Here is a 65,019-nt window from a genome sequence, read left to right on the forward strand (position 1 = left end):
TGATTAGTGACGAAGGTCGTCTTTTCCTGATCTTTCTTCCATAAGGGAATTTGATGGAAACCAGAATAGGCGTCCATGAAACTCATCAAGGCATGGCCGGCTGTTGAGTCGACCAGGTTATCAATTTTAGGCAGAGGGTAACTGTCTTTGGGGCACGCCTTGTTTAAGTCTGTGTAGTCTACACACATTCGCCAGGTGCCATTCGGCTTTTTAACAAGCACCACATTTGCAACCCAGTCTGGGAAGTAACATTGCCGAATGAACCCTGCATCAAGTAATTTTTTAACTTCGGCGGCTGCCGCCTGACTTCTTTCTTCGCCATGGTTCCGCTTCTTTGCCGTACCGGCTTCTTTTTCGGATCCACGGCGAGTTTATGTACCGCCAGATCAGGACTAATGCCTGGCATTTCATGGACTTCAAATGCAAAGATGTCCTTGTATTCTTTCAATAGGTTGTGAAAGTCGTCACCAAGGTTTCTCAGAGCAGTCGTCCCAACTTTGACTGTTCGGTCAGGACGTGAGTCGTCTAAGATCAGGTCCGCATGCTCACCAGCCGGCTGAGGGCGGAACTCATCCGGCCGCTCCTCTGCCAATGATTGCTATTTTCTTGCTTTTCTTGCGGACTCTGTCAGGGACGCCTTTCTCTTTTTGCCGCCTGCTTCTTGAACAGGCGCACTCTCCTTGACATTGTCAAGGTCTGTTTTTTCACCACTTGACCCAGTGGCCATAACAGTGGGCTTGACATCCGAGAGATAGCACTCTCGGGCCATCCTCTGATCTCCCCTTAGGGAGCCGACTGTTCCATTATCCCTCTCAAACTTGAGCAACATAAGAGACGGGATTATAACAGCCTTGGAATTATTCAGGGTTGGTCGACCCATAATCATGTTGTAGGCCGAGAGTTCCTCTACTACTAGGAACCGGACTACCATGTGTCGTCCTTCCCCTTTTTCGCCCAGGCGAATGGGTAAATCTACTCGTCCCAGTGGGTGGACGACTCCTCCTCCAAACCCTATTAAAGGGTGGGAGGCCGGATGTATGCAGTCAGTCTGATATTTCAGTTTCGACAGACATTTGCTGCTGATGAGATCTGAGGAGCTCCCGGTATCTATGAGGATTCGGCCAACTCTCTGGTTGGCCACTTTACATTCAATAACGAGAGGGTCGTCATGCGGCCCCTTTACCCCTCCTAGATCCTCTTCAGTGATGAAAATCTCAGGAAATGTATATTTGGACGGCCGTTCTTGGTGAACGGAATTTACATCTAACCGCCTTATATTATCTTTGTTGCCCCTAATAGTGGGGCCGCCTCCTGAGAAGCCGCCTGCAATGGTGTAGACGACTGCATCATCTGTATCAGAGCTGTCGGCCTGCTGATTCTTTTTGGCCGACTGCTTTTTTGAGGAAGTGTTCCCCGTAGATTTCTTGACATAAGTGTCAAGATCACCTTGCTCAGCCAGGCGGTCTAGGTACCGCATGAGACTGATGCAGTCATTGGTGTGATGACCAACGTCATCATGATAAGCACAGATTTTATCTTGGTTCCGGTTGTTTGCAGAACCCTTCATGGGGACCGGCTTCTCAATTGAGATCCGTCCCTTGATTTCTTTTAGGATAAACTGGTTATCCTTGTTAAACGCATACTTTGGGGAGTATGGTTTGAATTCTTTTTTCTTTTTCTGGGCCGGCTGTTTAGAGGAATCAGCCGCCCAGACCTCTTTTCTTTTCTCATCTTTGTTTGACGACTGTTTCTGTCGTCCTTCTCTTTTGTCGAACCTTTTCCCGTCCGACTGTTTTATCGTACACAGATCAGTCGCCTGTATATAGGCTTCTGCTTCAATCAAGGCCTCTTGAAGAGTCGCCACCCTTTTTCGAACCAAATCAAATTTGAAGGTAGACCCGTCTTTGAGACCTCTAAAAAAGTCGGTATAAGCTACCTCATCCGGTAACCCTTGAATCTGTATTCTCATCAGGTTGAACCGCCTGATGTAAGAACGAAGCCCCTCCTTCTCGCCCTGCTGAATTGTTCCCAAATCAAGGGTCGTTTTCTTCGCAGGGATGTTCATGGCGAAGTTGGAGGCAAATAAGTAAGCAAGCGTCCTGAAGCTATTTACACAACCAGTCGGCAGGTTGCCGAACCATTGCTGTGCGATTCCTTTGAGAGTCGCTGGGAAACACTTGCACCAAGTAGTATCATCCAACCCTTGAAGGTACATTAGGTTGGTGAATGCCATCAGATGGTCTTCTGGGTTAGTAGTGCCGTCATAGGCGCCTACTAGTACATTTTTCACTTTGGCCGGCTGAGCGGCTTCAGTAATTTCCTTGGAGAAGGCCGACGGCTGTTCACCAAGTCTAAGCAACTGTAGCTGCCAGTCCATAGGTTGGACGTTTTTTTATGTAGGTCCACCAAATGGAGGTGGCTGCATAAAATACTGTTGTTGCGGCACAAATGGTAAGTTTGGTACCGCCTGGGCACTATGAAAGCCGGACTGACGGGAGGTGCCGCCTGACTGACTCTCATGGTACGACTGAGTATGCCTCATCGAGGCATTTCGCAAACTGTCTTGAAAGTTTGAAGTAGAAGCCGACTCTGACAATCGGTCACTCTTCTTCTGCTCTAGCAGTAGCCGAGCATCTGTGAATGTTTGCTTTGACCCGTCCGCCTGAATATGACGAACCGGTTTCCTATTTCCTGTAGGATAACGGAATTTTGTGAAATCAAGGGCAGGTGGCTCCCGCTTCCTAGATTTAGGATGAGGAGTCGCCTCTCGCCCTTGAACTGGCTTCCTCTTCAGTGAAGTGGAGGGTTTCTTGGCCGACTGCTCCTTGACTGAAGCAGGTGGCTTCTTGTTGATCAACTCTTGAATCTCTCCCTTGAAGTCCCTCATGAAGGTCATGAGTTCGTTCCTTGTGATGGGAGCAGACCCATCAGTCGGCTGTTGCCGAGCAGGTGGTGCGCCTGCTGGCTCGCTTCCTGTTTGAAGATGCTCCCGTTCCCTCCTTTCGGTATGACGGGTACGTCGGGCCCTTAGGGTCCCGTCTGAAGCTGTATGAGTTTCAACTTCAAATTCACTTTCGGTGTCATGGTCCGACTGAACTTGAGGGTCGTCTACGGGACGCCTCTCTTCAGGAGTCGGTACAGACTTGGATGCCATCTCTGAAGTACTCTCCCCATAGACGGCGCCAAATGTTTCGGGGTTTTCTGATGTCCTGCGGGAGAGTTACAATTCCGAGACTGGAACCGGACGCCTGTACCTGCAAAATAACGGAGACTCCTGGGAGCTCCGCCTCCAACGGTCAAGTTAGTACTTGATTAAGGAGTAATAAGTGCGGAAATTAAAGGGGGAAGATCTGGTTCCTCTAGGGGAGGAGTGATCAATGTGTTTAGACTTCTCTAGGTGAGAGTCATTAATTGCTGAATCCCCTTTAATGAGGATTAATTAAGTATTTATAGTCTTGAGAAGCGTGCCACTCTCTAGGTTTAGGGTAAACCTAGGGCTGACCGGGCCTCTAAACAGGATTGGGCCTTGTTGGCCGGTTTTCCCATTTGGCATGGGTGGACACGTGGCGTGTCTCAATTGGTCCGTAGAGGACGTATCTGTGATTGACACGTGGCAGGCTCCTATTGGCCTACGTGAAGGACACGTGGCGGAACCTGGTTGGTCCACTTGTCAGACGGTGATTGGTGGATAAAAATCCCCTAATCAATATCCAATTGCCCGACAACTGGATTCGTACTTGACCCACCTTCGATGAGCTGCATCAGCCACAACCCGTCCAGGAACAAAGCCAGATAACCCAGACTGTGTCAAAGGAGAAGACCCTATCAAGTCAACACATACATCGCGACCACGATCCCAAGAATAAAGTAACACATCTGCAGGTCTGAGGGCCCCGTCGTTCCCTCTAGACAATCCAATGTCAACCTCCTTTCTAGCTGGAATCCTAGATCAATAACAAACATCAATAAGGGTATCCCGCACAACATTATGTCGATGTTTAATACCCACTATATACTAGCACACGACACTGCGTGATCACCGAAAAAATCCCCAGTAAAAACCCTTGAACAAGCAGAGCACGGCCTCGAGACAGAGAACAATGGAACACCCAAGCGGTAGCACAACACACACCGGTAAGTCTTTGCGTTCATCGTCTGACCCAACCCTGAAATAGGAACCGCCCGAAGCCAAGCAGAGGTGTGATCTCCCTGCTGCGATTTCCACAATATTGATTGACGAGGAGATAAAGAGAAGGTGGATTCTGCAGAATCGGTAACCTTTGTGAAATATATATCTGCCAATTTCTTCATGAGTTTAGGGGCATCGACCTCACTAGGATTACTCAAAATGTCAGACTCCACCGTTCGATTGAACAGGCTCAACGCATCCTCAAAAGCTCGACCAAGACCAACAACGCGAGCATGTCGTAGAAGCTTTGTCTGCAACCCAGCAGACTGCAACCGTGAAGCAAGAAAAGCATAATGACGAACATCACCTGCGGAATAAACACCAAGCCCGCCATACGCAAAAGGTAAGGTGGCAAGCCGCCACTGCCAATCGCCAAACCCAGGCCCTGAAGCAGCAATTATAGCTCGCACTGAGGATCATCAAGCTTAGCAACCTTATCCATAAGCGCAATGGTCTTGGTCACCCTCTGCATCACAAGCTCACCTCCAAAACCAGAATCGGAACTAGCGGGATTATTATTATTGTTATTGTTATTGTTATTGTTATTGTTATTGTTATTGTTATTGTTATTATTATTATTATTATATATAAAATTTTCATTAAAATTTAATTATAAAAAATTAGGTCAAGTTAGTGCATCGGCATGTGTGTAAAGTTTAAATGTGTTAGTTATTCTGGGACAGGTGGAGTAGGTTTTAGCCCACACATTATAATATGATATATAAATTGGTATAAATATATTTTTAATTTTACATAACAGTTTGATAATATTATAACAAAATCATAGTAACGCAAACCAAACTCTTGAGAGATACAATGATTGGTTGAAAAATAAAATGTACGAAGTAGTAAATGTAATGAAAAATAGTGACAAAGTATTAGCACATATACCTAATCTCTGTCTTTTCTCTTCCGCCCCTTTTTTTAAAGTCTTTTCTCATCTCCCCTCTTCTCCCTTTTCTCTCTTAACTCTCCTCTCTCCTCTTTTAGGGTTTTAGTAATCTGGACTGTTTAGACTTAAAATAGTCTAATTTTTCCGGAAATTCGACTATTTTGACCTTTTTTCTTTAATTTAATTCTTTTTTTTTTTTGCTTTGTTTTGCGTTTTGCATTGTTTTGCTTTGCTTTGTTTTTTTCATATGGGAGAGTCTTTCTCAATTAGGAGTTTCCCCAAATTTCTGAAAATTTGATCTGAATTTTATTTTTATGGTTCTAATAATAATTGGAAAGGTGATTTGGATTCATATGGGTTTAGGGTTTGTTATCAAGTCTACGATCAGAGCATCATAAACATACAAAATCATTGCTCCCGTCAAGCTTGAAGCAGTGTAGTTATGATTTTCATTATTAAAGCTATGCTACTTTCTTTAAATCGGTGGTTTACAAATCTACATTATTATTGTAGATGTTGTATGACTATTCACTAATTATATTATTCTTCTTTTCATTATTTATAAATAAAAAATAAAAAATAAAAAACTATGTTAATTATGAATTTCAAAATTTTGTGTTTTTTTTTAAGAGAAACTATTGGGTGAGACTTACCTCACCAATGGCTTCACGAGACAAACACAAAATAATAAGGAAAGTCCAGACTTTTAAAAACTTAAATCAATTATAATAATATCATCTAAGTAGTTACTAATATGATTCACACCATTAACCATGTCATCAAACCAATTAATCAAATCATCCAATCAATTAATTGTATCATGCATCCATCCTAAACACTTCTTTCTGTTTGGATGGTCATAGTCTCATCAAAAAAAAAAAAAAAAAAAAAAAAGGAACTTTTAGAAGCTAGGGAATAAATGCAAAATTTGTTAAAAATAAGCCAACCTTTGTACGATTAGCTCAAAATAAGTCAACATTTGATTAACTAAAAATAAGTCGATCTTTATAAGACATCTTCCCAAAATGAGTCATGACCTGTTAATTTTGGGGGTAACAATTGCTTAGGTTAAGTATGCCATGTGTTCTAATGTTATTGGTTCATACATTTTAAAATTTAAAGGAAAAAATTGCAAAAAATAATACAATTTTTGACCCGTTCTTTTTTAATAATACAACCTTTGAATTATACATTAATATTACAACCTTTGGAGGGTGTTGAATTAAAACAGACAAAAACCGGTTGGTAACCTATTAGTATAGGTTATATTAACACGTGTCATTAAATGGTTTTATCAATTTTATTTGATTTTTTAAATTTTAGTTAATGTTTTTAATTTTTACAAAAATATAAAATAATAAAAAATAAAAATTATTATTATTATTATTATTAATATATATATATATATAAAAAAAAAAAAAACCACCACCACCTTCCCCGGCCACCACTTCCTCTCCCCCTCCCTTGCGCTTAACTCCCCTCCACTGCGGCCCTGCATCCAACTCACCCACCGCCGGCCAACCCGCACCTATCCTTACCCGTCGCGCCACCCACCGTCGAATCATCTAACCCCCGAAAACCTCCTTGCCCGATACCTAACCCCTAAAAAACACCTTAACCTGCTTGAAACACAGCCCGAAAAACCGCCCTTCTCCCGAAACTCAGCCTCGAAAACTGCCCCACCCCTTCCCGGCCACTACTTGCCCACCGCACCCTTCGCAAGCTCCGATTCCCCTACCAGAACCCAGATGCCTACCCCGAATTCCACCATTATCAAACCCCTCAAAATAGATCAAGGTTGGGGATAGCAGCATGGTCGGTGGTCGGTGGTGGGGGAGATAGCTTAGGATTGTGGGTGGTCGATGCTCATGGTTGATAAGAAGGTAGGGCCAAGGTGGGGGAAGTGGGGCGGTGGGCTGACTACTGCTAGCGGGGGAGGGGGATTATTTTTTAAAAATAAATAAATTTTAATCAATTTTTTTTAGAAAAAAAAATTAATAATTTAAACCAATTATGCTACGACACGTGTCACATGTAACTTGCTACACAGGTTTTTGCCTGTTTAAATTCAACCCCCTAAAGGTTGTAATATTAACATATAATCCAAAGATTGTATTATTAAAAAAAAAAGACCCAAAGGTTGTATTATTTTTTACAATTTTTCCAAATTTTAATCAAGATTAATTGCTTGATTAATTTTTCATACTATTTTTTTTTAATCCCATTCCCCCACCGTAGAACAACCCCCTACTCTTACCCCTCGCCGATAACCCCTCACCCCATTGACCCCTGACTCTCTCTCCTCTCCCACTGCCGCCTCTACTCCTCGCCCATCTCTCTCTTTTTTTTTTTTTTTTTTTTTTTAAAGTTTTTCAGGTTGGGTTGATTCAGAGTGTGGGGTAAGATTTCAGTGGTTAAAGGGTAGGTTTCGGTGGTTAGGGGTGGGTTTTAGTGGTTAGGCGGTGGGTTTCGAATGGATATTATGGTGATATTTTGGAGGTTTGGGTGGGGATTCGAGGTGGTATGGTCCAATTGGGTTTCGAGCAATGAATGGCGGTGTTAAGAGAGGAGGCTAAGAAAAGGGACGGTCGATCGGAAGGGAGAGAAAGAAAGGGATTGTGTGCTGTAGGGGTGGGGGCTAGTCTGTAATTGAGTAATTGGGGGGTTGGGTTTTTTCTTTTATTTATTTTTTTGACACATGGTTGGGTTTTTTCTTCTAAAAAAAATTATAAATTATTTTGAATCTAATAAAAAAGAGAAAATGTCTTGTTTGGCAGTTCATAGGTCATTTGACCAATTAAAAGTTAACTTATTTTTAGTTACTCAAAAGATTGGCTTATTTTGAACTAACCGCGCAACGGTTGACTTATTCTTGACATAATTTTCAATGTTAAAAGTCTCTTAAGTGTTTAGATTGTATGAAAAGCAAAGACTAGAGATTATTTCATGCTTTTAAACAAGAAAAACAATCAATGTATGGACAATTATTTGAGATTTATTTCCTTGTTATAAGTGGTAAGAAATCATAATAATAATTACAAAAAAAAAACTCTCATGTAATTTGGTACATCTCCTGTCTTTGTAACATATCAAATCTTCTACTGTGGGCTTTTGGCTTAATAGAATACCTTTATGGCTAAATGAATCTTTTCTTTGTATTTATAGTCACATTTTTTCCTCTCCTTCACCACTTCCCGTTCACCTTGTTCTCTCTCCCTTCTCCTTGCACGCTTTCGATATTCAACATCACTATAGATAATGCTCTACCATCACTAGACCAATAGTGCTTTTTCTCATCTTATTTGTAAGTCTCTAATCTCTTATGTTGAATTTTTTCCTTTTCTTATGGTCAAATCAGGAGTAAAGTTTATTTATGCTATGTATAAGATCCTTATTAAAAAAAAATAATGTTACATTATTATTCTCTTTGGAAATTTTGCCAAAAACCTCTTTATAAAACACTTTTTTAGTTTTTTTGTAAGAAACCACCTTATAATATTTTTTATTTTTATTGTAACAACACACTTTATTTTTTTATTTTTTTTTTGCGAGAACACACCTTTACTTTTACTTTTTTTTTTCACGAGAATACACTTTATGCAGGAATTCGAGCATTGACCTTGTTTTTCGGCATTGACCTCGTCACGTGTGGGTGACGTGTTCTCCTAAAACAATCTCCCTTTATTTTTCAATCCCCCTTTATATTATAAAATAAAAAAATTAATGTGAAAAGTTTTTTTTTTTTTTTTTGGTTTTTTTAATACTTTAAATTCTTATTAAGATAAAAACTTCGACGTGAAAACATAATAATTTCTTTTAATTTAAATTATAATCACTATTCGTGTAGTTTATTTTTGCTGGCACATAAAAATAACTCTCAAATCTCAGTTGTTAGTTTTGCTTATGTGGCGATTGGTTTTTTTAATTCTAAAATAAAATACGAATCTCTTTTTTCATTGGTTGAAATAAAGTCTTTGGTTATGTGACACTCCAAATGCTCTCAAAAAAAATGTCTCCTTCCTTTACATATATTAGATTAGATTTTGGAAAAATTACATTAAATAATACGACATTTACCCCGTCCGCTAAAAACAAGTTGAACTTTTGTTTATTTCAAAATAATACGAATTTTGGGGGGTGTTCGCTTTAAATAGGTTATTACCTGTTGGTAACCTAATTAATAGGTCATGTAGGACACGTGTCAATGTTTTATTAGTTGACAATTTAATTTGTTTTTTTTAATTTTTTTTATAATAATTAAAAGATATTTAATAATATTAATCACTTTAGTATTATATTTTTTTATTGGTTTTGTAAATTTAATTTGATTTTTTTAAAAAATTATTTAATATTTTAATTTTTAAAATATAAAATAATAATAATAATAATAATAATTAATTAATTAAAAAAACCCACCCAACCACTTCCCCCACCAGTAGGTAACCAGCAGCCCCCTTCCCCCACTCCGGCGGCCGGCGATCAGTATCCACCAGCGCCGACCGACCCCTTCTCGGCATCCCCGATAGCAACATTTGCACATTCTGCTATATATCGCCCCTCCCCTAAACACCAGACACACCGCAGCCAAACCGAAGCCCAGTAGCAGCCACGGCCAATCGCGTAGCCAGACGAAGTTCCCAGCCACGTCAACCACCTTGCGCGTTTCAGCCACCTAGCTCCTTCCCTCTTCCCGGATCTCCACCTGCTCCCTCCTTAAAATCCTATCGTTCTGAAACGTTGACCGTTTGAGGCTCGTGGAGGGGAAGGGTGGAGGTTCTCGGCGACGGTAGGGCTAGGGCGAGGGTTTTTTGTGACAGTAGGGTGTTGGTGTGGGGGGTTTTTAGCGATAGTGGAGGTATTTCAGGGGTTTCGGCGACGGTGAGGGTGTTGGTTGGGGTTTTTGGCGACAGTGGGAGTTAGGGCGAGGGTTTCCAGCGACGGTAAGGGTGTTGGGGTTTCGTCATTGGTGGGGGTGAGGGTAGGGGCCGCTCCGGTTGTGGTGGTGGTTGTTGACGGGTGGGGGGCTATTGGGGGCTTTTGTTTTTTTTTTTTTTGTTTAAATTAAAATCAATTTAATTAATTAGAAAATTGTTAAAAAAAATTGTTAAAAAAATTTATTTTAATCATATTAATTGTTAACCATAATTAAAGTTCTAATTAAGAGTTAAATAAAGTGTTAAACGAAGTTATTACAAATTACAAAAAAAAAAATCAAAAGGTTAACCGGTCGTTAAGGTTGCAGGTAAAAAATCCTGTTTAAAGCAGACACCCCCCAAAGGTGGTATTATTCTGGAAAAATCAAAAGGTCAACTTATTTTTAGCGGATGGAGCAAAGGTCGTATTATTGTATACAATTTTTCCTTAGATTTTTTGTTTTCGATTTTTTTTTTTTTTCAATTTTTCATATCCTTAACTATCCCAATGACAATAAAATCAACTAAACCTTATAAAACTTTAAGTCAGTCAAATTTTGGAAAACGGAGAGAGTATTATTATCAAGGTATACAAGATTTCCTTTCAACCAATAAGGAGCTTGGTGTACAAGATTTTTTCGTACACCAAGTGTATTCCTAACATCTTTTTTTTTTTTTTTTTTTTTTTTTTTTTTTTTTTTTTTTCAATTTTTCATATCCTTAACTATCCCAATGACAATAAAATTAACTAAACCTTATAAAACTTTAAGTCAGTCAAATTTTGGAAAACGGAGAGAGTATTATTATCAAGGTATACAAGATTTCCTTTCAACCAATAAGGAGCTTGGTGTACGTACACCAAGTGTATTCCTAGCATCTCCCGGAGTGTTACGTACTTACGTGTGCCCTTTTTGACATTCTCCTTTAATGACTGCGTTTTGATTATTTATTACGGAGTAGATTGAATTTTTTTTTTTTTTACACATTTCCCTCATACATACTCCCTCCGTCCCTTAACTATGTGCCTATTTCTAACATTTATTACTCACATAATAAAGAGAAATAGGCACGTAGTTAAGGGACGTAGGGTGTACTTTTTTTTGCAACTATCCCCGTTACCATTTTCCAATGCAACTATTCCTATTTACAAAATATTTACCAACTAATACATATATACTATTTTCAAAGTTAATTTAATGCATTAATACTTGATACTACCTCCGTTTTTTTAGCTTACACGTTTTTTTTCACGCTTGCCAACAAACAATTCTAACGATTAATATTTAATTACTCCGTATCAATATTGTAAAATTATGAAAAGCGGATGTTAATAAATTTTACATTAAAACGATTCAAACAAGATCCCACTTGACTATGGTTTATCATAGCTATGACTCACAAAATTTAGTCAAAGTGCATTTTATGAACAGTACAAAATTCAAAGAGTGTCAACTTAAAAAAGGAGGAAGTAAATGTGAAATCTAATCATTATTTTTTACTCATTCCTTTTTTTTTTTTTGAAAGATTCTACTCATTCTTTATAAACCGTGAAAAACCACCTAATATAACTATTTCGGGAATAGAAGAAGTTGTAGAAGATTATTTTTTCATAATAGTAATAATTTTACATAGAAGAAATGTTTCAAAAAAAAAAAAAAAAAAATTGAAGAAACAAGATTTTTCATGATATTTGAGAATAGTATTAAGTTTACACAGTAGAAGAAGATATTTTTTCTTAATTTTCTCCCTTTTTCAATAAAAAAAAACATGGGAAAATGATTTGAAAATGGTTAAAAAGTCACCATTAACCAAAAACTTAAGATAAGAATGAGTAATGACGACAACAGTAACAAATGGCGCGACATTTGATGATTCAGAAAAAGACGTTATACGGAGTAAATTACATTTTCTTGGGAAACGACAAACTCCAAATAAAGATAATTATTTTAATTTATTTTTATACTGAAAATTATAAAATGCACCACTGTCTATGTCACAGTCATCACTCATCAGTCCCCCTCTTTTGCTTTACTATTCTGCTCCTCCTCCTTGTTATTACTGTCACATTCACCCATTTTCTCTTTTATACTGAAAATTTATAATATTATTTATTATGATTAATTAATTTATTTAAAGTAGTTAGTGTAGTATAGTTTGATGATCAGTTGGTAATTGGGGCACTATCATTTATGAGGGTCACTACTCTAAGTCTCTCTAACTAGTCTTTCCTCTTTTCCTAGCTAAACAAACTCCAATAGAATTCAGAGAGAGAAATTTAAATTAAAAAAAATAACCCCCCAAAAAAAAAAAAAAAAAAAAAAAATTGTAGGGAGAGAAAGTTGGAGAGAGAAAGAGATGGGATTGGGGGTTTCAAGGGGGGAAACATGCCCAACTTGAACCCAGCACCTCTATTCTTTGCTTCCTTCTTCAGATCCCAAAGGTCCTTCCTTTCTTTTCTTTTTTTAACTTTTTTTTAGCAAGATTAAATTTTTATTTCTTTTTTTACTTTTATTGACTGAAATTGTTTAAATTTCACCCATTTTGTCATCTGGGTATCTGTTATAATTTCTTGGGTATGAAATTTTTATGGTGTTTGTATTTTTACTGCATGTGGGTTTATTTGGGATCATTTCTGTTATAATTTCTGTTATTGAAGAAGAAGGAAGAAAAGGGAAAGTTTTCTTTTATGGTAAAACAAAAAATTAAAAAAAAATCTTGTTGTTTTGTGACTGTTATGTGTTTCTCTACTATTGGTGGGTTTTCTTTTCTAGAAATTTCCTTATTAGGTGTTGATTATTTGGATTGTTGCTTTTTGGGGGTTAGTTTTTTTTCATATTTTTTTACCCCTTTTATTTATAATAATTAATAATACAATTTAATTTTTTCCCAATTATGGTATAAGTTTGTTGTAATTTTTTTTTTAATCTATTTTTGGGGTTTGATCATTATTTTCTTCCAAAGTCATAGGGGGTTGAGTTTATGTCAATAGGTTGGTTGAGATTCTTTGTCAATTGTCATCCTTTTTTTTTTGAGAGTCTTTTTATGGTATAATATGATTGGGCTTATTTCTGTACGGACTGTTCTTTTTTTTGGTACCTTGGATTTCATTAGCTCTACCTTCTTTACTATCTTCTTACCAGTTTTGGTAGGGAAGAAAATTCATATCTTTGAGTTATTTTATGTTTTTTTTGGTTTATATTGTTATATATAATCATGCTCTTGTTATTGGATCATTTGCATGCAAATTTCTTAAACATTGTAGTATGCTTAGCTTTCATTTGGCTGATAATTGTTGTACTTAATTAACTTGCAGCTAGTTGAGTGTTGGGAGACCGAACCTTGCTCGTGTTCGTGTTCGTGTTCGTGCTCGTGTTTTTGTTTTCTTTTCAGGTAAATATTGTTGAATGGTCATGTCCTTCTATTGTTGTACTTCTTGTAGTTCCGTAATGGTAATGGATTTGTGTGTAATTTTAGCTCGGTGTGCATGTTTGTTTTATGCGCACTTGTTGTAAGCTCCTTTCACATTCATTTTTCTGGATTGGTTAATACTTCGTAATTAAGAAAAAAAGTATATGTTTGGATGCGAAATTGCAGATTTATATGATACATGTGTAGAGTTGTACACAAAGTCGTTACTCTTACTACCTCAGTTTATGACCCTGAACCACATGAGCCAGTTCTGCTCTTCTGACAGCTGTTGCGTTTGAAGTTGATGTGTTTACACAATTACTATTTTTAGGGTATAAAATTTTTGGTTGTACAAGTTATCTGAATTATCGAGATGTGTGTCGATATCTAGGAGTATGATTTTAATTCTTGAATCTGTTTTGGTTCAATTCGACTGAAGGGCAGCCTTGTTGATTTGGTCAATCTTGTGTGCATGCAGTTCGTTAATGAACTTGCTTGTGGTGTGAAATCGACATCTAACTGTTTCTGTTTTTATTTGTTCTGCTGTGTATGTTGTTACCTTCATTTACTTGAAAACAATTTCGTTAAATTTGGATTTTAGACAGAAAACAACTTTCATACTTGTACGATTTTCATTCTTAATTGCTTAATGTAAAACTAAGAAGCTCCATTACCCACCTACAATAGGTGGGTAGCAATTTCAAAAAAAATAACTAAGAAGCTCGATTAGATCATCACCATGGGTTAGTAACTATATTGGGGTGTCAAAAACCTTTATCTCCAATGGTGAGACCCAATGTACGTATACTTTTTGGAGACTTGTTTTGTGGCTCCAATGTGTCTTATTTGAAAAGATAATTTTCATTTAATTTCAGAATGAAATCATTTGAAAGATGTTCTCAATTTTGCTAGTTGCTCTTGCTTTGAATACTTATCCCATGATATGTTATATTTGGCAATCCTCTCTCCTCATAAGCCCCCTATCGAAGATGCTCTTATGCTGACATGGATAAGCCATTTGTATCCTTGTACGTAGCTAGGAGTGAAGCAACTGGATGAGTTTTAGGGAAGTGAGGTGTATTCAATTAGTGAAACACCATATTACTCTTCTATATTGGAGATGAAGCGGTGTGGAGACAGTTGACAAAATACCTAGGAATGGATTTTTTTTGTTTTCTTTGGATTTCCTTCAAATGTGTTTGTATGTATATGTGGGTGTTTTTTTTTAACTATTTGTTGTCCTTAAATATTTAAGGTTTTCTTTATCGGATTTTGCACCATAGACATACTTTTATGTTTTATCAAGTTCTTAAATATATTAAACTCAAGTATAGCACTATAATTTTATTTCATAGCTTATAAATTGTCAATTACAAATCCAAATGTCATTCTAATATACGACACATATTTATGATTATATTTTGTATATTATTCTTACATTGCACATATGTTGTACGCATATCATACACATGCTAGCATATGGTAATGATATTTGCAAGCTTGCTTGATTACATATAAAAAGATTTCTAAAATTGTGTGAATATTTTGCACCCTACTAGTGTAATTTACCACTATTAAGATTACTACTTGCCAGAACTATTATTATAAACTATGGCTATCACAATTGTTAATTTTATAGATTTATGTTAATTAATAGTGTTGTTCCCTACTCAACTATTCTTACTATAATCATTACTTTCAACTTCTTAACGGAAAATATTCTGGAAAGTATATGCTTGTCATTTAAAAGCTACATACAACCTGCATTGAGAGTAAAATTCACATCTACGATTCTAATACAATATGCAGCATGTGTTTTTTTTTTCGCGGTTCTTTAACACGTTTCGGGTTTACATTTATTGACTTAATCGGATAATTGTCGTTCAGTTCAATTTTCAAGATATTTTTGTATGAAAAAATTTATAATAAGAAGGGTTTATTGACAAGGGCTTATTATCATTTATTTGTCACGGATTGAATTGTGGAAAAAGGAGGAAGGCTTTGATGTCGAATCTTAAACAAAACATCTTATGTGACAAACTGATTTGTATATTTAATGTTGATTATTTGATAGTTTGCCCGCTTTTGCAGGTCTAATCTACTACACTCAGAATCTGCTTTGGTTGCGTTCTAGTTTATCCAAATGTCCAATTTATTTATCAATTATCCTCCACATTGGAATTCAGATGACCAGAGAATTTCCGAATCTTTATCGAAGGGCTTGAGCTTGAAAATGGATTCCCCACCTCAACTTCATCTCAATGCTAGGTCATTAGGCTTTCATTTGCAAGATCAAGACTCACCTTCAAGTCAATCAACTCAGTCAAACCATGATATGACTACTAATACTGGAACCAATTCTCAGGACCAATGCATGTCATCTGAATCTGGTATTCTTTTTTGTTTTCATCCCTTCCTTTGTATTCGTTGTTTTTATCCCTTTTTTCTTTCTCTTTTATTGCTGGGGGTTATGGTGGTGATGAATTTATGGCGATTTGCATATTTAGTAATGAAGTAGTACAAGTGATGCTTGTGCAAAATATATCTCATATCCTAATTAGCACTCTGTGTGTCTTTTTGGATGTTTGTCGAGTGGTGTCTTAATCGTGTCTCTTTTTGTATGTTTGTCTAATGGTGTGTCAATCTTCCAAGTGTATTATTCGTTTTTCATTTTTTTTTTCTAGGTCAAGAAGTCAATTGTGGCAAGAACCTTGGTCAAATGAAACCAATGTATCTAATGGGTCATCCAGAAGCTGATTTTAATATTGGTCAAATGGATTACAACCGTGCAATGGTTAGCAATAACTGTTGTTTTTGTTTTCATCTTATTTATTTTTTTATGATTGAAAGATGCTGAGAGAACTCTCTTCCTTTTGGTAGGGATGCATGCCATATCCTTATGGTGATCCCTATTACAATGAGATAATGAATACATATGGGACAACACCCATTGTAAGTTTCTCTAAATTTTCATTATAATTGTATTTTCATGCTATTTTGTGCTTGTTTTCATAATTATACGTAATGTCTCCAATTTTATGCATGGATGTGTATATTTAGTAGCGGCGAGGGTCAAATCTTTATTGGTGTGTGCTGATAAGTATATTAAAACTAAGTTTTATATTACATATATATTGCACATATATTGCATATGTTTATATATCGAAACACGTGTATGCGTGCTTCAATTTATAAATTACTACAAATTATCACATTGCATTCCTTATATTTAAGTAATTCAATTGTAAGTTGTTATTTTAAAATTGAACTGGTTTGCTACAATTTTCTTTTTTAAAATTTTTTGATAGAGTTTAGTGGAGTCAAATACTCAACTCGGTCAATTGACTCCCTTTTAATGGTGTTTAATTAGATTACCTAAAGTTTGGACACTTCGACGAGGAGAGTTTTTCAATGTGTAACTTATGTTAGTTTGGTTAGTCGTATCTCTTTCTATAAAGTTATAATTCCGAGGGATTGGAAGTACCAAAAATTGTTTATTAAATACATCAACTCCTTGAAATTTATGGAAATAAAAACTCCCGTATTTGTTACTACCTGGGATTTCTACTGTCAATTGATTAATTATTATGTATAGATTATGACATTATGCCATATTCTGATGTTCGGTATCAATTTACACTTGGGTTAAACTTAATATTCTCTCTACAGAATTGTAACTCGAGAACTAAATCTTTTCTTTACCTTGGATTGACTAGATTCATCCCCATATGATGGGCATGACAACTACGAGAGTCCCATTACCTCTTGATATATCTGAAGATGAACCGATATTTGTCAATGCCAAGCAATATCATGGCATTCTAAGAAGGCGGCAATCAAGAGCAAAGATGGAGGCCCAAAACAAGCTCATCAAAGCTCGAAAGGTAAGACGTTTCTCCCAGCTCTCTTGAATTTTCTATCCATGTTCACACGTTATTCTTCACAATGGATTAATAGCAATGGCTTGTGGTTATGTCAATAGATACAATATATAAACACTCACATAATAGATTATTAGTAATTGTGCTTACCACTTGTTATGTTCTTATTGACATATACGGATGTAATTAATTAATCTAATGGATTTCTTCCTATCAAAAAATTAGGAATAGATGTTGATTTTTTATCACCTTCCTATTACTTACGGGCTTATTAATCCAAACATGATCAACTATGATATACTTCGTATTATTTTAATAACATGATAACTATTAACGGACATTATAAAGTAGTATATATGATTATTAGTTAAATAAGTAAACAATCTAATAATGCTTTTCATTGTTTTGGCAGCCTTATCTTCATGAATCAAGGCATCTTCATGCCTTGAATAGGGTAAGAGGATCAGGTGGTCGTTTCCTTAGTACAAAGAAGCATCAACAATCCGACTCAACCTCTACAAATGGGAACCATTCAATCTCTGGCTCGAATGCATATAATAACATGGTGTTTGAATCCCATCAATCACAATGCATGGCAACAGGTACCTCAAGCATCTCCACCAATGGCAATTCTTTTTACCAGCAACAAGACGGTGGATTCTTAGGCATCTCTTCTTCACATACAGGTGGAGCCATGCAACACAATGGAGGGTTTATAAACAACCCGAACCAGCATCAAGCTCCCGTGGTCCGGTGAAATTGGAAGGAGCAACTAACACATCGTGACCAGGCAACTCATCCTTGGCTTTTAAGAACTTCATATTATTCTTGCTTGTATTAGCCTTCTGGCATTGATTTCGTATTCTATGAATGATTCTGCTGTATATTTAAAAGTTTCGATAAGTGTCCAAAATATTTGATATGGATGATCTTTTGACATCCTAGTGTCAAAGTTTGTTAAAACTTGGTATCGATATTATTTGGACATCAATTCGGTATTTTGTAATATTGTTCAGCAAACTATTCTAGTATTCCCTCCGATTAGCAAGGCAATCTTATTTAAATAATTATAAATGTTGAAATTGTCCTTCGTTTGTTGTTTTTCATTTTTTGACAGGTAGATTTTTTTTTTTTTTTTTTTTTTTTTTTTGTTTAAACAACTTTTACAGTGCACTTTGTATATCTTACCATACAATTGTCCAATCGTCAGTTAGATTATAATCAATTTGTGGCAACTTTAAATTTGATTTTGGGTAAAAAGAATTTTACATGGTAAAAGAGTTATTTTATATTCTTATTTGTAAAAAATCTAGGGTAACTTTACTTATATATATATTAAATCAGTGTTTGTGTACATGCAACATATGTGTGATACAATGATACTATGTGTACAATATATGTGCTATGTAAAAATAATATATAAAGTGTAATCATAATTTTATTTTAGAATGAAATTTTGGATGTGTAATTGACAATTTATATGCTATGAAATAACTTTATAGTACTATACTTTGAGTATAATTTATACACTGTGATTTTAATGATTTTGAGTACTATATATTTATGTTTAATTAAGGGTGATTATTCTGATACTACACAGTGAGACTAATTATAAAATTACATGAGTTTATTTTTCCTTATATGTTTTTGTCAAGATAATAATAGATTTCATTTCTAATCCGGATATTAAGTAAGAAGTTGATATAATGACCTACTCATAGAGATTATTACATAGGTACGTTTTTCATAATACATTTGTCAAAATAATATAGTACTCGATTAAATTTCTTCTTCGTTAACATATAGTACTAGTATATAAATTTCATATTGAACAATACGAAGTACAAAAGAAATTAAGAGAGTAATAGTTAATTTACATTAATTAAGAGGTTTGCTCGATTTATCACCTTGAACAATTGTTTATCAAATGGCAAATTTGTAATTAAATAAAAAAAAAAAGCATTGTTCATGGTAAAACCGCTAACACCATTAGCGGTTCTACCATAAATAGTGTTTTTTTTATACTGTTCATAGTAGAACCTCTAATGATGTTAGCAGTTCGACCATAAATAGTACAAAAAAAATATCACGGTTCATGGTAAAACTGCTAACACTATTAGCAGTTCTTTCTTGAAAGTTTAATTTCACAGTCACACTGACACTCACATAGTCAAACCATATGATTAAGTATAAATCCTACATTCACTTTATTAAAAACTAGAGAATTGAAAAATCGCCTCGTCACTTTGTTCTTGAAATTTTTATTAATAAAAGTTTAAAACCTACGAAGTCTAATTTATTTGGATTCGGTGCACATACTCTATTAGAGTGTAATTGTGCAATTGCATGGAATGTATATCCAATTTGCTACGAAAGACAATCATGATAACAAAAGTGAAAGTTATAGGAAGCTATATTTTCCATTTTTGGTCTAAACTTGGCCAAAAAAAGAAAAGATTGTGAATTTTATTTTCAATGATTCTTTTTAACGTAGATGAATTTTTTCAATCATGTTTTAGATCAGGAAAAGGACAACATTACACAAGGCCTCTAATTATAATTTCTACTTACAAATGTTACAATACTGATCCAACAGCGCAACCATGTAAACCAGTATTAGATGGATCATAATCAACTTCTCCATCTCCCAGAACTCTGTGTCATTGAGAGTGAAGGGCTGAGAGCAATCAGAATTCGGAACTCATTGATGAAATTAGACAAGATATGAATTCAAAGTGGAACTCCATATGTTCCGCTTCCTAACAACTTCATATAAATAATTTGAAAGGCACGTACACAGTAAAGAATTGTTACAGTATGGGAACTGAACATACTCGTAATATGTCCCCAAGATTGGAAAGATCTCATGTCATCAGAAAGCTCAAATTTTACTTCTCAAGATTTCAACTTTCACAATATGCACTTGCAATTACAAAAGAACAATATGGTATAATCGCCAGGATAAACATGACCGGGTAGGGTAGTTACAAGCTTACTAGAAGACCATTTCACCATCCATATTTTGCTTGTGTTTCCGCTTTAGTGAGAAACCCTTTAGCACGCCGTTCTGAAAGTTCCATTTCCTTTTGCTTCATATCAAAGTACAAAGCACTAATTTGATGCTTTCGTTTGTGCTGCTTAGATGGTTTCCCCTTAGTTGAAGCCGGCTACAGAAAAAACAAAAAAAAAAAAAATCAAAACCATATTTAGCACATAACTAACAGCCAAGCAGTACAGAGGTATATCAGGCAAGTATAAATAATAACATCAACAAGAACACTAACAGAAAATCCAGTATTGAGATCATCAAAGTCCCAATTTTCCTCTCATCTACTTTCATAGACCAATTTTGGCCTCATCTTCTATATTATACTAGTTATTCATAGCATTACAATACCTTCCCTACTCACTGCTTGTTAGTTATTTGTCAGCATGTGTGTTATAAACTGCATTAATGAGTTGAAACTCTTGAAAAGGTTAGCAAGCAACACAACCTTGCAGTTTTGGTATAGAAGAGAATGGAGAGGATGAACAAGAAGATGTCCTCCCTGCAAGATTAATTCTTTCCTAGGTATCAAAAGAAAACGAATGCTGCAACTGTTCCTATCAATTCATTTAGGCTTCCTGCCCATAATTTAAGAATTATTGCAAAATTAACCAAACACCCTTGTGAAACATATGTGTTTACTGATAGAACTCATAGAAGTAAATCAATGTATTTATTCTAAGTAACAGAAACATACTTATAACATGATAGAACTAAACAATAAGAGGTTAAGGCACACATAACCACAAAAAAAAAAAAAAAAAAAAAAAAAAAAGGTTAAATTATCAGAAGAGGCATAGTACAAAAAGTCTCTTTTAAGGGATTAAATATGAGTGTAAAGAATCAGGTTGAAGCAGTATAGTCAGCCGGTATTTATAGCCTTATAGGCATACTAGTAAACTGATGCCAGAATAGGTGGACTTACCATAGGTATAGTGGTTCAGATGGTTTACAGATTACATGGTGAATTGATGCCCCCCCCCCCCCCCCCCCCCAACCCCAAAAAAAATAAAACACTATTTAACCAACTGTAGATACTGTGAAGATCTTCTTAACAATTCTACAACTAGTAAAAAATGGAGATGCACATACTGCAGCAAGCATGGAGATGCATGTACTCACCCGGATCCCCAATCGCCCCCCCCCCCCCCCCCCTCTCTCTTTTGTAGTCATACTGCTATTATAAATATATAACCATGCATACTACGTGCATGGATCCATATGAATTCAGCCCAATACCAGCAGATCAATGACCACAGGAAAAGTACACGCTAAGTTCCTCTATACACGTGTCAAAATTGGACAAATTTCATAGAGAAATAATAAACATATAAGACCTCAAATCAGAAAAAATATAATGAGGTACAAAAGAAGGCTATTTCAATAAATGACCTCTTCCCCCACAACACCACCACTTACGCTACCCAATTAAATCATACAATCAGCACAATAACAATTAATGGGGGAAATATAGCGCTTAGTTCCCTTCATCCATATTTGATTCCATCGTCATCATTCCCTATTCTCATTTCTCCTCAATAGAATTACCCATAATGGGCATAATCCATCTTCCCTGACGCCCTTGGGAACTTCATTTCACTACTATGGGATCTTTCACATCTCACCCCAATCTTGTACCACATTTATTATCTTTTTCCTTCCTCAATAAGCACTGCCACACCCTCCATCCACCATGATGTGTCCACCCAATACTATCACCTCCACTCCCCCTCTCAGTGCAACGCTGCTGAACCAACCCCCCCCCCCCCCTTCTTCTCCCCATCAACTTCACATCAAGGTCTTTCCCTCTCACACCAATAACAGCCACAACCTTAATCCCTCTCAAGCCAGAATCACAACACATGTCTCCAGTGCCAAAAAAAATTCACTCAGCTACCTCCAAACCAAAATAGAAAGAGCAGAGAGAGTAGACCTAAATATAAGCTTCCATAAAAACATACAAACGTGAAAGGTTAGAAGATACGAGTCTATCTCATTAGCTTTGGACTTTGGTATTCAAATGCAACCATGGAGGCTCCAGATTCGAGGCCTCAGTTGTCATAATTAACCTTCGACAGGCCACAAATCCAACCATGGAGGCTCCAGATTTGAGGCCCCAGTTGTCGTAATTGACCTTCAACAGGCCACAATAAACTTCAGCATTTATGACTACAAACCTACAGCTACATTGATGGTGAAAGAAGAGGACAATAACACCAACTTAGGTGAAAAGGGGAGATGGTGCCTGCACGGTCTATTACAGTGCCATTAAATCTTAATAGCGATGATAGATGAGAGGGGAGAAGGAATTGCAGTGGCAGAGAGAGAGTCAGGGTGAGCACGGACCGAATATTCGATCCAAAATGGATTTTGTATCGGATATCCGATATCCAAGATTTAGGACATCTGATATCCGGATCCGATCCGAAAAAAATTTCGGATCGGATATACCGGACATTCAGATCGGATATACCGGACATCCAATATCCGAAATATTATAAATAATTTTTAATTTTTAATTTTTTTAAAGAAAATATAAAATAATACCCAAAGTTTTGGATATTTGGATCGGAAATCCGTTATATGATATCTGAAATTGGGTTATTTGGATCGGATATCCGTTATCCAAAATCCAAAATATTTCGGATATTTTTCAGATATCGAATATATAAAAATTGATATCCGAATAGGTATCCGATTTCCAAAATTTACGGATCGAATATTTGATCTGAAATCATCAAATCAGATATCCGATCCGAAATTAATATCAGATTAGATATCCGATTTGAAATTAAGCCCTAAGAAAGAGAGTGAGTTGTAAGAGCATCCCATTCTTTACATAACCAGTCAATTTCCTTGCTAGATTACCTTTTTGTTTTCCTAGAGTCAATCACACAGCCCTTCAAACATTTTATAGTTCAAATTTAGATTTAGATGACTAGAGAGGATTAGATAAGCATGATCCATAGTTAATAGCACGGCGTAAAGATTGATATACAACAAGGTCAAGTAGCAGTACTTATACTTTAACCATACAAACTAAAATACGTTCGCAGTGTAACCAAAAACTCCACAATCCCAAACAAAGGTCAATATGTAACACAAAATGTTCACTCACTATCAATACAATTAAATTGATCTGAAGATTAAGTCATGGACCAAGTTGGAAAGAGAGTTGCATCACTTGCATGCAACGAGAGGCTATTGACCTCAAACACATAAAGACATAACTACTATCATACACTACCGAAAAGTATATACGAGAGTCCATGGAATTTTGAACTGTTTTAAGTTAAAAGTCAAGATTAGTGGATATTGCACTCCAATGAAGTGGATAGGAGAGATATTACTAACAAAAACATCAATATCAGAGAGACTTAGAGAAATTTATTGATATTTCGTCCAATGCTCAACCATCCTTAGATGCATAATTCAGTCATATATTTCTTAATTCTCATCCAAACCATCAGACATCAATTACATGAACATAGTTGCAATTCCTAGGGAAATATTTTTAATTTCCACCCAAACTCACCCCTTCCTACCCCCCCCCCCCTTTTTTCCTCAAACAAAAAGAAGATCCAAAAAAAAAAAAAAAAAAAAAAAAGAGGAACTACAAATGCCAAGCAAATGGTATTCATAGTGTATGAAGCAAGTTCACCCTTCAAATATCCACTTTGCTCAACCTCAAATTCATCGTGTTTTTCTCTGCGTATCAATTTGATGAAATTACTTCAACATTTTTCTCCACAATGACCAGGATTAGTTCCCCATTTTTGGCTACTGACATGATTTCAAACATAAAAGATTACTACAGAAGAAGCCTGCATCTAGACCAAAGTTGACTATATACTTTATGTTAGAAAAGAATTTCCTCAGACCATAAAAACATGAATCTTTTTAGCATCCGAAGGTCTCAACCACCTCCTTATATGAAAATAATTCCAATCTTCTGAATCACTAGACTCTAGCCCATCAAACACTCTCCAAAATCCATGAAAACAAGAATACCATATATTTTAATTTCCTCTATAATCTGCAAGTCCCAACCTACAACCCACAGTAGAAAGCCTTCAAAAGTCTAAGTAAACATTCTCTCTTTTGACCAGCCTAAGGTAAAAAGAAGGTATAGGTAGCATCATAGCATGATATTAAGTTAATGTATCCCTAATATAAGACATTTTTTCTTCAATTTTCTCTACAAATTGACTAGCAACAGTAAAAGGGTCCTAACCTATGCCATAAGGCAGTAGCAAATCTCCAGAACTAGCACACCCCAACATAGCATGCTAAGAAAAAGTAACACCCTCAAAATGGCCCATGAACCTTAAACTTAATATGCGGGACAAGCAGGCATCTAGCAAATGAAAAGCAAGCATCTTTGGGCTTTGTGATACAATCAACAACAGTGAATTGGTAATAACTAATAAGTCCAACAACTAATAGCTCATGAACAATCACAACATACAGCTTTGCAGCTCCAGGGTAACCGCAAAAGCTCCAAGACGAGGTACACATGATTCATACAATTGAACCAGGTCCGGTAAAAGCAATGAGCACAACAAGCACACAAAAGGACTTCATACTTTCTGCAGCATCCCATATGTATAGTGAAGGACTCTGAACTCCCAAAGCAATCAACTTTCAACCCAATAAACACACAGTTACAATCACAATTCACCAATTAAGGAACTAATAACATAAGCAGCAAGCCAACAATCAAGAAATAACAATCAAATTGCAAAATCTAAAGTACACAGGGTTATAAAATATATGATATACCTGATAAGAAGGTCCAAATGGTATTCCAGTAAGCTTAGATTTATCCTCAGTTGGGCGGTTCTTCATCAATTCATCCTGCTTCACCTCAATAATTTCAGCTGGTGGTTGATCCTTTCTTCTCCTCCCACCCAAACTAGCAAAGCTATCAACCCCACTGACCGGCATTGTCGAAGCCATCTCCTCAGCTGAGGCACCATTATACCAATTACTGCTATCATAACCCTGATAACCACTATTATAATCACTTGAACTACCTCCATAAGCATCATAATTAGCATACCCTTGACTTTGATCCCCTGCAACGCCCACTTCATAACTATAATTATAAGACTCCCCCACCAAATTCTGCTGATTACTACCAACATTAGGATCAAAACCCACTTCAGAATTCACCCCATTAACCTCCGAACTCCCCGGGACCGATGTCGGTCCCTCGGTTTCGACAATAGACCGACGACCCGACCCCAACGAAGCGGGCAGCGCACCAAGCGAGTTTTGCCCAGAATTTTTAGGGGTTGGCATACTTGTAAGGAAGGATTTAACGGAAACATCTTGACCCAATTGTCTTTGCTTCTTTCTCTCTCTTTCCTCTTCATCTTCTTTATCCTCATCATCATCATCATCGAAATTGGAAGGTGGGTTTGGAACAGGAGGTCGAAATTGAACAACCCTTTTGGGATTATTAGGGGTAGGAAGGGGTAAATTAGGGGTTGTTTCAGATTTTGGAGGTGGGAGGAAAGAGAATAGAGCAGAAGATTTTGGAGGTAGGGTTGAAGATTCTTGATTTGGGGCTTGTTTTTCGATTTGAGAGGAAGATTTGGGAGTAGAGAGAGAAGAAGAAGATGATGATGCAGAAGATTGGGGTTTGGGAAGAGAAGAGAAGAGAGAAAGAGAAGGTTTTGAAGAAGGTTGTGGTTTTTGTTGGTCTTCTTCTTCGTCTGAAGAAGCATAGGTTGCGAACAAGGAATCCATTGAAGCTAAGAATGTGAGGTGAGTGCAAAATTTTTGATTTGAGTCCCTCTAAAACGTTGTTGTACTTAACTGCCCTTCTCCAAGGTCCAAGGGATTTGTAGAACGGCAAGAGTGTAAAATTGCACATTTACGGTGACGGAAAACGAGTACATCACGATCGTATCATGCGAGATGATATACATGATTGTATTAAGATTAACTCGTTTGCAAGACAAAATGTGCTATGGAGTAAGTTTTCAAATATGAGTATAGAAAAATATGAAGTAACATCATTTTTCTTATATCAATCTTTAAATGGTTATGAATGAAGAAAGATCTTTGAGTTTTTCGAATAATTTTATGCGAATACCTGAGTATCGAGTAGGAAACAATTCCCCTACCCAAGCATAAAGCATATTTGCCAATTTACTTCGAAGAAAACAAAAGCAAGTGAGAGATACTAATAAAAGTTGTTAGCAAAAGACAGACCCGTAGTTGGGGCAGGGCATTAAAAGGAGAAAGAAAAAGGTATGTACAAAAAATGAAGAACAAGAGAACTCCAACTTATTGACTATATTTCTCTTGCAAATTTGACACTTCACAATTCATACATTAGTTTCTATAAATAACCGGTCAAAATCGATATTGATTAAGTGATTTCTCAAATTGGTTATTTTTAATCTTCAATAGTATCTTCTTTCTAAATTTAACACTCATATAAATTTCCAATTATTTCATACATAGAAATAAAGAATTATATATTTGAAAATACATTAGAACTTAGACCAATTAAGAGGGAAATCGAGTACAAAAGAACAAAGACCCAAAAATTGTGTAGTGATCTAGTGATGATGTTGATGTGGGTTTGAAAACTAGAAAGCAAGAAAGTGTAGGCCAACAACATCACTATGCCAATAGCCACACAGATTTTAACGGAAAACCGCCAACAATAGTGACAAGTTTTGGGTCATATTAGAATAAAATTAGTACACATTGATAATATATATATGAGCACATCATCTAGGTCGATGAAGAAGACTACAACTTTTGACAACACGCATCATTCCAAGTGTTATGGTCATTGCAATAATTTTTTATTATCCTCCACAATTTTAGCAGACCACCAAGCTCTTACCCTTCTCGTTTCCTTAAATAGGACTTTCCCATCAAAATCTCAAGCAATTAACAAAAATTATGGAGCTGTGCTATGCTATGTTTTTTCCTGGGCTCAATTGTTGCTTAATTCATTTTGTATTTTAATTCCTTTAATAAATAATAAACTTAAAACCCAAAAAAAAAAAAATTCAAAGTACAAAATACAAAGTAGATCAACTATAATTGAGATAAATTAGTCAAATGTTTTAAACAACCCTACCTCTATGTCTCATGTGATAATAAAAAGTTACATTATTTGACTAACTTGTTCTCCATTCAACACTACCTAAAATTACGTCACTATCCTTATTTATAAAACCACGTCACTATCCTTAAAAACTTCTAAGTAAAATATATCTAATCTCTAATCAATGACCATTCTAATTCAACCACGAAACAAATTAGTCCTTAGCATAAAAATAAATGAGTTACACTATATGACTAACTTGTTCTCCATTGAATACCACCTGAAATCACGTCACTACCCTTACATATAAAACCATGTCACTATCCTTAACAACTTCCAAGTAAAATAAACCTAACATCTAATCAAAGACCATAATAATTCAACCACGAAACTAGTTAGTCATTCAACACAAAAATAAAGTGAGTTACACAATATGACTAACTTGTTCTCCATTGAACACCACCTGAAATCACGTCACTACCCTTACATATAAAACCATATCACTATCCCTAATAACTTTCAAGTAAAATATACCTTACCTCTAATGAAAGAACATTCTAATTCTACCACAAAACAAGTTGGTCATTTATCATAAAATTAAAATATATGACTAAGTTATTCTCCATTGAACATCACCTAAAATCACAATATTATTACCTTTACACATAAAAATCACATCTCACAACCCACAACGACTTTACTCATTTAGCATTTTCATTCAAAATAAATACGATTACTTGAAAATTCGGATTATATCGGATTGAATTATTTTTTCTTTTTAAAAAAAGAGAACATAAAGCTCAAACGTGGCTTTTTAAAATTGGTTAATCCAGAACGCCAAAGCACGACTTTACAGCTCCGGCAGTGTAGTGCGTGAGTCCTCAACAACAAATACCAGGTAACCAAACAAAATTTCACACCCTTTATCTTCTTCTTCTTCCATTTTTAACAGTTGATTGAAGAACTCACAGTATTTTTGCAGAGGAGAGAGAAAATCCACCTTCAACAATGGTGTCGTACATTAACGCGTTACTCTACGGAGTAGGAGGGATAGTTGTTGCTGGAATGGCGTTGTTGGTTGCGTTTCAGGAGCGACTTGTTTATGTTCCTGTGTTGCCTGGTCTTACCAAGTCTTACCCCATTACTCCTGCTCGTTTGCGTCTTCTTTATGAAGATGTTTGGCTCAGATCTTCTGACGGGGTTAAACTTCATGCTTGGTTCATCAAGCTTCTTCCCGATTGCCGAGGTTTTTATTTTAATTTTGTTTCTCTCTTGTATATTGTGGTTATGGGGTATTTTTTGATGCGAAATTCGAATGATTTTCAGGGTGGGTTTAATTTGGTTGGTTTTGAGCTGATGATTTCTGGGTATTTGCTTATTTTTGCTATGATGCAATCTGGGGATTTTGAATTTTTTGATAGAAATGAATTTTTGGTGGAATTGTTTGTTTGAGTTGATGCGAATTGTTGGGTATATGTTTTTGTAGATTGATTGCTGCAATTTGGTAGGTTGGTACTTGTTAGGAAAGTTTCATTGTTGATCTTATTCTGTGCAAAATTGTGCTATTGTATGGAGTAGAGGGATTTCATAGTAAGGTGTTTCAGTAATTTTGGTAGTTTTTTCCCTGTACTTGATAATCGTGATTTGGTGATCATGTTTTGGATAAAAACCGCCCTCGAAAACTAATGGGATGGGTGAGATGTAGTGTGGTAATGAAGCAGATGTACTTAAAATGGGCTCAATTAATTTATCCCTTTTCACTTGTTTGTTAGATCTTGAGCATTGTTTGCAGGATATAAGTCTGTTGTAGTTAATGGCGCTTTCTTTATCATCCTAAATTCTAAACTAGATAACTGCAAAATATTACCTTAACACTATAAACAGGAGGAAGTTTCCTGCTACACTGGGTACAAATATACAATGAAAAGAGGGAGGGTTTTTTGTGGTATGGAATTACCCTTTGGAGTTAGGCTAGTGTGACAAAGTTCATCCTTCTAGATTTCTCTGTCACAAATCAGGATTTAGATGACCACTCCACTCTCACATGAGGATTGTTTAGGTATGTTGGTGACCTTGGTGTACTGGTTGCCCTCTCCATTTTTTCATATTGTGATGGAAACTGAGCATCCACGATTTTTCGCTCTAGATTAGGGGTCTTGCATATTTGAGCTATTACTTCTTCCATCACTAAAATGCAACACTTGCCTATTTGAGATGTTTCAAAATAATTGCAACACTTCCTTTTTTGACAACTTTTACTATTTTTCACACCTACTTTATTCAGACTTGGCACACTCTTTCTCCCTCCTCTCCTATCTATCTTCCATAAAATATACTTTTTACTTTAAATGTTTTGCATTCTCTTTTCCGTTGCATTAAATATTGTGCCAACGTCAAGTGTTGCAGTTCTAGTGATACGGAGGAAGTTTATTTAATATTATCTAAATTTGTTGCACTTTGGAGGACTTTATACAGGCCAATGAATATGAATAGAAAAAACATTATGTTGAAAGTTATACTGGTCTGGTTTGCTTGTGACATCAGCTACTGGAGTAAAACATTAGAGAATTGGACAGACTTGTTGAATTTGAGAACTCTGATGCTGAATCAAACCAAAAGTATTATACTTAATTTATTTGGTTTGGTTTGGCTTAGTGTTTATTTGGTTTGAAATAATGCCTGGGACTTTTGTGGACTATTTGTATTGGGATGTGGGGGAAAGTAGTGTTACTAAATTCACCAGTGAAAGATTGGGTATGTATACCCTGTACGCAATTTTCTGCCTTAGTTGTGAAAATAAACCATAAGTGTACCACTTTACGTATAATTTGCTCTTTTTGATTCGTGGAGGATTAGCGAATTGATTTATTATGGGAACATCAGCTCTTAGTTTTCACTATCTTCCAGACGTTTTCACTATCTTCCAGACCTTTTAACTTTTCTCAATTGTAAATTAGCCTATTGTGGAATTAGGAGGATTGGTGGTTGGTGATGTATACTAGATTAGAGAAGTTGCTGTTCTAACCATCCCATGTTGGCTGAAATCTGTCTTCATGCCAATGTTTCTTTTGATGAAGATAAGAAATGTATGCTCGGGTTCAATTTTTTTTTCAAGATTGTAAGCTCAATCTATAGCAGATTCAGTGTTTTACAAGTATTTTCAAGGACATCATTAGTGCCTCAACCAATGTGCTTTTCTGATGTATTTATGTCTCCTCTGTTTTTGGATTCTTGAGTTAGAAGTCACTTCTTTTCTCTCCTTTGTTCTGATGCTTATTTTCCTCATATTCTTGGTGGTTATTATGGTGACTTTGAAATAAGTAATATATTTTTGCTGGTATATATATTTATGAATTACAATTGACAATTAACTTCTGCTACTGATTTCAGGTCCAACTATTCTGTTTTTTCAAGAAAATGCTGGAAGTATCCTTCTTTTATTGCTGCATTCAGACACTTTCATGTGACAAATCTGGAAATTGGCCTTGATTAATATTTGTACTTCTTTGACGCTGCTGTTATTGTTTGAAGGCCTTAACTTTCTTTTGTGTAGATATTGCTCATCGCCTTGAAATGGTTCGGATTATGATTCAGAAGTTGCAGTGCAATGTATTCATGCTTTCTTACAGAGGGTATGTTCCTTTGGCTGCCAGTGAATTCTCTGACACCTTTTAATACGTAGTATGTGGCATATATGTTTACAATTTGCCCTAATAATAAAAATGATGTTTGTGTTTTGATTTCTAGTTATGGTGCTAGTGATGGCTCTCCTTCTCAACATGGAATCACCAAAGATGCTCAGGTTTGCTTCTTCACTTAATAATTATTGCTACTTTGAATCTTTTTTATAGTGATTTATTCCGTTTCTTGATGAAAATATCTTGTTTTTTAGGCTGCATTGGATCATCTAATGCAAAGGACTGATATAGACACGTCCCAGATAGTTGTGTTTGGGAGGTCATTGGGTGGAGCAGTTGGAACCGTTCTTGCAAAAAACAATCCTGATAAGGTATCAATTATTTATCAACACATAATGTAAATTTTTTTCTCTAAAATTTGTGTGCAAATTAAACGCACTTTTATCCAAAATAATTGTCATTTCAAATTTTCAAGCATCTTAATAAAATTTTCTTATATACTGTTACCTTCTCCCAACCAGTTCATGATCCCATTGTTACAACTAAGTTTCTTCTTCTTCGGCTTTTGCTTCTTTTGATAAGGTGTCTATTTCAGATTGTCCAGTAGCCCATAAGGTGAGAGTTCCAAATTTCTGTTTTTAGGGCTCTTTGGTTGGTGGGGTTTTGAGAGGCTAGATATATTTTCACTTCTGCATCCCATAATTCTCTTTTTCCTTTTTTCTTTTCTTTTCTTTTTTTTTTTTTTTTTGTTGTTGTTTGCTTCACTAGGAATTAATTCCTTCTTAGATTTGCACTTCTTGGGAATTTGGCTCCCATATATATGCTTCTTGACCCTAACTTTTTTATTTGACATTAGGGAAGATGCATTTTTAGAAATTCATCTTATACTACATTTAGGAACTGCTAACCCAAGGTGTATTGAAGGCGGGGTAAGCCTATTTTCATGTTCGTGACATTTTCTATTCCCAAAGAAGTCTCTCGTCTACATTATTCCTGATTAGGGTCATCAAACATCAACTTGAATGATTATTCAGGAAGTTTGGCAATATGTAATTTTATGGCAATCAAACTAGCTCATTTTCTCAAGCTCTCTTATTTTTATTAACTCATTTGATAATATCATTCCCACCTTTGAATTTTGTAATTCTTGAAAGGTCTTCATCTCCTAATATATTTATTTTAGCTGAGAAGTTGTCTGTAGTCAGTATTCAGTTAGCAGTTAGCTGTTACTGTACTTTACCACATTTATTTTGCAAGTTTGTAATTTCTTCTGATCAGGGCAAGAGAACTTCAGTGTCTGATCACTTACAAATCCTTCTCTAGTCAACTGAGTTTCTACTCTGCTCCTTGACCTTTATCCATCTGCAATCTTTTTTTCAGGAAAGTAAAAGTTCCGAACGAGGTGTACTATTCAGATAAAATTAACAACCTTTAATACTCCGTATGTTCTGAAGAAGGGTCAACTGACTCTCTTTCACCCATGTTCAATTCACATTATAATGAGATCAAGAGTCAGGTCTAGATAAGGAAAAATAAGTTTAAATTAGTTTAGATAAGGTCTAATAAGTTTTAGATAAGAGGAAATAAGTGAAAAGAACCAAGATCTAATAAGTTTAGATAAGAGGAAATAAGTGAAAAGAACAAAGATCTAATAAGTTTAGACAAGTGGAAATAAGGTGAAAAAAACAAAGCTTAACTCTGCTTCACCATGCAACCTTATACTCAAAAGGCTCACTGCTCCATTATTTATAAACTCCAATCTGCTTATTCCAGGTTTCTGCCTTGATTTTGGAGAATACGTTCACATCCATTTTGGACATGGCTGGAGTTTTACTGCCTTTCTTGAAATGGTTTATTGGCGGAAGCACTGGCAAAGGTCCTAAGATTCTGAACTGTGTTGTCCGTTCCCCTTGGAGTACCATTGATGTTATTGGTCAGGTAAGCTATGTGTGCTGGATTTGTGTTGATTTTTTCCCCTGTCTTCTTAAAAGATAGTTTTGCCAAAGTCTTGTGTGTTGGCTGACTCATTTCTAGAAAATATGCTGGTCTTATCTGCTCAATGAATTTGTCTTCGGCTCTGTCCAAGTTTGGGTTTCTTGTATCTTATGGTTGTTTATATGATAAATAGCGTATAAGGACCTTGAAATTTTGATGCTCTGATAGATCATTTTGCCTTTTGGAATTATTTAATTAATTAAGGACTTAAGGAGAATCCTAACTTTGGAGGTCTTATCTCACAGTGGTGCCTAGTGATATGCTCTCTTCGTTCTGTGAAGTTCTTCCCACTTAATATTCATGTAGTCAAAGTTTAAAAATTGATGTATATAAGAAAACATCATCATGTGGGATCTTGTTGGTAATTTCATAATATCAAATTGTCATAAAATTTATTAGGTAAGAACCAAAGGTATTAATGGTCAAAGGTGTGCATTGGAGACGCGTAAAAGACATACGAGAAGAATTTCTTGGAACAACGGGAGTATGGATTTTCAAAATAGTCACATGAAATGTATGTCCCTGGTCAATAGGGATTATTGTAAGAATAAAACACCAAGATTTGAATTTTTTTGGAGCAAACAGAAGTTTGGATCAAACATGTTGAACTATCTATTTCTTTTTTGTTGCCATAGCTGCTCCTTTTCATTTCTATCTATCTACCTATCCTCATCTATAACATCCCTTATTTGAAATTGCTTCAATAAATTGATGAAGTAATTCTTGACATTTCATGTGCCTGATCCTTTGAAATATTTGTGTACTGTGTACTCTTTAGTTCTCCTAGTTTGTCACCCCTTATCTGACAATAAAACTTGAGTCTTAATCCATTTAAGTTCCCTCCAATAATGTATTCTTCTATATTTGTTGTGTTTGTACATAGAATGAGGACCTTTATTGATGTAAAGCTGAGGCATATCTTTGCTCCCCATTCTTTTTTTCTTTCATGCCTGAGTTATTTGATTTCCGATTCCTGCCTGCATTTTTATTAATGAAAATACATAATATTCTAAATTCATCTGCAGGTTAAACAGCCTATCCTTTTCATCTCTGGATTGCAAGATGAGATGGTTCCTCCAATCCACATGAAAATGCTGTATGCCAAAGCAGCTGCCCACAATAAACATTGCTTTTTTGTGGAATTCTCTACTGGCATGCATATGGATACATGGCTTACTGGTGGAGATCGTTATTGGAGAACAGTTTGTGAATTTATGGAACAACACGTAATTGAAAAAACACATGATGAGTCTAACTCTAGTACCAATGGTAATCTATCCTGAGGCTAGTTTTTTTTTCACCTGCAAATTGACCTCATATATGAACTTATGAGAGCAAATAGTGCAAAGTACAAACTAATACCATTTGTTTGTCTTGTAACTACTATTTCTTGTAGATATTTTAGTGCTGAAGCCTATGTGGTAATCATGTGAATTTATGAGTCATTAACCCCTTATATTAATAAAAGTCAAATGGTAACTAAATATTACCAGTAGTCCAGTACTATCTTTCAAAGTTAGTCATTATATTGTAGAGAGTATTAATGCTAATAAGTTGGGGCAACTGAAAAGAGAATATCATGATTCACCGTTTCTAATTTAAGAAATCACTGCACCAGCCCATGACATCACTGAGTTTCTTTTAGAAGATAATTGTTATTCTCTTGAAGGACCTTTACTAGATCTGTAATTCCTGTACCATGGGTTTGCCTGAGCTGTTTACTTGGCTTCTTTCAAGTTCTCATGTTATCATGGCTCATTGTTTATCACTTGCTCGAGCTTTCCATTTTGTTTGAAATGTTCAATTATTTGATCAACATCAAAATTTTGTTAACCTGTTTCTCCCGGTGGTCCAGTTTTTATGGCACATTCTAGTAACTTGACAGTCAAAAGTTATTATAATGTGTATAGCATTGCCATTCACATTTTCAATTCCCCTTCTTTGTATGCTTTAGAGAATGCTTCTCTTTTTTATCATTATGTTCAGTTTCAGCTTTTTGTTTTGCACACTGCTCCTTGTTTTGTTGAGGGGAGAAGCTCTTAATTTTCTGAATTCAAGCTGTTGTATTTGCTGCAGTTTATCCAAAAATGTGAAATCTGGGTTTCATAGTCGCTAATATTGTCGACATATTGCCATCTTGGTGACCCTTAGTGGCCTAGTAGGTGCTTTCTTTTATTTTTAAATGTCCATTTTATTGAATTTGCTCATAATGTTGGTCCATTTTGCTGACAGATTCTCTTGCTGGTTAAGCAGTTGCTGTTAAAAGACGTTGGAAAGTAGATTTTCCTCTAGACATGGCTGAAATTTTTTGTACCTGTTATTGCAATGTGTAAAAGCTATCTGGAAAGAGTTGCTTCTGGTCAAGATTCTTATTAATGGCTTTGCGTTCTTGCTGTTGATGTTGTTTTTGTTGAACTTCTTATAGCAAGAACTGAACACTTTTGTGTTCAATGTCTCTAACAAAGTATGGTGACCAGATTTATCAGCCTGTGTTCACCATGCAGTAGATAGTAGCAAGGGAGATGCAAAACATACACTGTATAGTTTTTGCTCTGAAGATAGTAACTCATTTTTTTTCTATTGTGTTAGATCGGGATTTACTAAATCTTCGTGGATTGGGATTTTAGGATCTGACTCAAAATGCTGATCCAGCATTTAATGATTTGACTCAGCGAGAGTTGGATGCTGAATTGTTGTAGTCAATACATTTTTGCTTTGTTATGCTGTTAGTAAAGTGGATTTCTGTAGTTTTACTGGATGATGTATAATGTGTTGTTTTGGTACAATATTGAGGCCTGCTCGTCGTTGCTAGCTTAGTTTTTGTGATTGAAGTTTTTGTATTTACAGTAAACCTGCAATATCTCCGCCTGGCGAGTTTTTAATTCTTGTGTAGCAACGTGCACCATATACCTTTTGCTCCAATATACAGATCAATCTTTGACTTATAAGTAAACTTAGCATATGGTTTTGATAGTAGCAGTGGCTAATGGATGTTAATTCTGTTAAAGAACGTTTCTGGTGAGAATGCAAACCTTTCTTCCTAAATTTACTTGATTTTACCCCTCTTTGTCAACGAGGAAATTTCAGAGTTAGGCCTTGTTTGGTTCACCTTATTTTTACTGATCTGATCTGATTGTCTGATTTGACCAAACTTTGACCTTAAGTGTATGATAATCTATAAGGAAAAAATATATCAAGTGGGATCTTGTTAGATTAGTAATAATGTGTAGTTTATTAATATGTAATTTTCACAATTTTTTTTCATTACGAAATTAGAATATTTAGCGATAAAAAATCGCACATAAAACGATGTTCTGATCTGAACTTATTTTTTCTGATCTGATCTGATCTGAACCTATTATTTTTGAAATAAGTAAAAATAAGTTGAACTAAAATCTATATATACCGGTTTAGTTTCATTATTTTAGGGGAAAATGTGGATGAGTATATATAAAATGTTGTCCTCATTAGAGAGTGTTTTGGTGAATATTCGAAATAGTTTATTTTTGATGTTGACCGGCCAAATCTCAAAATTGCACCATAAAAGCATTCATAAAATAATAAGTCTTGTATAAGGCGGGTGTACGTTAATTTTATTGTAAAACGATCCGTTTGAAGGTAATTTTAACTATTTTTATGGTAACTTTAACCACTTAAAGAGTAGTTTTTAATTTGTTGTTGGTTTGAATTTTATTTTAATGTGTAATTTCTTATAGATTCATGATTATATACTACAAAGGCTAATATGATTAATTTAATACATTAAATTTTGCATATAACCACCTTTTAAATCTTGTTCTTTTGCATATAACCACCTTTTAAAATTTTTTTTGCAAAAGACCACCAATTTTAAAAATTTTGTTGCAACTTACCACCAGTTCAATGTAGAACAGTTGGTGGGTTTGGCTAAAAAAGTGGTAAGTTGCAACAAAATTTTAAAATTGGTGGCCTTTTGCAACATTTTGTTTAAAAAGGTGGTTATATGCAAAAAAAAAAAGATTTAAAAGGTGGTTTTATGCAAAATTTCCTAAATTTTTTGTAACATAAAATTTATTATTAGAATAATAATAACTTTTGTAGTATAAAGAGTATTTAAATACTTTTATAATAACTTTTACCCGTCTTACAATAAATTAAAGTACACTAGCCTTTTTGGAGAATTTGTGTTCATAAAAACATTATTGGATTTGTTTCTGTCCCATATGGTGATGCTTATTTCATTTTACATGGTCTTATTTCATTTCTTTCACCATCCATATCAATAATTACGCATTAACACAATTATAAAAAGGTGTTATTACTACTACATATTGAGACAACCAACATATTTCATATGACTGGTTTTTGTATTTACTAGCTTAGGTTTCGTGTCATGCACAATAATTTTCAATGACTATTTTTTAAATTAACATTATATTAAAATTTTCAACTTTCATATGTTAGGCCTTGTTCATTTCACCTTAAAAAAAAATATTCAGTTCGGTAAAAATTACTTCAGTTCAGCAAAAATAATTTTAGTTCAGTAAAAATAATTTCAGTTTAGTAAAAATCAGTAAACTTATAGAAGAAATATAATAGAAAATCAGTAAAAATAATTTCAGTTTAGCAAAAATAATTTCAGTTCAGTAAAATTAATTTCAGTTCAGTAAAAATAATTTAAGTTCAATAAAAATAATTTCAGTTCAGTAAAAATAATTTCAGTTCAGCAAAAATAAGGTGAAGTGAACGGGGCCTTATACTCATATCAATTGAATGCTGAAAACAACAAAAATGACAGGAAAAAAATCACATTAAGAGTAATCAACATGTGTCATTCTTGGCAAGTATTATTGAAGTATCCATAGTAATTATCGATTATTGATTGATAAAAATTCTAATAATAAATTATTCAAGGAAATAACAAAAGTATCATTTATTGATTTGATATATATGTAGCTTCCATCACATAATTAAAAAAAATATATATATGATCTTGTTCTAATAAACGTAGTATACATAATATGTCTTTCCCAAAAATAAAAAATACTCCATATGTCACAAATTATGTAAAGAATATTTTTCTTTTGGCTTAAATTTATAATTGTCAATATGTTTTTTTTTTTTGAAGCAAACATCAAATCAGGATGGTGAAGAGAGTATTTTTTTTTTGACGGGGAGCAAAAAATTTATTAATTAACCAAAGCATCCATAATTACATACGGGGTTACATTTGGGGGAACATGATTTTCCCAAATTTGCTCAAAATCAGAAGGAAAGAAGTTTGCAAGGTTGTGTGCCATTGTGTTGCCGTCCCTCCTAACATGGCTCCGTTGAAGCCTGTCAAAAGAAGTGCTCTGTGCCATAGCGTCGCCCAACACCAAATCTAGCTCAGTGTTATAGTGTGCTTCCTTCGAGAGTCTTGAGATGATGGTTTGGCAATCAGATTCGATGATTGCGTTGGTGCAGCCATATCTCAGGCCTAATCGTATAGCCCATACAATTGCCTTTGCTTCAGCTACTTCTATTGACCACCATGCTCTAATCCTTCTCGTTGCAGCAAATAGGACAACCCCTTGATCATCTCTAGCAACAACACCCAGACCTACCCATCCATCATTCAAGAGGGAAACATCTGTATTGATTTTGATAGTTCCACAGGGCGGAGGGAGCCATCTTTTTGGCCTGGAGCACGATGTAGCTACGGCAGCATTTCTCCTGGCCATTGATGCTTCTGAGTTCTCCTCTACCCATCTTAGGACACGAGCAATAAGGACTTCTATGGGGGAGTCCCTGCCTTGGAAGATCTTTGCATTTCTTTCCTGCCATTTCCCCACAACAGAAGCATGCCACGCTGTTTTACATCCTCTGCCACATTCTTCCAGCTTTCAATAAGGTCACAAGGTGATAGGGAGTCCACCTTTTCTTGCATTTCAGCACAACCCATCCTGTACCATAGGTCTTCAATGCGCTTACACTTAAAGAAAGCGCGTTGCCAAGTTTCAGATTCACTATTACACCAAGGACACAGATCTTCCTCCACCAAATGGCGGTGCTTCAAGAGCCAACGTACAGGGATTGTATTAGTACATAGCCTCCATAAAAAATTTCGTGTTTTTGGGAACACATTTTCTTTCCACATATCTACCCAAGCACGATGGAAATCGTCAAGGTCGCAGCCCTTGCCAAGCATATAGGTTGTTTTGACGCTATAAACACCATCCTTTGAGAAAGCCCATGTCACTTCGTCGGGAGGAGTTCTTGAGCTAAGAGGGATTTCAAGAATTCTCTTTACATCCCTTTCATTGAAGTGGGCTTTGATTAAATCAAAATCCCACGTCATGTTCTCAAAATTGATAAGGTCACTTACTGTGTTTAGCTCCGGTGTAGGCGTGCTTGTAGCAAATCTGCCCTCATCATCACAGACCCATGGTTCCGTCCAAATATTAATGCTGCTTCCGTTCCCTACTCGCCATAGAACCCCTTCTTTTACTAGAGCCTTTGATCCCCATATACTTTTCCAAGAGAAACTGCCTCCATGACCAAGATAGGAGCTTAGGAAGTCCGAGTTATCGTAGTATTTTGCCTTCATCACTCGGCTTAGGAGAGAGGTATTTTTTGTCATCATCCTCCACGCCTGTATACCAAGGAGGGCTACATTGAATACCTCCATGTCCCGAAACCCCATCCCTCCTAAGCATTTGAGGGTGTACATTGAATCCCAGCTCTTCCAATGTATACGTCTTCGCCCTACGCTTTGGCCCCACCAGAAATTAGCCATAGCCGAGTGAATTTTCCTAATTACCTCCGTGGGAAATTTGTAGACTCCCATGAGGTAAGTAGGAATCGCCTGGATCACGGACTTCAATAGAACTTCTTTCCCAGCTTGAGATAACAGTTTTTCCTTTCACCCCTGCAACTTCTTCCACACTCAATCTAAAATTGCTTCAAAAATACTCCTTTTCGACCTCCCCAAAATATTCGGAATACCAAGGTATTTTTCATGACGATCAACCAGTTTCATTTTCAGAATCCCCAAAATCTCTTCTTGTTGCTCAGTTCGAACCCCTCTATTGAAAGAAACTTCCGACTTCTCATAATTAATTTTTTGCCCCGATGCTGCTTCATACTGGTTGAGAATATCAACAATGTTTGAGCATTCCTGTCGATTTTCTCTAGTAAAGAGGAGACTGTCATCTGCAAACAGAAGATGAGAGATTTCTGGACCATTCCTGCTGGCTTTCACGCCATGAATTTCCTTATTTGCAACCTTACTCTGAATCATATGAGAGAAAGCGTCAGCCACAATAATAAAAAGGTAAGGAGATAGAGGGTCACCTTGACGTAATCCACGGGAAGGGGTCACCGCACCACAGACTTCACCATTTATGACGAAGGAGTATTTTACCGTAGAGACAAGCGTCATCACTAAGTTTACCCACCTCCCATCAAACCCCATCTTCAAAAGTTATTGCCGTAAAAAGCCCCATTCGACTCGATCATAGGCCTTGCTCATGTTTAGCTTCATTGCAATGTGACCTTTCCGGCCCCTGCTTCTCTTCTTCATAGAATGGAAACACTCCAGGGCAATAAGAGCATTATCAGTGATCAATCGGCCCGGAACAAAAGCACTTTGGTTTTCAGAAATTATCTCTGTTAAAACATCTTTCAGTCTAATCACTAGAAATTTTGAGACCAATTTATAAATCACGTTACAGAGGCTAATAGGGCGAAAATCTACAGCAAATTTTGGCTCACTAACCTTCGGAATGAGGGCTATATTAGTTTTATTCACATTTTCCGACAGGCCATTTCCATTCAAAATCCCAATTACAAAATTTGCTACATCATTGCCTACAATATGCCAAAAACGTTGATAGAAAATAGCATGCATACCATCCGAACCTGGGGCTTTACTGGGGTGCATCTGTTTAAGGGCCGTATAGACGTCTTCCTTTGTGTAGCGTCTCATTAGTTTGTCATTCATGGCTTGTGAGATTTTTGCTGGAACCTTGCTCATAACTTGTTCAAGCTCGTTATTTGTAGGTTCTGATGATGCGAAAATGCCTTCAAAATAATCACAGATTATTGTCGTTATTTCCTGATCATCACTTCTCCATACCCCATCCTTATCCCAAAGGCCACTGATCGTATTCTTTCGTTGACGTTGTGAAGCTTTGTGATGGAAATACTTCGTGTTTCTGTCGCCTTCTTTGATTTCCGCCACTCTCGACCTGACGTGCCAGTAGGCCTCTTGTTTCCCCTCCAGTTCGTCCAGCCTCTCTTCAAGCTCAATACATTTTCTACAACTCTCTTCGTCAATTGGCTGCTCTTGAGCATTCTGCAGTGCATATTCAGTCTCGGCAATTTGCTTTCTCAAGTTATTAAAATGCGCATCACTCCAGCTTTGCAACTTCTTCCCCACCACTGCCACTTTCCCCAACACATCTACGCACACACTCCCCTCCCAAGCATCCCTGATAATATCCTCACACCCTTCATCAGCTATCCAAAAAGACTCGAATTTGAAGTCTTTTTTCCTTTTCTTCTTCTTTTTTATCAAGGTGTCATTGTAATGGAGTAATATAGGGGAGTGGTCTGATTTGATTCTTACTATGTGATCAACATACGCTTTTTCATAGATTGCACACTGATAGGCTTATCGCGTACCTAACAAAAATAACCTAACTATTCCTTCTAACTGTGTAGTAGGGCAAGTAAGGATCGAATCCCAAGAGACTATGGTTCATTCAATTAATCAGACTCAATTAATCACTAAGCACGTGACCAATCAATAATGGATGATAATAATCAACTAATTTATTAAATAACACAATTAACTAGAGGAAATATTAATCAATAAACTAAAGCATCCAAGATCAAGCATCACCACGATTATGATTGATAAACTAATAAATCTACCCCCAATATATAAATCAATTGACAAGAAGAAAAGCAATCCCTAATAATAATACCAAAGGTCTCTTCCGAGTTATCAATGGCTTCCCAAATTAACTATCAAGCCTACTTCCGTGGAATCAAGCGAATAAGGGACATTAAACACCATGCCTAGATTCCTAATTATTCAATCATCTACTTCCGTGATGATCTTCAAACCCTTAATTGAAATAACCTAATCCCGTTAATACCCAACTTCCGTTGCAATAAGAACAAAGGGATGATAACAATACTAATTATCCCTAATCTAGTATTGGCATAAACACAATCAATTAAGCATGTCAATTGGGATTATTATTGGGGAATTTAAAGATCTACTTTATACATCAATCATAATCGGGCTTAGCAAGATCCCGGATTAAGGAAACTACTCACAAATCATAATTAAATCAAAAACAAGATCTAATAGAGAACACATAATTAAAGAACTATAAAATAAATAAAAGAGATGGAAAGTAAGAAATACCAAATACTTCAATTGATGATCTTGAATTCTTGAGGAACAATTAATAAAACTAGGATTAAAGATTGAAATTGCTTAAGAAAATAAAACTAGGGTTCTTGAGAGTTTTCTAGGGCTTAAGGAGAAAACTAATGAAAAACTAACTGTCTAAAAGTTAATTACAAAAGGGTATTTATACCCCCAAAAGATAATATTTCGGAAAAATAAGAAAATACGCGTTCTTGAGCTTTGCCCGGTCTGACCGGGCGGACCTCGCCCGATCGGGCGGAGGAAGGCTGCGTAAAATACGACAGTTTTCCTTCTTTGCCCGGTCTGACCGGGCGAACCTCGCCCGGTCGGGCGCGCGTAACACGTTTCCAAAATTGCATCTCATAACTTGATTTCTTCATCGCCCGGTCTGACCGGGCGAAGCCTGCCCGATCGGGCATTCCACATAAATTTCAGTTCTTGGCTATCAACTCTTCCGAATCTACTAAAAACACGTCCAATTGCCTAGAAACGCTTCATATTCCTGAAAAGCTTACTAAAACAATCGAATACACTAAAGAAGAGATTGTTAGCAAGAAATAGCTCCGTAGAGCTCAAAACCATGTAAAATCATGCAATCAAACCGGGGAAAACCATTGTATAAAACACGTATATCAAATTCCCCCAAGCTAAACCTTTGCTTGTCCCTAAGCAAAGCAATGAATAAATAAATCAATACTTCACCCCAAAAGTAACTCAAATCAATAAATACGATTAAAGGTAAACTCGACAGTTATGCATCAAAGTCAACCAATCAAATCCATCTAACTACTCATCCTGTCTGACAATGGTCAAATAGAGCAAACCACAAGAGCATATAGAATTCAAGACTAGTGTTCACACACTCAACTCTCATTTATGTGGCGAGTAAAAGATATACTCGGTCGCTCTCCATCCAACTCCTTTAAATGTGAACAATGCCCTCCCAAGCTCACGCACTCGTGTGTTTTAAGAAAACAAGCACTCAACCTAGCAGTCGACTCGAAATATATCAAATCATTCTTTGCATTGGAAAACAACTAATTTCACATTCACACAACTCTATGCACAAAGGTCAGAAGGTCTTCAAAGCTTGTAATGTAAGGCTAGGGTAAAAGGTGGGAAATATTTGGGAAAATGTAAGAGTAAAGCTATGCTTAAGGGAGCCAAAATCCTAATAAATAAAACCAAGGTCAAAACAAATTAATGACCAAATCATCTCCAACACAACTCAGCTCTACCAAAAATTCACCAAACATCCCAATTATATTAAAAATTTCCAACACTTAAAATTTCACTCATATATACAAAATATAAAATTATAGAACTTGAGTAAACAAACAAACTTTGAACTCTCTTTTTTTTTCCTTGAGCAGCCTTCAATTAGAACACTTGAACATTGAAACAATTTTTTTTCCTTTGCTCTTTCTTTTTCTTTTTTTTATCTCACATTGGAATTTTTTTTTCTTTGCACAATAAATTTTCAATTTTTTTTCAATCCACAACAATAAGAACAAATAAAAAACTTCTCAAATCCACCCAAAATTGTGCAAATTACATGCACACTACAACTCCCTCACCTCACTCACTATTAGCTCCCCCAAGCCAAGCTTGGGACTAGTAACCAATGGGGCTTAAATAGGCTTGTAATGTGGCAAAATAAACAATAAAAGGGCACAAGCAACAACATGGGTAGCAAGAAGGGAACAAATGTATCTAATATCGTCTGAAGGCCACCTAGAGGAACAAATGCCTTCGTCCTCCTCAATGTGCATATTAATGAGTCATGCAAACGTTACTCAAAGTTATAAACCAATACTCAACTTCATTGACATACCAGGAACTAACACACATTCCTAACCAAATCAACTAGTCAAGCACTATATTCACAAGTAGTTGGGCAAAATTGACTCATGTTAAGACATCCAAGCAATCAAACATCAAATCATGGCTAACCTATCCACAATACTCGTCATCATATACCAAGAATTAAAACAATTTTCATGAATGGGGCACAGGGAAGCATGATTTATTATTCATTGGATCGTATTTTTTGTATGTTTTTTTTCTTTTTCAAAGCAATAAAATCTAACCTAGAAAGCAATAAAATCTAGACTATGAAAGAAATAAAACTAAACTGAATACGTCAAAAAACAAAAAGAGAGAGAAAAGAAAGATACCTTAATCCAAAAATCTCCCCCAAGCCAAAATCAGACAATGTCCTCATTGTCTTAAAGGGAAGCTAGTAGTCAAGGCGACTACTACTTATCATCATCACCACAACAATGTCACCAAAGCCTCGAGGATTTCAATGCATCTCTTTGGAACAAATTTGGGCAAGAATGAAACAAAGTGTTAGTGGGAAAAATATAAAAATTGAGTTATGCGTACTATTCTGATCATAACTTTTTTTGTATAAATTATAATGCAGTGATTCTAATTGTGTTGGAAAGTAGACTTGAAGAGCTTTCCAACGATAGGTCACACGCAAAAATCCGATAAGAAACGTAAAAGTTACGGCCTGTTGAACTTGAGCAGTTTTGCTGATCCGTACGCGCGCCCGATCGGGCGAGCTCTGCCCGAGCGAACCCGAGTACAATCCAGCTTTCTTCTCCTTTAAAATCGAAACCTTTCTAGATCAAAACCTACACATATAGAAACTCCCACAAGAATAAAATATCCTCTCCTTACCTCTCTAAAATAAAACAAACGAAAACACAAAAATTAGAAAAGACTAAAATAAAAATAATGAAATACGGGTTGCCTCCCGTAAAGCGCTAGTTTATCAAGGTCTTAAGCTTGACCATTCTCCTTCCATCAGAAGAACTTAACGCCTTGAGTAACTTATCATACGCTCCTGCAAACATTTCATTAAGCACTATATAGGGCTCAATTGCAAGCACAGTAATCCTTACATAGAAAAGATTAGGAGCACACAAAGAAAACTCAAGGTAAAAAGAAAAATCAAAAGAAAAAGATGAAGATACACCACAACCTTCTGCTTCCTCCGCTAAAAATTTAGAATTAATAGAACGAACATGGAGGTAGTCTTGTTCTGTATCATCACCCAATAACGACTCTATTATTTTACGCTCACGAATAAGTTCATTACCAAAGGAAAAAGAATTTTCAACCATTGGTTCTACAACCAATGACTTTTCAACCAATGGTTCTACAACTAATGATTCTTCTTCTATTGGAACCAATGATACCTCAACCACTGATTCTATAACCAATGACTCTTTAACCATCGGTTTTTCAACAAATGATTCTTCCTCCGACGTATTATACAAATTATGATAATATTCATCATGAATCCTCCAATAAATTTCATTTAGAACAAACTGTTTTTCAGAATAATCATATACGAATGGAAAGATTCTAAAATCATCCGGAGCTCGAACAAAATACTCACTATAAGGGCAATCAGGGTTTTCATGATAAAGATAATAACAAGAACAATGGCCAGATGCAAGACGTGACAATAAATCATCCATCTCCAAGGCATGTATATCATCAACTCATAAGATAAAAAGAAGTTAATAATAGCCAAAGCAACAAACCAAAAGCTTAGCAAAAAAAACGAATCACAAATAATTAGATGAAAACCGTTAGTCCCCGGCAACGGCGCCAAAATTTGATAGGCTTATCGCGTACCTAACAAAAATAACCTAACTATTCCTTCTAACTGTGTAGTAGGGCAAGTAAGGATCGAATCCCAAGAGACTATGGTTCATTCAATTAATCAGACTCAATTAATCACTAAGCACGTGACCAATCAATAATGGATGATAATAATCAACTAATTTATTAAATAACACAATTAACTAGAGGAAATATTAATCAATAAACTAAAGCATCCAAGATCAAGCATCACCACGATTATGATTGATAAACTAATAAATCTACCCCCAATATATAAATCAATTGACAAGAAGAAAAGCAATCCCTAATAATAATACCAAAGGTCTCTTCCGAGTTATCAATGGCTTCCCAAATTAACTATCAAGCCTACTTCCGTGGAATCAAGCGAATAAGGGACATTAAACACCATGCCTAGATTCCTAATTATTCAATCATCTACTTCCGTGATGATCTTCAAACCCTTAATTGAAATAACCTAATCCCGTTAATACCCAACTTCCGTTGCAATAAGAACAAAGGGATGATAACAATACTAATTATCCCTAATCTAGTATTGGCATAAACACAATCAATTAAGCATGTCAATTGGGATTATTATTGGGGAATTTAAAGATCTACTTTATACATCAATCATAATCGGGCTTAGCAAGATCCCGGATTAAGGAAACTACTCACAAATCATAATTAAATCAAAAACAAGATCTAATAGAGAACACATAATTAAAGAACTATAAAATAAATAAAAGAGATGGAAAGTAAGAAATACCAAATACTTCAATTGATGATCTTGAATTCTTGAGGAACAATTAATAAAACTAGGATTAAAGATTGAAATTGCTTAAGAAAATAAAACTAGGGTTCTTGAGAGTTTTCTAGGGCTTAAGGAGAAAACTAATGAAAAACTAACTGTCTAAAAGTTAATTACAAAAGGGTATTTATACCCCCAAAAGATAATATTTCGGAAAAATAAGAAAATACGCGTTCTTGAGCTTTGCCCGGTCTGACCGGGCGGACCTCGCCCGATCGGGCGGAGGAAGGCTGCGTAAAATACGACAGTTTTCCTTCTTTGCCCGGTCTGACCGGGCGAACCTCGACCGGTCGGGCGCGCGTAACACGTTTCCAAAATTGCATCTCATAACTTGATTTCTTCATCGCCCGGTCTGACCGGGCGAAGCCTGCCCGATCGGGCATTCCACATAAATTTCAGTTCTTGGCTATCAACTCTTCCGAATCTACTAAAAACACGTCCAATTGCCTAGAAACGCTTCATATTCCTGAAAAGCTTACTAAAACAATCGAATACACTAAAGAAGAGATTGTTAGCAAGAAATAGCTCCGTAGAGCTCAAAACCATGTAAAATCATGCAATCAAACCGGGGAAAACCATTGTATAAAACACGTATATCACACACCATGATACCGACCCTAGAAATCTGTCCAGCCTTTCTCGGACCCTTGTCTCCGGACTTCTACCTCTCTCCCAAGTATACCAGGTTCCTCTATATCCCAGGTCACGCAAGTCACAATCAGAAACCACCTCCCTAAAATTATCCATTTCTTTCCACTCTCTAAGTGCTCCACCCTCCCTCTCATCATAAGATAATAACTCATTAAAATCCCCCCCAACAAAATTGGAACCTCATCCTCACATAATTGTCTAATGAGATGCCAAGTATTAATTTTTTCTTCTGCTTTAGCCCACCCATAAATTCCTGCAAATCTCCATTTTCGAGCCCCCTCCACCCAAATATCACCACAAATGTGGTGATGCGAAAACGAAACTAGTCTGAAATCCACCTTATCCCCCCAATATATACATAAGCCACCAGAACGACCTCTACTAGAGACTCCAAAAGCACCATGAAAACCCAAGGTACCTTTTATTCCCTCTACTGCTGTATTCTCGACCATCGTCTCGGATATGAAAAGAATTTCCGGGCTAAACTTTTGACTCCATTTTTGGAGTCGACGAACTGATCGGGGGTTGCCCATACCCCGACAGTTCCAGGCTAGCACACTCATTGGGTGCGGCGGGGTTGGTCATCGCCAACCTCCGCCAATGGCCCCACACCATTCAGAAAAGTAGTGTAAATAATCTTCTTTCCAACATGATGTTCATCCTCCACATCCCCACCTTCTTCCCTACTACGTTTCCCCATTTCAACCAGCTTTCCTTCTTTCTTTTTCCCTCCTTCTCCCACCCTACTTAATCTTTTCCACTGCTTTCTCCCCCCTCTCCCCCCAATTTATTCTCTAAATTTGTTCAGCTTAGTAGTATTGGTGTCTTTATCAGGACCACGATCTCCTTCTATAGCAAAGGTACTCTCCTGAACTGTCTTTCCCCCAACTGATCCACTCCTTATTTCTCCCACTACCACATCAACATGGATTTGGTGACTATCTTCGAGGGTTTCTTCGGGCTGCCCTTCTTTGCTTGATGCTTATAGCGACTGTGTAGACAAAGGAGTATTCTCATCCCTTTCGAAACTCTCCTCCCTATTAACATAAATTGGAGAAGTAGGTTTTGTGATGAATAGCTTTCGCACTGCATTGCTCAAATCCACTGCATCATCCAGACTTTCATTCTTCGTTGCCTTCCAAGGGGTATTAACTCTCAGTTTTTCACTAAAATTTCTGCGAATACCATTCTCCTCACAATCTTTTTCGCCATGGCCAAGTAATCCACAAATGTAGCAAAAGACAGGCAGCCTCTCGCATTTATTTGGCACATTCATAATCCTTGCCCTGTTCGTAATTCCACCGTCTTCTTAAGTGGTTTGTTAACATCAATGCGAACGCGAATTCTTAAGGATTTATTAATCCCAATTGCGTCTGATTTGTCCATAGTAACATACGTTCCGATCTTGTCTCCAATCCTCCTAGCATTGTCTTCATTACTTCTACCCCTAAAGGGTAAGTCATAAATGCGTACCCAAAAAGGCACAGAATTCAGAGGGATTTCAGAAGGTTTCATGTTACCTTTAGCATCGTCCAGAATCATGACATGATGATCGAAGTGCCAAGGTTGCGATTCCATGACAGTCTGCTTATCTCTCCAATGATGGAATTGGAAGAAAAAGAGTTTTTCTCCAATTACGTTCGCCTCACATCCATGCTTAGGGTTCCATAATTTCTTCAAAGTATTAATTAAGGCGTTTGAATTAATGTTTCGAGCAGTGTGAATCCTTCCTACCACAACCAATTCGATCTGCGCATCCTCTTCATCCCCTCCTCCGTCCACCCAATCAACATTAGGCGGGTCCGTATTGAGGTCTAAGATATCAGTGTTTCCTTTTCCAGAAATTGCCATGGTTTTGAGAAAACTCGATCACAAAAGTGAATAAAAGGAGATTAAAAGAAAATTTTTTATCAAAACTTCGAGATTGAAGCAAAAAACTAGCAAAGAGCTAGATGGAAACCCTCCCAAGAGAAAACCCTAGAGGGACTTTTTTTATTTTTATCCTCTACCCCATGATAAACTTGATTCTGGTGAAGAGAGTATTTTGTAAGTAATAATTAAAGTTGTGCATTGCTAAATGTGACAATTAGCTGTTTGGAATCATAAATGTAAGAGGCTAAATTCACGGGGAAGAGGATCAAATATGGTGAAAGAAAGTTGTGGATGGGATTTGTGTGACTACTTTTGGATCCTATAATTTGAATTTGAAAGACTATTGAAAATTCTATGTAATTGATACGCTTATTTACATTTTTTAATAAAGGCTTTAAAAGTGGCAAGATTAAAGATATTGTCTTTCCTTTTATTTTCTAGATTTTCAACTAAAATTTATCTATATTTGTAATCCGTTGAAATGAAAGTTAGGTCTTGTTTACTTCCCCTTATTTTTGCTGAATTGAAATTAATATTATTGAACTGAAATTATTTTTGTTGAACTTAAATTATTTTTGCTGAATTGAAATTAATCTTATTGAAATGAAATTATTTTTGTTAAACTTAAATTATTTTTGCTGAATTGAAATTAATCTTATTGAACTGAAATTATTTTTGTTGAACTTGAATTATTTTTGCTGAATTGAAATTAATTTTACTTAACTGAAATTATTTTTACTGATTCCCTATTATATTTCTTCTTTAAAATTACTGATTTTTACTAAATTGAAATTATTTTTACTAAACTGAATTATTTTTACTGAACTGAAATTATTTTTACTAATATATTTGTAAGGTGAAATGAATAGGGCCATACAATTTTATAGACTATACTCGTAGAAACAAAACAATAGAAATTGAGACTAATGGAGAGTCACTTCATACCATGCTTCTAACTTCTGGCCCAAATTATCACCATGAATTGGCTACTGCGATTTATGATGTAGCAAGGATCTTGAAGAAATTTGAAGTGGCCGTTGATTGTTACCCATGTTCCTAGGGAGAGGAATGAGTTGGCACATAGACTTGCGGGTTCTTGGGAAAAACATGGCCGTAGGTTACAACAAGACTCATCATTTCCTTGTTCCTGAACGTGTGCAGAACATATATCAAACTGAATTGGCTGAGGCTATGGCTGCTAATCAGCACTAGTTCTGCTGCTTGTCTTTTGCTGTGTTTGGATCAAACTTGGTTGTTGTTAGTATATACTTTTGGTAATGGACAATATCTAGATCAAACTTGGTCCCCTCGATGGTATTAATGGTCAGTATGTTGACCTTATTTTGTGCAGCATCAATTTTCAGTTTGTAAATATAGTGATGCTGGTTGTAATTAAACTAATGGCTTTAGCCTATTAATAATATAATTCTCTGTTTTATGTTAAAAAATAAAAAAGACAAGCTTCTAACAAAAAGAGGAGGATGTTCAACTTTTTAGTACAGTCGAAGAAATCATAATTTTGGAAAATACAAACTTGTGAATTTTAGCTAAGAAATGCTATAAACATTAATAGAATAAAAAATTTAAGGTCAATTAGCCAACTTTCAATGGGCCATCACGGGTCAATTCTCAAAGTCTTCCCTAAAAGGAAGAAGTGGTGGTAAGTGGTTGTTGTTCACACATTTTTATTTTTTTCATAAATATTATTGAAATTTACATTAAATAATCAAAATCCCATACCTAAATCATAACCATCCACGTCAGTCATTGCAGCCCCCATCTTAGATTCATCGTTTTTTTCACCGTATACCTCTGAGTTTTTTGTTTATTCACCATATACTCCTAACATTTTTCAAATTCACTCTATACCTCTAATGACAACAAGATAGGTGAAATTTGTTTAAGTATGCATAGAAACCACCTTAGATATCTCCCTCCATCCCCGAAACCACTCCTCTCCTTTCTCCAACCCCCAAACCCATTTTAAATCTCCATAACCTTGATTTTGAGGATAAGAAAAGGAAATTTGGGGTGGTTTTGGGGGGTGGGAAAAAGGAATGTGGGTGATTTCAGGTGTAAGAGAATGTAGTTAGGGTGGTTTAAGGTCATAATTAACCTTAATGATTAACGAAGTTAACGATCATCAGTCATCAAGGGTATATGGTGTATTTTTGTGAAAACTCGGGGGTAGAGAATAAATTTAAAAAAATTTAGGGGTATATGGTAAATAAACAAAAAACTTAGGGATATATGGTGAAAATACCGTAAATTCATCGATACTAAATTTTTTCAAAAATTTTAATCCCCACTTGCAAATCCTAATATTTTTAAACAATTATCATAATCCTATTTTTTGACATCCACATCCGACGCCGAGACCTTCAATTAACTTTTCTCTCTCTCCTCTCAGCTTCAGGTACTTCGCTGCTGCTCCTGCTTCCGCTTAAAATAAACCGAATGTTAATAATTTCTGGTCATCTCTGCTAATTAAATTTCTCAGCACACACACGTTGAATACTCTCTCTCTTCTTCTCCTTCTCTCTCCTCCTTGCTCTCTTTCTCTCTCTACTTCCTGCTCAAATTTGAACCAAAACCCCTCTTTAGATTTCGAGGGAAAATAAAAAAATATGGACGGAAATACACAGTACAATCCTCGAACCGTTGAAGAGGTTTTCAGAGATTTCAAGGGTCGAAGAGCTGGCATGATCAAAGCTCTTACTACTGGTATTACTCTCGATTTTTCATCCCCATTTTTTGATTTTTATTTTTCAGCGCAGTAATTTTTTAGGGTTCTTTGATTTTGTGTTTGTAATAACCGTTGAATTTTCTGGGTTTTTTTGTTGCAGATGTTGAAGAATTTTACCAGCAATGTGACCCAGGTTAGGGTTCTTATAATTTCTTTTCGGATTTGATGTTGAATTTCTGCTTAATTTTTGAAAATTTCTGGGAGTTTATTATTATAATTATAGTGTGCACTAGATTATGTTGAATGTTGATTTATGTGTAGATTTAGCATGTAATGTTTGTTCAATTGACTTTTCGCTTTTTGGGTCCCCAAATTAGGAAAAGGAATGAATCTTTTTCTTTATTTAATGATAATGCTATATATATTGGGAAACTTTTTTTTTTTTAGTAGTTGATTACTGTTTGATTATTTGTGTTTTAATGTACATAAATAGGACTTGTTGTGTTGTCTCAGTAAACTGTAGCAATTATTCTATTGTTATGTTTAGCTGGAATTTTCAATTCCATTTTCGCAATTTTATTGGTTTAGTTGCTTTCAAACTTAATACTTTGGGTTTGTCATGTTAGTTTTTTTTTAGCTCTTGAATGTTTGGTCTTTCATGTTTGAGGAAGCTTTTACAAGCTGCATTCTAACAGTAGAGAATTTTGGGTTCGATAGTAACTCTCTACTATGAGGAAATTGGGATTGGTAGGTTGGTTGCTTTGCTGCTGGTTGGCTTTAGAAAATTACCCTTCCTTTATGTTTCCTTCTTTGCCTCGTTTCCATTTTCGGGTTATGCTTGGTTCTTGTATTACAGTAAGATTCCTTAATAAGCTATACAATATGAGTGGATATCCATGTCTGTTCAGTACTTCTTCTGTTTCTTAATAGATGCATCGCTTTGACTTTTACCCTATTTATATTTTTACTTTACCAATGTTATTTTCTACTAATATGTAAAATTAATGTCATCATTTTAGTTGTTGTTAGGTTAAGGCTATACTAGTAATGACTCTATGTTGTCAAGCTTTTATCCATTTATGGTATGAAAAGGTGTTCGGCGTTCAATTTGTGTAGAAAGATTTGGTGGTCAAAGGTTAGTGAATTCTGATGAGTTAGTTCTGATTTCTGTTCAGGTTAAAGTGGTAACTCTTAAAAAAGTGTACATTTTTTGTATCTGGTACTGAGTATATAAGTGTCTATCTACAGCTGTGATTCAAGCAATAAATTTTTCTGCTGTTATTTGCCTGCAATCTAAGTAGTGGTAGTTGTTGTGCCCTTTCCTCCTCCCCCCACCCCGTTCCCTATTTCTTTTACCTAGCACCAATTGGTTTGCTTGCTTTAATAATTGTTGTAGCAGGTTGGCAGCAAATTCTTTGTTTGGCTTGCTTAACTAGTGCATTTTGCAGAGAAGGAGAACCTTTGTCTATATGGATTTCCAAATGAGCAGTGGGAAGTGAACTTGCCAGCAGAAGAGGTGCCTCCAGAACTTCCTGAGCCTGCTTTGGGTATTAACTTTGCCAGAGATGGCATGCAATCAAAGGACTGGCTGTCACTTGTTGCTGTTCATAGTGATGCATGGTTGCTTTCTGTTGCCTTCTACTTTGGTGCCAGATTTGGTTTCGAAAAATCTGATAGGTGTTTAATTTTCTCCTTTCCACTCAATTTATGTAATGCCAGAATTTATTGCTATACCTGATTCAGGGTATTTGGGAAGTTCCCATGATAGAGCATACCAATTGTTTCAATATATTTTACATTGGAAGTCCTAACTGAAATTTATCTCACAATTTATGAAACTTGCTTCTTCTTCTTCTTCTTCTTCTTTTTTTTTTTCCCAACTCTGGTTATATAATCGAGAGAAATGAGAGGAATGAAAACACAAATGGCCTCTTCTTTGATGGGGACTTGTTGGTTTGGTAAGCATTTTCAGAGTGCAGCCATAATTATTGAATGCAGATGATTTCTTCATCTCCTCCTTGCCTTTTAGTTTTGCAATATTTTTTCATCTTTTAAAAAAGTTTTTCAATATCGGGATATTATGCGTAGCTTTAATTGTTTTTTTTTTTTTTTTTTTGGTCAGATTGTTATTATCTTTGTTCTTATTGCTGTTATTGTTTCTGTTGTTATTATTTAAGATACTATTGGCACTGCTATCATCATTATCAAATTTTTATTCTCATCTTTTTTGCAGGAAGCGTCTGTTTAATATGATCAATGACTTGCCTTCAATATTTGAGGTTGTTAGTGGAAATGCAAAGAAGCAATCAAATTCAAAAGAGAAGACATCAGTTTCAAACAACAGCAGCACCAAATCCAAATCAAACTCAAAATCAGTAAGTCATGTTTATTTGTTAGTTATCTTTGCAAAATGTACATGACTGTATGGGGGTTACATTAATTACAGAAATTGATATGTGCAATGAGAATTGGAGATAGCTGATGTATGTGTCTATTGGAAAATCAATAAGTCATCCAAGAGGAATGATTATGTTGGTAATATGTCTATGGGATAGAACATGTCCATGGATGTGCATATCCTTAGTACTTGCAGTTGGAGTCTTGGAGATTGGAGACCTCCATATCTTGTTTATTTGTGACATGTTGATGTCTAGTACCAGGCAGCTGTAGTAAAGCTCAAATACTACTTTATCTTATTTATCTCAGATATCATTCCGTGAGTTATAAATCTTATATTTCCACATGATATTATCTCAACTGTATGTTGTAGTGTTATACACCAAATATATGAGTATTGTTGTCGACAGAATTTTGGTCTTCTTTTTGTAAATGGTATTCCTTCTATTTGGGGGAATGTTGTATTTGATGATGAGCTGGTAAAATAAAACTTAGTCAAAGCTTCTTGAATGGATTCATCACACTATGCTGTGTTGTGTCCATAACTCCATATCAGTGTTGCTTTATTGATTTTCACCCCATGGCTAGCTGAGTACTTGGGTAGACCTATTCTTGTTCCTGATGATTCTAGCCGGGTAGACCCATGCTTAAGAGTTTTTTCCTGGTGATACTATATACTATTATGTGCAAATCCATTCTTGTTATATAGCTGTTCAGAATAACAAATCAAGTTCTCAAATGAGCATTAGGATTAGGTAGCAACTACATTATTTTTTTGTTGATGTAACCCTCCCTTGTAAATTTATTTTCTTCCATGTTTTCTTTTTTGGGAGTAAGGGGCATTTATTGCAATGAGAAAAGTTCTATACTATGTCATGCTTGTGCTGTACTGGCTCACAATCTCTAAATGATAATAAAACTGGTCTAAATGTATTAGTATTTGAAGCATCTTTTGTGTCTTTGTACTGTTTGCTGGATTTTGTTTTGATTAAAACTACTTATTCTAAAGTAAATCACCATTGACATGATTTTTGTTTTTCTAGAACTTGGGATGTAAGTTATTGTTGCTTGGTTGGACAATGTGTCACTGCTATCTTTTATTGGATTCTTGTCTGTAGCAAATTGGTCTTCTGATGATGATATAGTAAGGCTTGGTGGCGTTGGTGCTTTTGGACTTGTAGAAATTCAATTACATTAAAAGTTTGTTATGATAAGTAAAAATTAGTTTTCATTAGCAAAAATTTTAACAGTTTTGGTCATGTGATAAAAGCAGTAAGCACCACTGAATTAGTTTATTAGCAAAAGTCAAGTTTTGGTCACATTGATTTTTAAAAATTAGGTTTCATCAATATCATTAGTTTTAATAAAAAGAAATTTAAATTTAATTAGTAAAAATCAGTTTTTCAGTAAAAAACAAGGTGAAGTGACATGTGCCTAATTGATCTTAGTAAAGCCTCACTGTGCACTTACTGACTTGAGAATTTTTTGCTATTCCACTGGTAGAAAAGAAAGGTGGGTAGTGAAGGTTAGGTCTGTTCATGAAGAACCTGCTTTTTGTGCTCATCAGTTCATGTTTCAACCTTTTTTGCATCTGCTAGTGGGGATTCTGTAAAAGGCTCATTTTGCAGTGCTTGTAATTACAGTCACATGGGACATTGTCTTTCGAAAAATCTGTGGCTGATATCAATGTTTAAGTCTGATTTTATTGCATGACTACACTATGTAGCTGTCAATGAATGGTCTTTGAGTATATTGTTGCATACTTGCATTTCATCATTATACATTCGATGGCCGTGTATTGAACAGGTCATAAGGTATAGCAATATTTGAAATTACATTGTTACCAAATGCTGTGATCAAAATTTTTGATTGCCCTTTTCATTTGTTTTATTGAATTATAATGAGAGACTTTAAATCGCAGGCCAAGTATTCTTCAAAAGGGCCACAACCACAAAAGGATGAAGAAGATGGTATGGATGAAGAATTTGAAGAGGAACATGGAGATACACTTTGCGGGGCTTGTGGTGATAATTATGCGTCAGATGAATTCTGGATTTGCTGTGATATATGTGAGAGATGGTTCCATGGGAAGTGTGTAAAGATCACTCCAGCTAGGGCTGAGCATATCAAGCAGTACAAGTGCCCATCATGCAGCAACAAAAGAGCAAGGCCTTAATGTTTTTGTTTCAAGTTGGCAATTCACATCACTTCTATTGTACTTCCACTCGTTTGTGGTTATTCTGCTAATTGTGTAGGTGGTAGTTCTTAGTGTCATGCGTTATCAGGTGTTACATTTATGTCCAGACGTGTGTCTAGAATTATGTTAATTCTATCAGCTAGCTTGCAGATTGCTGTGTTATCTTATCAACTGCGCATTCAGATTTGTAATCTACGTTGTAGAGAAGTACTCAGTGACTAACTATTTTCCACTATTCTGAAATCAGTTGTTGATTTTCAGAAGAATACAATTTATTGTGTCTACAGAGTTCTTTAATCTGCTTCCTATTTCTTAATTGTTAGTATTTTCTGTGCTATTTTATGGATTTGCTCAGGCAGGTAAGAAAGTTGGTCAAAGGCCCTGTTATGTATCAAATTCTGCTCAACACTAATTAACTACTTTAAGATAATTAAGAAGAAAAGCTTGAAGGTTAATTGATTGCTTAATGGAATTACAAACTAATGGGGGATAAATATAGCTTTAGGCTATAACTCTCATAGTAGCTTGAGGCTACAAGTCTCTCAAGAGTTCACTCAATTTTTTGGATAATCCTCCCTTCTTGCTACTACGACATACTTATACTAAGGATTGCTAACGGTCAAAGAAGACCTTAAGACTAATACATGTGATACTTAGCTAAAATGGAAAAACCATACATAGACATATAAGAAGCTTGGTTGCTTGCTTTCCTTCTCAATCTTTTAATTAACTTTGTCATATTGCAAAGTAATGCTTCCCTATGCTTCATGTTGCTCCCCTCTCTTGCGCCTCGTGTAAACCCACAAGGGTTGACTCGGGTCATTGACCCGGTCCATGACATCACTCCCCCCTTTGAGTTTCACCTTGTCCTTAAGGTGGAAGGAGGGAAATCGTAAATTCACCGCGTCGAATTCTTCCCATGTAGCCTCAAAGTGCAGTAACCCTTTCCAAGTGAGTAGGACTTAATATGAAAACAAAGCCCTTCTTCCTTCGCCGTACATCGAGCAGCTCCTCTAGCTCCACCACTAATTCCAAGTCGGAGGATAGTTATTTCGGAATGGTGGGGTTGCTGGGAAGGTCTCCGAGTGCCTTCTTAAGCTGTAAAACATGGAAGATCGGGTGTAATTTGCAATCCGATGGCCGTTGCAGCTTGTATGCAACCCTCCCAATCTTTTCCAGCACCTCGAACGGACCATAAAACCTTGCAGCCAGCTTCTCGAAAGGCCTCTTAGTAAGTGATTTTTGCCTATAGGGCAGCAGCTTCAAGAACACCCTTTCTCCCACCTCAAAGCTTCCCTCTTGCCTCTGTTTATCCGCATTAATCTTCATAATCTGCTGGGCTCGATTCAAATTCATTCTTAATTCCTCCAAAATGCGATCCTTTTCTTTCAAACCTTCTTCCAAGGAGCTGACCATGGTTTGACCCGTCCCCAATCGCCACAATTTCGGAGGATCTCTTCCGTACATTATCTTGAACGGGGTCATCTTGGTCGAAGTGTGAGGTGAAGTGTTGTACGAGTATTCTACCCATGGAAGCCAACGAGCCCATTGTTTTGGTTGCTCGGCAATGAAGCAACAGAGATACGTTGCGAGGCTATTGTTGACTATCTCCGTTTGACCGTCTGTTTGAGGATGGTAAGCCGTGCTCTGCTTGAGGCTTGTTCCTTGCAATATGAATAATTCCTTCCAAAAGGTGCTCATGAACACCCCATCTCGATCTGATACAATGGATGCCGGAAACCCGTGAAGACGAACGATCACTTTAACAAACACGTCGGCCACCCTGAGAGCATTGAAGGGGTGTTTCAGCCCTATGAAGTGGCCGTATTTTGAGAGACGGTCGACTACCACCAGCACGGTGTCGACTCCCCGGGACAATGGCAGCCCCTCCACGAAATCCATTGAAATATCTTCCCAAATCGCTTCGGGAATTGGAAGTGGTTGAAGTAAACCCAAAGCGCTTTTGCTCACGGTTTTGCTTCGTTGACAGATTTCGCACTCCCGAACAAACTTTTCGACATCCTTTCTCATGCCGGACCAAAACCAATCGGTGGTGAGCCGGTGATAGGTCTTGATTTCGCCATTGTGGCCTCCGACTGGGGAACTATGGTATTCCTGTAAAAGCAAAGAGATGAACTTTGATGAGTTAGGCAAAACAAGTCGATCTTTATAAAAGACCCTATTTCCTTCCAAGTGATACCCGTTGGGCTCCTCCTTCCCTTCCTTGAGCCCTTAAACAATTTGGCTAATCCATTTATCCTCCTCCAATTCTTTCTCCAATTCGGCCCAATCCACAACTCCATCAGCTTTTCTCCTCCTTTGCTTTCATCACCACGACGCAGCCACTTCTCATCTTTCCGGGATAAAGCGTCAGCCACTTGATTCGCGGTGCCTGGCTTGTACTGAATCACAAAATCGAACCTAACGAGCTTTCTTAACCAACGCTGATCTGTACGGATCACAAACGGCCGACCAAGCAAATAGTGACGCCACTTTGTCACCGCTAGTGAAATCGCCATCAACTCCTTCTCATAAATCAATTTCCCGCGAGCCTTCACCCCTAGCAATCTACTGTAGAAGGCAATCGGCCTTCCGTTCTGCATCATCATTGCCCCCAACTCGACCCCGAGGCGTCGATTTCCACCACGAAACCCTCTTTAAAATTTGGAACGGCCAGCACCGGAGCGGTGGTCATGGCGATTTTTAGTTTCTGAAATGCTGCTGTGGCTGCCTCCGACCACCCAAAACTCTCTTTCTTCAATTGTGGCGTAAGTGACCCCGTAATGTGAGCGTAGTGGGCTATGAACTTACGGTAATATCCGGTTAGACCCAAAAATCCCCGCAACTCCCTGAGGTGTCGTGGGATTTCCCATTCAAGAATGGGTTGAATTTTTCCCACTATCCATTGAAACACCTTCTGCCGATATGACATGCCCTAAGTAGGCTACTTCCGTTTTGCCGAACTCGCACTTTTTAAATTGGCGTAGAGTTGATGTTCTTCTAATTTCTTGTAACACCAATTTTAAGTGACCCTCGTGCTTCTCAATTGCCTTACTATACACCAATATATCATCGAAAAAGACTAGTACAAACTTCCTCAAGTAGGGTTGGAAAATGTCATTCATGAGCGATTGAAAGGTAGCCGGCGCATTAGTAAGCCCAAACGACATTTCTAGAAACTCATAATGACCTTCATGAGCTCGGAAAACCGTTTTGTGAGTGATTTCCGGCTTCACTCGGATTTGGTGGTAACCCGATTTCAAATCGAGTTTTGAAAACACCGTTGCCCCATGTAATTCATCTAGCAATTCATCTATGACAGGAATGGGGTATTTATCCGGCACCGTCTCTTTGTTTAATGCCCGATAATCTACACAAAATCGCCACAATCCATCTTTTTTCTTCACGAGCAAAACCGGGCTAGAGAAAGGACTTGATGATACCGGACTCGAGCATTTCATGAATGAGCCTCTTGATTTCATCCTTTTGAATTTGTGGGTATCGGTATGGGCAAACACTAATTGGGTTGGTTCCTTCCTTGAGAGTGATAGAGTGCTCATGGCCTCTATTAGGAGGGAGCCCATTTGGCATATTAAACACTCCTTGAAACTGACCCAATAATTTCACCAAATAGGAGGGTGGGCTTGCTGTCTTTGGGCCCAACTCCTTGGACTCCAACTTGTTCAATTCCACCAGTAGGCCTTGTTTTTCCTTCTTCAACACCCTAATCATAGCCTTCAACGTTACTTGAGTTTTCTCAAGTGTAGGATCACCGGTCAAGGTGACCGAAACCCCGGCAATAGAGTACTTTATGACATGGGTACGCCAATTGGTAACCATGAACCCCAACTTCTCAAGCCATTGTATGCCAAGTATGACTTTGGCACTCCCTAACGAAAGTGGAATGAAATCTTCCGTGATGGTTACCCCTCCACTCAATTTCACCTTAACTCCCTTACACACCCCACTTGCACGGATCGTATCCCCATTTCCCAAGGATACCGCGAACTCTCCACCTTGCACAACTGGAATAACCGCTTGCTCCACCACTGATATGGCTAGAGTGGCTCCCGGGTCGATCATTACCACTACCTCTTGACCTTTAACAACTCCACGTAACTTCATCATCTTTGGGTTATGGATCCCTATCACGGAGCAAAGCAAGATCTCGCCTTGCCCTTCGGATGGTGTGTCATCCAACACCTCCGGACCCTCTTCTTCCATCTCCTCCGCGTCTTCCGCCACCATAAGGACATTAAGCTCCTTCCTTTTACAACGATGACCCACACCCCATCTCTCATCATAACGAAAACACAAACCCTTTGCCCTCCTCTCTTGCAATTTGGACTTTGGTGAGTCGCCTTGACGCGTAGTTAGATCTGCCCACATTCACAGACCCTTGTGATTCAGGCGCCTTGGGCCAAGATTTGGACGACCCACTACTGCTAGGTAGCCCATATGTATGAATCAAGCCACTCTTGTTGAAGGATTGGCTATTCTGGGCCAAAATAGAGCTTGAGGGCCCACTACTAATCCTTCCCTTCCAACTTCCAATTGCCTTCTTCCCTTGTTGGACTCGGTTATTTTCCTCAATCCAGCTCGCCATTTCCATGGCCTTCTCCAAATTGGGTGGATTAAGAAGTCTTTAACTCGGTCTTAATCTCACCTTTCAAGCCATTGATAAACTGGCCTAGCATAAGACTCTCAGGGATATCCTCCAACGGCGCCGCCACCTCGATGTGCCGCCGGTTATATTCTGCCACTAAGCCCTCCTAAGACACTGCCATCCATTGTTCGTGCAAGGTCCCTGAGTGAGATGGTCGGAATTCATTCAGGACCCTTTGCTTGAGATCCGGCCATTCATAGAACAACCGTCGTTTCTGCTCCCATTGAAACCACTTAAGCGCCGCACCATCCACCGCGACCACCGTCACCTCCATCTTCTCCCTTTTCGTCAGATGGTAAAATTCGAAGTACATCTCTGCTCACATAGTCCAATTATCTGGGTCGGTCCCTTCAAAAATTGGCATCTCCAATTTTCGATGTTTCTAGTGGCCTCTGCCACCGCCATCGCCGCTGCCGCCGTCGCCACCCCCTCTCCATCCACCTCCGCGCCACCCACCATTGTCAGGTGGTTGCCACTCCTGCTCTTCGTACGACCTCCCACCTACCGGCGTTGGAACCCGTTCCATCTTCGGTTGCAGGCTATTCTCTCCTTCAAGCGGAAACACCGGCGGGTTGGGTTGTTGTTGAGGTTGAGCCAACTTCGCCTTCTCCAATTCTTCTTGTAATTCAGTGATTTTGCAGTAGTCTATTGCGCCTTGCGTGTCGACATCGACTCGGAAGCGGTCTATGCGACCCTCTAGTCGAGTGGTGGTGGCCGCCGTCATCTCTTCCATCTTTTTCCGTTCTTCCTCAATTTTTTTCCGTTCTTCCTCAATGGCTGCCTTAACCGCTGTTGCCACCATTCGTGTGACTGTGTCCTCTTGCGGCTGCAGCTTTTCCTCAATGGCTGTCATCTGGGTTTTTAGGTCGGCGAGGGTCTCCTCCACGGCGTTCAGACGTTGCGGTGTGCTTGCCTCCATGACTGACCGCTCTGATACCAGTTGTTATGTATCAAATTCTGCTCAACACTATTTAACTACTTTAAGATAATTAAGAAGAAAAGCTTGAAGGTTAATTGATTGCTTAATGGAATTACAAACTAATGGGGGATAAATATAGCTTTAGGCTATAACTCTCATAGTAGCTTGAGGCTACAAGTCTCTCAAGAGTTCACTCAATTTTTTGGATAATCCTCCCTTCTTGCTACTACGACATACTTATACTAAGGATTGCTAACGGTCAAAGAAGACCTTAAGACTAATACATGTGATACTTGGCTAAAATGGAAAAACCATACATACATATAAGAAGCTTGGTTGCTTGCTTTCCTTCTCAATCTTTTAATTAACTTTGTCATATTGCAAAGTAATGCTTCCCTATGCTGCCTGCTGCTCCCCTCTCTTGCGCCTCGTGTAAACCCACAAGGGTTGACTCGGGTCATTGACCTGGTCCATGACAGGCCCCAGTTGACCTTGAGAACAGCTAGAGCACCTACCCTGCTATTTAGAGTTTCCAAGTTGCTGTTCTGTATATGCATGTTTCTACTCTTCTTTGATTCTTGTTGTTTGAAAATTGGGAGTGGTTATGTAACAAGCCCATGTACTCAGAATCGCTACCCTTGTGTTCTAGGTAGATAGTATTTTACCTTTTTACATGTTAGGACAAAACTCTAAACTCGAGTGGTATTCGAGGGACTGTCATAGCCTTGAGTTAATCAGCTATGCAGCTAAGCAAGACTCACTTCAGCTAAATTGGTCTCTACGATCTATCCTGCATTACAATTTTACAAATGCCTTATTTCACCATAAGATAACTAAGAGCAGATTGCCTAATTTCAAGCTGGCAGAATGCAGCCCCAAGTTGTTTTAACAATTTGTGGTTGGGATTGCTCCAATGCTTGGTGTCTCATCCTGTTATCCTTTCTGTAATCTAACTTTGACGACAAGCTATGCCCTAACTACTACAGAAGTAACTTCGATAGGGTAAGAGGCAACTTGATATTTGACAACGATGTACCTTATAATGCTCGTAAAGTTGTGAAGTCTAGTATTTCATGACAGAGCAATTTGCCATTTTTTACGCTATGGTTTACCTTCGTGCTAACATCCACCAACCTGTAGAGTTTACAACATGAACTATGAACCTCTGAATGTGTGAAGTGGTGCAGTTTGAGTTAGTTTATGAATACCAAGAGACCAAGACTAAGTGAATAGAAACAGAATGATGCAAGTTTAAGAGCAAATAGAAGTTTAATCTCTTGCTAATTCAATATACACTATTTATTTATAACAAAGTCATGATCTTATAAGGATATGTAAGAATCTAATATTTTGTTTAAATTAGTTAGGTTTATCTTAAGCATCTGTAGAACACTAGAGCATTCTCTGTGAGAAAAACTTTCTTTTTTGGGTATTATTGTTGGTTCAAAAATACTAGGATTGCTAACTAGGTACATACAAATCATTCATTGAGGATTAAATTGTCTAATTTCTGATGCATATAGTAGGATACTGCTCAAAACCTGGAAGTCGTTAGTCCAATTGCAATGCTGAAGTTGTTTTCATACATAGTAGACTTGAAATAAAAATACTTATTTACAATGAGATTATTGCAGATAACTTTTAGGGGTCAAAGTAATGTCTGACTACTAACTAGAGTGATCTCCTTTTGCAGGGAACTTCGCCGTCAGATTCAGAGTAGAGAAAGGGCTAAGCTAAGGGATTAGGATAACCCATAAAATGATTATCAACGTTCAAAAACTTGTTCGAATATTAATTAGTTTTATAGCTAAGCACATCTGCGCTAGAACTTAGTTTTTGTATGGTTGATTATACATCCAAATCAAAGGCTACGAACAACAGGCCGGTGTGTGCAAATTAGAACTAGAATGTTATTCTTGCTGTAGGAGATGACACTTTCACTTCTAGATGTATTTCATATGGTTGTGTGGGTAAGTGGACGTTTTTCTAATTGCATAGATACTCGTTTTAGACCAAAGTCATTGGTTGCCCAAGCTAATGGTGGTCATCATATATTTAATATATATCTCTCTTCCACCTCATTATGCCCAATTCTCATACCCATTTATGCCCATATACTCTCATTGGTTGCCCTGGTCATAAATTTTTTCTTAATTATTATACTTGTACTAAAACACTAAAAGAAATATAAAAAAACACTATCATCCAATTATAGCAGGACAAGTGGCGTACTCTAATTCTTTACCCATCTTTTGCCAAAGGTCATGACATTTCTCCCTCCAAAAATGCTCATTTTTTTTTATTTTTTAATATGATTTCATCTTCTCTCTTCTCATGCCCACTACAAAAGGGCAATCAATAGGGGTGCTCTTAAGGACCGTCGTGTGATTATAACATTTAGCCTCTTTGGCCGTTACTCGTAGCAAGAAACAATCTTTGTTTATACCATAAAATTTATGACATTGTAGAATTTCAGTCAGTAGGCTCTAATGCACAAATTATCACATAAAAAGTTTCCTTATAACATCATGATGACCCGAGTGTTCAAAGGTCAATCTGATCCGAACTCATTCGATTTGATATGACCCAAAGTTTTGACCCTGGTTGACCAACTTAATAATCTATATAGAAGCGAATATAATACGAAGTACATAAAATTGAATTAAACCTTAAACTCACATTGACACGATCCAACTTACAACCCCCAATTCGACTGAACCGAATTAACCCAACCCAAT

At 36.7% G+C, this 65,019-nt stretch overlaps 5 protein-coding genes across 9 annotated transcripts; 3 read left to right on the forward strand and 2 right to left on the reverse strand.

The window, feature by feature from the left end:
• Window positions 1-12,004: 12,004 nt before the first annotated feature.
• Window positions 12,005-18,357, forward strand: LOC110683013 (nuclear transcription factor Y subunit A-7-like). 2 transcript variants are annotated; one of them, XM_021859348.1, is made up of 7 exons: window positions 12,005-12,434; window positions 13,308-13,384; window positions 15,494-15,792; window positions 16,087-16,196; window positions 16,283-16,354; window positions 17,119-17,286; window positions 17,696-18,357. In XM_021859348.1, exons 3-7 carry the CDS (start codon window positions 15,546-15,548, stop codon window positions 18,038-18,040), a joined length of 942 nt encoding a protein of 313 aa, XP_021715040.1. In that variant the 5' UTR covers window positions 12,005-12,434; window positions 13,308-13,384; window positions 15,494-15,545; the 3' UTR covers window positions 18,041-18,357. The 2 variants fall into 2 exon arrangements, with proteins under 2 accessions (XP_021715040.1, XP_021715041.1); XM_021859349.1 differs by lacking the exon at window positions 12,005-12,434 and adding an exon at window positions 12,907-12,983.
• A 1,651-nt stretch (window positions 18,358-20,008) lies between these two features.
• On the reverse strand, window positions 20,009-26,229 carry LOC110683014 (proline-rich protein PRCC-like). Its single transcript, XM_021859350.1, has 2 exons — window positions 25,112-26,229; window positions 20,009-20,450 (listed from the first exon to the last, which is right to left on the reverse strand). The coding sequence occupies exons 1-2, from the start codon at window positions 26,081-26,083 to the stop codon at window positions 20,292-20,294; spliced, it is 1,131 nt and encodes a 376-aa protein (XP_021715042.1). The 5' UTR covers window positions 26,084-26,229; the 3' UTR covers window positions 20,009-20,291.
• A 1,955-nt stretch (window positions 26,230-28,184) lies between these two features.
• LOC110683015 (protein bem46-like) lies at window positions 28,185-35,853 on the forward strand. Of its 4 annotated transcripts, XR_002503538.1 has the most exons (10): window positions 28,185-28,302; window positions 28,376-28,650; window positions 30,795-30,830; window positions 30,958-31,036; window positions 31,152-31,206; window positions 31,297-31,413; window positions 32,816-32,980; window positions 34,063-34,306; window positions 35,114-35,195; window positions 35,270-35,853. XR_002503538.1 is itself a non-coding variant. In XM_021859351.1 (9 exons), exons 2-9 carry the CDS (start codon window positions 28,413-28,415, stop codon window positions 35,284-35,286), a joined length of 951 nt encoding a protein of 316 aa, XP_021715043.1. In that variant the 5' UTR covers window positions 28,186-28,302; window positions 28,376-28,412; the 3' UTR covers window positions 35,287-35,853. The 4 variants fall into 4 exon arrangements, 3 of the variants coding, with proteins under 3 accessions (XP_021715043.1, XP_021715045.1, XP_021715044.1); XM_021859351.1 differs by lacking the exon at window positions 35,114-35,195 and having other exon boundaries at window positions 28,186-28,302; XM_021859353.1 differs by lacking the exon at window positions 35,114-35,195 and having other exon boundaries at window positions 28,191-28,302; window positions 28,387-28,650.
• Window positions 35,854-38,205: 2,352 nt separating this feature from the next.
• Window positions 38,206-38,739, reverse strand: LOC110683133. The gene has a single exon (XM_021859482.1). It carries the CDS (start codon window positions 38,737-38,739, stop codon window positions 38,206-38,208), a length of 534 nt encoding a protein of 177 aa, XP_021715174.1.
• Window positions 38,740-51,761: 13,022 nt separating this feature from the next.
• On the forward strand, window positions 51,762-57,004 carry LOC110683016 (PHD finger protein ALFIN-LIKE 4-like). The gene is made up of 5 exons (XM_021859354.1): window positions 51,762-52,140; window positions 52,263-52,295; window positions 53,551-53,779; window positions 54,336-54,477; window positions 56,421-57,004. Exons 1-5 carry the CDS (start codon window positions 52,044-52,046, stop codon window positions 56,673-56,675), a joined length of 756 nt encoding a protein of 251 aa, XP_021715046.1. The 5' UTR covers window positions 51,762-52,043; the 3' UTR covers window positions 56,676-57,004.
• The last annotated feature ends 8,015 nt before the right edge of the window (window positions 57,005-65,019 follow it).

This window comes from Chenopodium quinoa, unplaced genomic scaffold (assembly GCF_001683475.1).
Source record: "Chenopodium quinoa cultivar QQ74 unplaced genomic scaffold, ASM168347v1, whole genome shotgun sequence".
In the NCBI taxonomy this organism is placed as follows: domain Eukaryota; kingdom Viridiplantae; phylum Streptophyta; class Magnoliopsida; order Caryophyllales; family Amaranthaceae; genus Chenopodium; species Chenopodium quinoa.

Bases quoted from the DNA above. Each gene is read 5' to 3' on its own strand.
- LOC110683016 (XM_021859354.1), top strand. From the start codon at position 52,044: ATGGACGGAAATACACAGTACAATCCTCGAACCGTTGAAGAGGTTTTC. The intron at 52,141-52,262 runs GTATTACTCTCG...TTTTTGTTGCAG, and splicing joins GATCAAAGCTCTTACTACTG to ATGTTGAAGAATTTTACCAG. The intron at 54,478-56,420 runs GTAAGTCATGTT...TTTAAATCGCAG, and splicing joins CCAAATCAAACTCAAAATCA to GCCAAGTATTCTTCAAAAGG.
- LOC110683013 (XM_021859348.1), top strand. From the start codon at position 15,546: ATGTCCAATTTATTTATCAATTATCCTCCACATTGGAATTCAGATGAC. The intron at 16,197-16,282 runs GTTAGCAATAAC...TCCTTTTGGTAG, and splicing joins TGGATTACAACCGTGCAATG to GGATGCATGCCATATCCTTA. The intron at 17,287-17,695 runs GTAAGACGTTTC...TTGTTTTGGCAG, and splicing joins AGCTCATCAAAGCTCGAAAG to CCTTATCTTCATGAATCAAG.
- LOC110683015 (XM_021859351.1), top strand. From the start codon at position 28,413: ATGGTGTCGTACATTAACGCGTTACTCTACGGAGTAGGAGGGATAGTT. The intron at 31,207-31,296 runs GTTTGCTTCTTC...CTTGTTTTTTAG, and splicing joins GAATCACCAAAGATGCTCAG to GCTGCATTGGATCATCTAAT. The intron at 32,981-34,062 runs GTAAGCTATGTG...ATTCATCTGCAG, and splicing joins CCATTGATGTTATTGGTCAG to GTTAAACAGCCTATCCTTTT.
- LOC110683014 (XM_021859350.1), bottom strand. From the start codon at position 26,083: ATGGATTCCTTGTTCGCAACCTATGCTTCTTCAGACGAAGAAGAAGAC. The intron at 20,451-25,111 runs GTATATCATATA...TTTTTTCTGTAG, and splicing joins CATTTGGACCTTCTTATCAG to CCGGCTTCAACTAAGGGGAA.
- LOC110683133 (XM_021859482.1), bottom strand. From the start codon at position 38,739: ATGGCCAGGAGAAATGCTGCCGTAGCTACATCGTGCTCCAGGCCAAAA.